Consider the following 72,089-nt stretch of genomic DNA (forward strand, 5'->3'; position numbering starts at 1 on the left):
CTTTGTCTCTGTGCCGGTGCGTGTATGTGAGTTCGCTCCCTATGAACTCGAAAACGGCTGAGCCGATTTTAAATCTCGCACGAATATACATTATGTGCCTGGCAGTGTTATTAAAAAGGTTTTCTATCGGAATGCCTTTGATTAGTATTGATAATCGAAATAATCCGATGAAAAATGGAACAGGCGATTTTGATCAAGGTTAACACCTTACATAGCCTAACATCTATTTAAGAAGTTTTATGACGACATAAGCCGAAAAGCCCGACATATAAAATCAACAGTAGATTCTTTGATATGACAGGGGCGTGTTTGAAATGAATATTTCTGTTTAAAGCAGAATTGAAGCGTGATAATTAACTTTTGCGTTTTAAACTTAAAAGAAAGCCGTTATATATAAAAAAATAATTGTATAAAAACAACAGTAAGTTCTCTACAGTGCAATGTAGACTACAACGTGGGGAGGCATGTGAAGCCTCCTTCCAGTTCATCGCGATGGGTCCCCAACTAGAGCAATCAATCAATCGATTTGATTGAAAACTGGGCGGTTTCACCGATTTTGATAACAATACAAATATGGGAGTGTGAAAACTCTGTTGATCATTATTCAATCCCGAACAACGTCGAGTTTCCCTGCGAATTCATATTTAAAAGAAGATTGTTAATTTGGGGATACCTCTATAGAAAGATTATTACATAAATCGATGGAACTGACACGATGGAAAATCAAGTCATTCGTATCATTTCTAGTTGTAAAATCAATTCAATCATTAAAACATCAAAATCGAAACAATAATATTGATCATTGATTGCCTTGAATGGAGAAGGTGGAAGTGAATTTTTAAATCAACATGAGGGGATAATTAAAAGAGGGATCATATGCGTTAATGCATAACATTGCTAAGTTAGAAACGAAGTGGAGAAAAAAATGAAACTAATAAAATATTGGTTAAAAAGAATTCCATTCGTTTATATTTAAAGTTATTTTTATATAATATTTATTCCACACAAAATTAACACCTATTACTCGACACACGCGTGAACCTCTCATCCACATTTGTTAAAATGTTGACCGTAAACAATATTTGACTTAAATTACTTTGTCCAACATTAGTGGTCCTGGATATGACCTTAAACTATATCCAGTGGTGGGGCCCCAGCTTGTGGGCTTTGGGGGGTGTGGAGCCACCCTTTAATTACCATTGCTCCCAGGTCCACTCTGACCCGGAGTGGTAGTACCTGTTAGGGTCCCAACTATGGGTTAAATAGAAACAGACGTGAAAACAACAAATATATTCTATTAAAAAAAATTTTCTTCAAAATCTTTGGATTCGGCATTAAATAACCCGAAAAGGGTTGATATGCCGTAAAACAAAAACCAACAACCAACCAACATTAGTGGAAATTTTTCATTGGAAGACGAAGCAATCAGATATGCAAATATGGCAAGCATGCACTACGTATGAAAGTTTAAAATTGAAGAGTTTATTCATTTAAAGAGCAAAACGGAACGAAACATAAGGTAACGAAGGGTGTGTGTTTTTTTTTTGTTAATTAACGGCTACGTATTGGAAGCTTTACGAAAGAAGTGCTTATATTATTTTTTCCGATTTTCTAAACGTTAAATGTCGGTTTTGTGTTAATTATTATTTCTCTCTAAACATTTTCATTTTAAACTTGTCTTTATTGGCTCTGGATATGCGTAATTCGAATAGTCTCGAATGCATCTTTAACACTATCCTAAATACTTACCGATTTACATTTGGGAACATATATACCAACGTTACCTAGATACAATAATTAATACAATGTTATGGAATTAGTTGTACATCTAATGTATTTAAATCTTATTGGTGTTTTTGCTTGCTAGATTATTTGGACATTGTGAATGGAGCTAACAAAGCACATTCCAAGAAACATGCTACATGAAACAATGCAGCCCCCCCCCCACATACATACACGAACCCGGAGATTAGGACTCCTATCCAATCATAGGTAAATTTATACAAATACCGTGACAGCGAATTAGTAGAAGAAAATGTACCCTAACCCAGTTTTCAGATTCGTGTTCAGCACACCGAAACATAACAGAATACTACGTAAAAGATTTTACTAATTCGCTGTCACGGTGTTTGTATAATAATACCCAATCCTAGGCATTAAGAATCGTAAGACTCATTGTAAGTTTTGAGATTTGTCGTCAAAAGTTTTTTTTTTTTTTTTTTTTTTTTTACGATTTTCTAAACGTTAAATGTCAGTTTTGTGTTAATCATTATTTTTAGGGCTAATCCTGAATACGTACGGTTCTCGTCAGATCGAAGTCAAGCAACTATGAGCCTGACGCTATCAGGTGACCATTTGGGTAGTCCAGAGTCTAACGACGGATGGGCGCCGCCCGCCTATTCTTGCCCAAAACACACTACATAAAACAATGCAGCCCCCCCACACACACCCCGACCCTTGGGGTGGGGGGGGTTAAGACCCCTCATCCAATCCTAGACATTAAGAACCATGAGACTCATCGATTGGTGTAAGTTTTAAGATTTGTCGTGATAAGTGTGACAGAAACTGCTTCCATTCTCGAATTCATCAAACAAATACATTTGTATGTTTATTCAACTTTTCTCCCTCCCCCAAACAATTCCTTATTTAACTATTCTTGTCTTGCATCAGATGGAAGACCACGACGGGATATGAATGCTGAGTTTTAACTGTATCCTCTGTAATTACTGTCTTCCATAGTTGTCGTCTCGCTACGTTTTTGTTTTTTGTTAACTAAGCCGCTGGCCGGCTTTGGGTATTATCCTCCTCTTCCAGTTCCTGTAAGGCGGTAATTACTGAAAATAAAGAAACTCGCGGTTTACCACCTGACGAAGGCCAGGCGGATTGTTGACCGAAACGTCATGAAAGAACTAAGATAATAGTGCGCCTATAAAATGAATAATTCTAAGTTTCTCATCTTAAAAGGATTCAAATAAAAATTCCTTATTTTAAAATCATCTCTATTGGCTTGATATGCAAAATTGGAATCTAAAATCCGTTGCTTGAGAATTTAACATCCTAAGTATTAGATTACAGTTGTAAACGTTTATTAGAAATTCGTTACAATTCTAGACTTCTTAAATAAGGGCTAGTTTGAACGATGGGTTTTATATAGTTCTTAACTATTCAATGTTCGCTAATTGTCTTCGAAAACTTTCAAATCATCGCTTTTCATAATTTTTGAATATCTTGATTACTGCGACATGTAGATACCATAGGTTTTACTTGAAATTTATATTTCACATTGAATGAAAGTTTTTTTTAACTCTATTGGAGAAAATTGGGCTTTCCAGTTAGCTCAGCTAGATAAAACGCTTGATTCAAACAAGCGCATTTAAATACTGTATTTATTTAAAAGTTTTTGACCGGAATTGGCGAAAATTGGGATTTCTAGTTAGCTTCCCTGGATAAATAGATTTTAATATTGTATTCACTTGCTAGATTAATCCAAGCTTAAAGAGAAAATGACTCTGGAATTGTTTGCATGGACACCTCATTTGTCGCTGGTCTTCGTTAGCTTACATTTTTTTTTTTTTTTTTTTTGTTAATCCTAAAAACTGAGAACAATAACGCTCAGCGATTTAATGCGGTAGTTTTGAGACTTGTCACAGAACACAACTGCTGCTAGAGCTGCTTCCCCTCTAATTTGAGGCCCTGTTTCTGGCACAAGATGAGACGATAAGGACGCTGACAGTTTTACCTCCTAGACCTGCAACAATGAAATCGCTAAATGTGTCCGAAACTGGATTTTCAGCCGATATAGTTCTTGCACTAATGCGTTGCAACCACCGTTACCAATGGTGGTATAACTTCGGGTGGCAGCCTCGTCTTTTCACTAAAACTGCGTTACCAACTATGGTTAGTGATAATAATCGGATAAAACCTTGCATATGTAAATATTTCGAAATTTTACTGTAGAGTTGTTGAACGTAATCACTTAAATAATTTATAGTTCATACGTGTTCAAATTTTTCTGTAATTACAATCTTATACTATTTTAAACAATACGTTTTTTACGTTTCCAAATTTCATTTTTGTTGCCTCTATTCTCTCGCAAGTCTTCAACCGTGGTACTCTCCGGCCTTAAATTACTGTATTTTATTTTAAACTTAATCTGTTCAAACCCTGAACATTACTCGTTTCATGTGTTTACAAAAATGGACTATGACAATGGACTGTAAGGATTGAACTCTGGAACTGAAGTTTTTAAACTACAAAACTATGCTGTAATGTATAACGAGGGTTTGACTAATGTTTGAATTATAGGTAAAGTAAACTAAAGCTCGAAAGTGCAACGGTCGAAACCTTGTAAAAACTAATATTTTAACAATATTAAAAACCGTCAGGAACAAATATTGTACATTTCTAATCCTACCATTTTTCTTTCAGATGGCCAGCAGGTTGGGAGTTGACTTAGACAAAGTGATAGATTTAATAAGAAAGAACGATCTCCATGGGATTCGTTTACTCATCGATCCCTTAACGCTGTTTAATCGGCAGTCGATTGTCTGCCAAAAGGTCGACAAAAAATCTCTACTCAGATACACCTGTGAACTCGGCTTTACAAACATCGTGAAATATCTCTTGGACGAATGTGGGGCTGATATCTCTGAGCGTTACGAGCCTGAAAAATCTCGGATTTCACCATTGCGAGTCGTCATCGATAATCTTGATGGTGCTACGTTCAGTTTATTACTCCAACGTGGAGCTGTTGCTGCTGACATATACGAGGCCATCAGGTGTGTTCAGCACGTCTCAAAAAAGAAATACTTCGCTACACTTTCTATTTTAAGAAAGTGTATCGAGGATATTACATCTATAGAATTCGCCTACGATCATCCCGATTTATTTGCTTATGTGAATGATAAAATTTTAAGTAATATGGAGCCATTCTTTTCTGCAGTGGCCGCTGGAAATATTGACGAAATGAAAACGTGTCTACCATATTGCATAGACCTGAAGGCAGATAACGATTTCCGAGAAAACGCCTTGTGCATAGCCATGTTGAATAATAAGAGTAACGCGGAGCACTTTTTGTTGAATTATAAAATATTCTCGGTCCCGGATTATATACGTGCTTTGGAGCTAAGCGGATCGATGTTATTGTTCCATCCGTTGCGTAGACAAAGACCTGCAATGTTGGAGCAACGGTTTTAGAATTCGAATCGAACATTCGTTGAACATTTCCGATGAGTTCCAGAATGAACTCCCAACTGATTTAGGGTTGAAATGAAGTTGCGAAAAACTCGACACTCTTGAGAATACTCCTACCGAGCTTCGTGCCTAGGGATTGCGAGTTTTTCGTTTACTATCTCTAACCAGCCAGATTCTCACGGATATCTTTTTCATGGTTGCACTCAAAAGGACTTTGTGCGCACGATTTAGCTACTCTGAACTTGTTGAGTTGCACTTTTTCCTCTTATTGGATCTGATTCTCCTAACTTTATGGCTAAAAAGATCTTCAAACAGTTGTTTTGCCTCCAACTTGAATGTGATTCCTCAAACATGGATGAGCTTTTAACTAACTTAAATCTGTTTTATGAAGGAAGGTGACTGGAAACTGTTGCTGAAGCGTAAGAATAAATTTCCCTTTGTTAAACTATTTAAACATGTACTTCATTTTCTAACGAAGGAAGGTGACTGAAAATCGTTGCTAAGTCGTCAGAATAAATTTCCGACTGTTATTTATAAACGCCTTCTTAAACGTGTACTTCATTTTCTAACGGCCCTGAGTGAATTTCATCTGTTAGAGGACAAGGAATTGCAAAGAAGTGTTATTTCCGATGTGATGAAGTGTCATTCTAAACCTTACCTAACAACGTTACTTCATTTATCGATTAAAAAAATGGCTGAATATTCTGTGATTTGCTTCATTATCAGTTGTTCGGATAATGTGAATTGCACCGACAAGAAAGGAAACACTCCGATGCACGACGCTGCCTCGCTACCAGCAGACTACCCTCATTTCTCACGCTTAGTAGACTTGCCTTTTATGAAGGCAATATCAATGCACGCAATCGATCCGGCGAGACCTCATAATATGCTACAAAGTGAGGGGGATCATTTAAAATCTTTTCCAATCTGTCCTTGAAATCTATGTGCTCGGACTATTAACCAGTTTTATCAGCATCATAGAAGAAACGCTTAATTGTATCATCAGAATGTATTTCTACATGGTTTTATTGGATCTAAAAATGTTTAATTCCTTGTAAAATCCAAGACTTTATTCTTCTTCTGCTCCAAAACTTGTCTGCCAATTGCTTTCTATCCAAACAATTCTTGAGCCTTACCAAAACCATGTTTACAATATTAATTCCTAGTGTTCAGTTTTGATCTTAAAAATTTCTTGAATATTTCGGTTATTCGTTCACTTGTGCTCTGCTCGTTAAAACTTAATTTCAAATATTGAACAAAACGATCAGCACGTACTACTTTGAGTTGCCTGGGATTTTTTACTTTCATTTTTACTTCGCCTGTAATAATTTCAAATGACTTATGTTTTTACTTTTTTTTTAACGAGTAAATAGGTTTAACATTTTACAAATCCTGCTTATTCCCGTTTAGAAATGGGGGTGGACTAACATAATTCCCATTTGGAGCGTAACTTTTACAAATAGGTAAATATAAGCAACTGCAAAAATGCTGATAATGTGATTAATGCAGGGAAGGAGACCTTTTCTTCCTAGTATATTCCTCATCATACATGCGAATAGAAAATGCTTAAGAAATAAGCTGAAAATAGGATTTTTCTTGCAGTTATTTAATGTTGCATTTTCAAATAAAACTTAATCGTTTAATAGTAAATCTTACTTGTACTAAAATTAAAGCTGTATTGTTTCCAGAAAATTGAACACCTTGTCTAATTCTATTAAATAGAATAGGCAACCCATTGTAAAAATTTTAATATTTCGATTCTTTTAGTTGCGCTCTGCTTGTTAGGACTTCATTTCAAATATTGAACAAAACGGGCAGCACGTACTTTGAGTTGCCTGGGATTTTTTTTTACTTGCAATTTTACTTCGCCTTTAATAATTTCAAATAACTTTTTTTTTTTTTCTTTTTTTTTTTTTTTTTTTTTTAAACGAGTAAGTAAATTTAACATTTTACAAATCCTGCTTATTCGTATTTAGACACGAGGATGGACTAACATAATTCCCGTTTAGAAATGGGAGACAAGATTCGTATTTGGAGCATAAGTTTTACAAATAAGTAAATATACGCAGCTTCAAAATGCTGATGTGTTTAATGCAAAGGGCAACTTTTCTTCCTAGTATTTGCATCATTATGCTAAGAAGCACTTCATATTTATAATTAAAATTTTTAGTTAAAAACGCCATACAAGTTTAATTTTATTTTAAACATTTCTATTAAAATTAAATTCGTCTTTTTATTATATATTTCCCCCACTCTGATCATGCTGGGGTTAAAGCCTGGCACGTCCTTCGTTTGTGAATTGAGGATGAATGAGTTTTAAATGTCTAACAGTGAAACATACAATCGTACGCATGGGTCAAAATAATAGGAAATCCAATGTCTCGTATGCATATTAGCTTAATAGTTGTGTGTGTGACTATATTTGGGGGGGGGCGAATTCCAACAAAGTGCTCGATTACAAAAAAACTTTTCGATATAAGAGCTTAATATTTATTTAATCGCACAGAAGTTTGGAAAAACATTGGTACCGTCGGTTTCAAGCCCAACATAAAGGACAGTTAATGGTAAAACGTAATGATGTTAGGCTCTCGTCAGCCATGTTTCTGTCTGAGGTAAAAAAAAAAATATATATATATATATACATATATTACACATGTACACTCTACCATGTATGTTAGTTTTAAGCTTTTGTAATATTGCATTCCGTAAATTTTAATCTATTTTAAACTTAATCGATAATTATCAAAATCCAATTTCTAGCAGTAAGGAAAACTTTGTTACGTCCTAAACTTAACTTCCTCGCATTCTTAAGTATTTTTTTCGTTTACAATCCCTAGATTGTGATGTTTTGAAAATATTTATTTCATAGAATTTTTTTTTTTTTTTTTTTTTTTTTTTTTTGCCCCTTAAGATCCAAAACTATTTAACTATCAACGCTTGCCTTCCTGTGGCTAAATTTCTAATTTAATTTTCCTTTTTTTTTCAAAAGAAAAAGAAGACTTGTATCAAATAAGGTTGCGGGAAAACTCGTTGCGTTATTTTACAGCTCCACAAGGTATCTAATTCGACACGATCCTCTACCTGTATAAGAGCCAAATGCATCCTAAAATGGAGTACTGTTGCCATAGTTGGCTTATAGCTGCTCGGGGTACCCTATCCTGTCCAAAATCGGTTTCCAAACATTGTATTTAATGTCCTTTTTCTTTACTGCAATCTTTTTCCCACAGAGACGTATCAATTTACTGTATCCGCTTGCCAAACTTTCACAAAAACACTCGTCTAGCTACCACGACTATCGAGTTTCCCCAGCTCTCTATCTGTGCCTAAATCCTAACATAAATTCCATGAACAAGGTTTCCTACCTAGAACTGCCCGCCTGTGAAACTCTGTTCCGCTAGCCTGCTTTCCAGCTGACTACACTATGGTCGTCTTCAAGTCTAATGTAAAAAAGAAAAAAACGTTCTTGTTGAGCTGCTTCCCCCCTAAATAATCAATTTCTACCCCATTTCCACCACTAACTACTAATATGCTATTGTCTAAGTGACTACCGTACGGTCGTTAACCCTTATCCTCGCGTGACTTTCTGGTCTTGATAAGTGGCGACTCCCATGTAAAAAAAAAAAAATAAATAAATAAATAAAAATGTATCTGTTCCACTTTTTATCTGAAACTACTTGGTCGATCTAACTAAAGTTTTGTGTGGGCATTTGTGATAATGTACAGCGAACTGTTATCCGTGCAAGGAAGAATGAATCGGAATTAGTTACAATACCACATTTATCCTAGAAATGTTCTCAAATTATTTTTCTACGGATCTTTAAAATGATAACGTGCATCTAACTAAATACTGGAAGTGCCGGAAGTAGACAATCTTTTTCCCTGATGAAAAAAGTTCAGTGTTATTTTTATTTTATTTATTTATTTTTGTATTGACTTTGAATATAATAAATAAATAAAAAATACTCAACTGATTTGTCTTTTTTTTTCACTGTCTCCTGTTTTTGTTTTTTTTGTTTTGTTTTTTTCAAAATCTCTTGATATTTACTAAACCAGATTAAACGAAAAAAAAAATTCTCTCCAACTGTTTTTATCTACCGTGATGGGACTTAAACCTCTAATGGTTCATACCGCTGCACAACTGCTACACTGCATCGACACTGGTCAGTCTTAAACAAACTTCTCAGTTTAAGTGACGTCAAATGAATGTGACTAGTTGTGTCTATCGATTTTCGATAAACGTCAGAAAAAAATGTTAATTGTTAAATTGAACAATGAACATTAATTCGTCAGTTTTGTACGAGTAGCACGTCCCTTGGTTGACTTAGGAACTTGATTTGAAAAAAAGCAGAGCCAATTTAACAGTTACAAAAAAAAAATTGTCACTAAAATGGTCATACATAGTCTGAAAATACTGAAAGAACACCGTTCATACTTCAACGCGAAATGACCAGAGTAGTGAGATTTCTACGATGAAATTAACGGTAAAAATTTGACTCAAACTCTACTAGACATGGTTCTGAAAATTTTGGAAAAATATATTCATTATTGGAACACGTATTGATTAAAACAATTTAAATATTCAGAAAATTCCTCAAGAGCGGAAAGAAAACCATGTAACGTCGACATACTAGCAACAAATTCGAAAACAAAAAACAAATACTATCCCAAAATGAATTATCCATTTTAATGCCAATCTCTACTATTTTTACGTTGAAAAAAAAAGTTCTTGCGGAATTTTTTATTTGGATTTAAAATGTATTTTTTAATAAGTTTTCGTTATAATACCTTTTACTTTATAGTAAACTAGCAGTGCCACTAACCGGCGTTGCTCGGTGGAAGCGTGCCCTTGCCCTTTCGAAAAAAGTTAAAGTAAGCTTGTTGTTGCTGCCAAACCGCTAACCTTATGTTACGAACAGCTTTCGGAATAGACACACACCCAACTCCTCCTGGAAAAAAAAACGGCTATCGAATGTCAAGAACGGAGAGAGGTGGTGTAGTAAGGATAATAAGCAACCCCCAACCTGTGTTGCCAAATGACATTTTAAAACCCGCTAGATCAGGAAAAAAAATCTCCAGAAAATCGCTAGATTTTTAAGTGTTGTCGTCTGAAATTTAAAAAAAAATCGCTAATTCACAAAAAAGAAAAACACCGTATTTTAACTTCATACCTTACATAAAAATATTATGAATATGGTAGGGTAGGGTCAAGCAAAATGCCCAGTCAAAGCCAAACGCCCCCCCCCCCCCCGGCTTCTCAGAAACCAAAGGACAATACTCATCTTGAAGCATTTGGATAGCTTCCTTTTGCCTTCTGACGCTGTAGTACGAAGTTTTGAAGACCCCATGCAAAAGGTACGTTTTTTATAGAATTTAAGACTAAGAATGTAGATGTGCTGCATATGAAGAGGCAATACGTCCATCTGATAGGGCCAAAACTGGCATCTAAGCTTCAACCTCTGTCCCATCGTCGGAACGTTGCATCCCTCTGCCTGTTCTACAAGTATTATAATGGTGAATGCTCTGATGAACTGCAAGCACTTGTGCCCCCACGACGTGAACACCCTCGACAGACCCGACAAGCTGCAAAATCCCACTCCCACACTGTAGAGATCCCTAGATGTAAAAGATCTTTCTACTCCAGTAGTTTCTTCCCCAGAACTGCTAGACTTTGGAATTCCATTCCAGGTCACTGCTTCCCCAACTGTACTGACATGCATAAGTTCAAGTGCAACGTGAACCAACATCTCGCTGCCCTAATCCCTACATAGTACCCCAGTAGATGTTTCCCCTGATAGTAGCCCCCTACACCAAAGTGGCAATGTGCCTTGTTTGGGGTCAAAATGTAATAAAAAAAAAAAAATTTTTTAAATTGGTGGGCGATTTGCCCGCTCCCAATAGGCCTCTTGCCCAGGGCATTGGGCAAGAAAGCAAAAATTAATTTTTGCTTTTTACTAGCTGTGTTTTTATCTCTTATTCTACCCAGATATGCTTGTGATATGTTATAGCCAAGGTACACCTCAGTAGATCGCACCTATTTGGAGCTGCCTGTGAATTCAAATGGAGGAATGGTTGGAATTATTGCTTAAGGTGGCCTTTTTGCCCGCCTTTACCCTATATTCAATGTTTCGTGTTTTCTCACTATATATTTTTGGAATTATATTGAAGGGGTTAGCTTCCCAGAAGGCTTTCACATTTTATCAGTTTTACCTGTTAAAATTAAAGCAAGGTTGTTGTTGCTGCTCAACCCCAACCTCCTCATATTACGAACGGTTTTCGGAATACACACACCCAACTCCTCATGGAAAGAATGGCTATCGAATGTAAAGAACAGTTGGAGAGAGGTGGTGTAGTAAGGATGATGAGCAACCCCCAGCCACTGTTGCCAAATGAGATTTTTAAAACCCGTTAGAATAGGGGGAAAAAATCTCCAGAAAATCGCTAGATTTTTAACTGTTGTCGTCTGAAACTTTTAAAAAACCGCTAATTCACAAAAAAAAATTTCCAAAAAAGAAAAACACCGTATTTTAACTTCGTACCTTACATAAAAGTATTATAAACATAGTATATTCAATATACAAAATGTTTCGTGATTTCTCACTCAATATTTTTGGAATTATATTGAAGTGGTTAGCTTCCCAGAAGGCTTTCACTTTTTATCAGTTAGTTTTACCATATTTTCGGAGAGGGTATATTTTGTTTGCAATAAACAAATCATAAAATAAAACAGTGATTATAATGAAAGTTAAATTGAAATATATTACAAATTAAACATCACAATAATGGCGTACATGTAAAATATATGCAAAATAATTTTTTTTTTAATTCGCAAAACATAGGCACCAAATTTAAATGTAAATTACTTGATAGACTTTTTAACCATTCATAAGGGAAGATCTGGGAGGGGAGGTAAAAATTGGTGATACTGATTGTGCTTGTTTCGATCTATAAATTTTTGTTTGAACCGAGATACGTTCATCTTAGTTCAAAAATTAAAACCCGCAAGAACTTTCTTGCCAACCTGATATATAAAACGAACTTTGTCTCTGTGTCCGTGGGTGTATGTGAGTTCGTTCCCTATGAACTCGAAAACGGCTGAGCCGATTTTTATTAAATTTCGCACGAATGTACATTATGTGCCTGGCAGTGTTATTAAAAAGGTTTTCTATCGGAATGTCTTTGATAAGTATCGTTAATCGGAATAATCCAATGAAAAATGGAACAGGCGATTTTGACCAAGGTTAACACCTTACACAGCCTAACATAACAAGTGTATTTAAGAAGTTTTATGACGACATACGCCGAAAAGCCCGACATATAAAATCAACAGTAGATTCTTTGATATGACAGGGGCGCGTTTGAAATGAATATTTCTGTTTAAAGCAGAATTGAAGCGTAATAATTAACTTTTGCGTTTTAAACTTAAAAGCAAGCCGTTATATATAAAAATTATTTTATATAAACAAAAGTAAGTTCTCTACAGTGCAATGTAGGCTACAACACGGGGAGGCATGTGAAGCCTTCTCCCAGTTTATCGCAATGGCTCCCCAATTAGTATAGGCAATCAATCGATTTGATTGAAATTTCACCGATTTTGATAACAATACAAATATGTGAGTGTGAAAACTCTGTTGATCATTATTCAATCCCGAGCAACGTCGAGTCTCCCTGCTAATTCATATTTAAAAGAAGGATTGTTAATTTGGGGATAACTTTATAGAAATATTATACAAATCGATGAAACTGACGCGACCAAAATCAAGTCATTAGTATCATTTCTAGTTATAACATTAAATCGAGCATTAAAAAAATCAAATCGAAACAATCGTCTTGATCATTGGTTAAAAAGAGCTCCAATCGTTTATATTTAAAGTTATTATAATATAATATTTATTCCACACAAAATTAACACACGTATTACTCGACACACGCGCGAACCTCTCACCCACCAACATTTGTTAAAATGTTGACGGTAAACAATATTTGACTTAAATTACTTTGTCCAACATTAGCGGAAATTTTTCATTGGAAGACGAAGCAATCAGATATGCAAATATGGCAAGCATGCACTGCGTATGAAAGTATAAAATTGAAGAGTTTGTTCATTTAAAGAGCCTATCGGAAAGAAACATAAGGTAACGCATGGCGGGTTTTTTTTTTTTTTTTTAACGGCTACGAAATGGAAGCTTTTCTATGAGTTTCTAAACGTTAAATAATGTCGATTTTATGTTAATTATTATTTCTCGCCAAACATTTCCGTTCTCATTTTAAACTTTATTGGCTATGGATTTGAGAAATTTGAATAGTCTCCAATGCATCTTTAACACAATCCACTGGCCTTGTGCCTAATTTGCTCGGTGGGGGAGCAAATAAATACCATCTTTAACACAATCCTAAATACTTAGACTTACATTTGCAAACATTTATACTAACGTTGTCCGAATACAATATTTAATACGGACAAAGTTATCGAATTAATTTTCACAATTCTGAATCTAATATTAAATTTTTTTTTTTGCTAGATTTGGACATTGTGAATAGAGCTAACAAGGAACGTGTTTCCTGAATTGTCTTTTCTGCATGGACATCTCATTCGTCGCAGATCTTCGTTGAGGGCTAGTTTGAACCATGGGTTTTATCTAGTTCATAGCTGTTCAATGTTCGCTAATTGTCTTCGAAAACTTTCAACTTATCGCTTTTCCTAATTTTTGAATATCTTGATTATTGCAACATGTAGATACCATACGTTTCCCTTAATTTATATTTCGCTCTTAATGGAAGTTTGGGAACTCAAGTGGCGAAAATTGGGATTTCCAGTTAGCTCCCCTAGATAAAACGCTTGATTCAAAATAGATAAATCCAATCCGAACTCCTGCATGGAGCTTAAAGAGAAAGTGTTTCTGGAATTGTTTGCATGGACACCTCATTTGTCGCTAATCTTCGTTATCCGACATGATTTTTTAGTGTTAATCCTAAAAACTAAGAGTAACGCTCAGCGATTTAATGTCAATTTTGAGATTTCTCGCAAAACACGAATGCTGCACCTCTAATTTGAGGTCCTGGTTCTGGCACACAAGATGAGACGATGAAAGGAGGCTGACAAATTTTGACCAAGTTCCTCGTAAAGCTGGAAAAATGAAATCTCTAGATATGGCGGAAACTGGATTTTCAGCCGATATAGGTCTTGAACTACTGCGTTGCAACCGCCGTTACCAATGGTGGTATAGCTTCGTGTGACAGCCTCGTCTTTTCACTAAAACTGCGTTACAAACTATGGTTAGTGATAATATGCATATACAAGAGTGTATGTATATAATTCTGTTACTTTAAAGTTGTTACACGTAATCCCACTTAAATGAATATGATTTAAAATAGTTCATACATGTTCAAACTGTTTCTGTAATTAGTCTTGTACTATTTTAAACAATACATTTACATTTCCAAATCATTTCATTTTTGTTGCCTCTATTCTCTCGCAAGTCTTCAACCGTGGTACTCTCCGGTCTTAAATTACTGTATTTTATTTGAAACTTAATCTGTTCAAACCCTGAACATTACTCGTTTCATGTGTTTACCAAAATGGAGTATGAAAATGGAGACTCTAAGGATTGAACTCTCGAACTGAAGTTTTAAAACCACAAAACGATGCTGTAATGTATAACGAGGGTTTGACTTATGTTTGAATTTTTAGGTAAAGTAAACTAAAGCTCGAAAGTGCAACGGTCGAAGCCTTGTGAAAACTACAATATTAAAAACCCTCAGGAACAAATAATGTACATTTCTAATCCTACCATTTTTCTTTCAGATGGCCAGCAGGTTGGGAGTTGACTTAGAGAGAGTGGTAGATTTAATAAGAAAGAACGACCTACATGGGATCCGTTCACTCATCGATCCCTTAACGCTGCATACTCGGCAGTCGATTGTCTGCCAAAAGGTCGACAAAAAATCTCTACTCAGATACACCTGTGAACTCGGCTTTACAAACATCGTGAAATATCTGTTGGACGAATGTGGGGCTGATATCTCTGAGCGTTACGAGTTAGATAACACTCGGTTATCACCATTGCGAGTCTCCATCAATAATCTTGATGGTGCTACGTTCAGTTTATTGCTCCAACGTGGAGCTGTTGCTGCTGACGTATACGAGGCCGTCAGATGTGTTCAGTACGTCTCAGAAAAGAAATATTCGGATGTGCTCTCTATTTTAAGAAAGTGTATCGAGGAAATTACGTCTATAGCATTTGCCGACAGTCATCCCGATTTATTTGCCTATCTGGATGATAAAATTTTAAATCATGTGAAGCCATTTTTATCTGCAGTGGCCGCTGGAAATATTGACGAAATGAAAACGTGTCTGCCATATTGCATAGACCCAAGGGCAGATAACGATTTACAAGAAAACGCCTTGTGCATAGCCATCTCGAATGGGCAGGACAATGCTGTGCACTTTTTGTTGAACTATAAAATATTCTCGATCATGGATTATCTGCGTGCTCTAGAGATGTGCGGAGCGAAATTAGTGTTGAGAATGTTGCGTGGACGTTCAATGTTGGAGGAAAGCGTAAATAATTCGAACGGAACATTTGTTTGGCGTTTCCGATGAGTTCATTAATGAACTCCCAAAAGAACTCGACATTTTTTTATGGTTGCACAATATCCCAACACTCAAAAGGACTTCGTGCGAACGATTTAGCTACTCTGGACTTGTTGAGTTGCACTTTTTCCTCTTATTGGCTCTGGTTCTCCTAACTGTATGTCTAAAAAGATCTTCAAACAGTTGCTTTGCATCCACCTTGAATGCGATTCCTCAAACAACGATGAGCTTTTAACGAAATTAAATCTGTTTTATGAAGGAAGGTGGCTGGAAACTGTTGCTGAAGCGTCAGAATAAATTTCCCTTTGTTATTTATAAACGGCTTAAACTTCATTTATCGATTAAAAAAAAATGGCTGAACATTCTGTGATTTGCTTCATTATCAGTTGTTCGGATAATGTGAATTGCACCGACAAGAGAGGAAACACCCCGATGCACGCCGCCTCCTCTCTGCCAGCAATCTATCTGTCGAATCTAAAAATGTTTAATTCCTTGTAAAATCGAAGACTTTATTCTTATTCTGCTCCAAAACTTGTCTGTCAATTGCTTTCTATCCAAACAATTCTTGAGCCTTACCAAAACCACATGTTTACAATATTAGTTGCTAGTGTTCAGTTTTTATCTTAAATTTTTTAAATATTTCGATTATTCTTTCAGTTGTGCTCTGCTCGTTAAAACTTAATTTCAAATATTGAACCATATGAGCAGCACGTACTTTGAATGTCCTGGGATTTTTTACTTTAATTTTTACTTCGCCTGTAATAATTTCAAGTGACTTTTTTTAACGAGTAAATAATTTTAAATTTTACAAATCCTGCTTATTCGTATTTGGAAATGGGAGAGACATAATTCATATTTGGAGCGTAACTTTTACAAATAGGTAAATATAATCAGCTTCAAAAATGCTGATAATGTGATTAATGCAGGGAAGGGGACCTTTTCTTCTTAGTATATTCCTCATCATACATGCGAATAGAAAATGCTTAAAAAAATAAGCTGAAAATAGGATTTTTCTTGCAGTTATTTAATGTTGCATTTTCAAATTAAACTTAATCGTTTAATAGTAAATCTTACTTGTACTAAAATTAAAGCTGTATTGTATCCAGAAAATTGAACACTTTGTATAATTCTCCTATTAAGTATAATAGGAAATCCACTGTCTAAGACGTACTTGATATTTATAATTAAAAATTTTAGTTAAAAACACCATACAAGTGTAAATTTATTTTAATACGAATTTCTACTAAAATTAAATTCGTCTTTTTACTATATATGTAATTTTTTTTCACTCGGATCATGCTGGGGTTAAAGCCTGGTACGTCCTTCGCTTGTAAATTGAGGTTGAATGAGTTTTAAATGTCCGAGAACAGTGAAACGTACAATCGTACGCATGCGTCTAAATAATACAAAATCCACTGTATCATATGCACATTAGCTTAATAGTTGTAAATTCTTGTGGAGAGGTGGTACAGAATATTTTATGAAACTGGACCCTACAAATGTCATTGCTTGCTTGAATCTTGTATGTTTATATATTGTGTGTATATATTATATTATATAAATATATTATATTATATATTATTTTATATATTGTATTTTGTGTGTGTGTGCATATATATATATATATATATATATATATATATATATATATAATTTTTGTATAATATATACAGGAATTTACATTTATATCGGTAGTCGGTACCGACGGTTTCAAGCCCGGTAGTTGAGGACTGCTCTTAATGTCCGCCTCAGGCTCTCTTCAGCCGACTCTCGACTGAAGAGAGCCTGAGGCGGACATTAAGAGCAGTCCTCAACTACCGGGCTTGAAACCGTCGGTACCGACTACCGATGTAAATTCCTGTATATATTATACAAAAAAAAAATATATATATATATATATATATATATATATATATATATATATATATATATATATTGTAATTACGCGAGAATAAGTATTAATGAGTGTACAGTAGTCAATGGGACAATATTGTAGTGGAAATTTAGTAAATTAGATAACTTAAGGGAAACTGCTCAAGAACTTGTTTACGTTAGACTTGAAGATAACCATATTGTTATCGACTGGAAACGGAGAGTTCCACGGGCGTGCATGTCTAAGAAAGAAGCTTTGTTCATGGAATTTACGTTAAACTTAGGCATAAAGATTGGGGAAAATTGATAGTAGTTTCAGTAAAACGAGTGTTTTTTTTTTTTTTAAAGTTTGGCGAGGGGGGCGTAGATAAGAGCTCAGGCGAGCACTTGCCATGAAAATAACGATAAGGCAGATACAAGCTCGAAGCGTCTCTTCTGTGGGAAAAGAGGTTGCAGTAAAGGGGAATATCTCGCTAAACTACGAAGTTTATTTGGAGCTCTGTCAAGGCAAGATAAGTGGCTTCTAGCAGCTCCTGCCCAGATGTGATTACAGCACTTCTTAACACCTTAGAAAACCTAATCAGTTTGCCCACTATTGAAAAATAGTGGAGATTGGTCTTCTGCATCTCAGTAAAGACAAATTAATCTTTAGTGTCATGAGTAAATTGCTTGAATCCATGTTAAATACATTGTCATCCATCTCTGCAAAAAAAAAAAAAACTATTCAGCAACAAGCAATGTGGTTTCCGTCCGGCAAGATTTACAGCTGATGTACTGACTGTAATTTCACACAAAAATCAGTGAATCTATCAACGGAGGTTTCCTCTCATTAGCAATAAGTCTTGACATATCAAACATATTTGATAGGGTTTGGCATAAAGTTCGATTTCACAAGATTTCCAGCTATGGTATATCTGGAAATGTTTTCTCAACCATCGAAAATGTCCTCTCCGATAGGTTTATACAAGAAGTCAACGATGGGCAAAAGTCTGAAGCTCAAAATATCAATGCTGACGTGCTTCATGGATCAGTCCTGAGCTTAACACTTATCTTCGTCAATAATCTCCAAATCATATTCTTGGTCCTGGATATGACCTTAAACTATATCCGATGGTGAGACCCCAGCTTCTGGAAGTGTGGAGTCACCCCTTAATTGCCATTACTCCCAGGTCGCCTCTGACCCGGTGTGGTAGTACCTTTTAGGGTCCCAACTATCGGTTAAATAGAAACTGACTCGAAAAAAATATATACATATTCTATTAAAAACCTTTTCTTCACAATCACTGGATTCGGCATTAAAGGACCTAAAAAGGGTTGATATGCCGTAAAACAAAAAACACCAACCAACCAAATCACATTCTAAGTTCATACGTCAACGTATACAGATGTCACTACGATCTATGGCAACACTTCAAAGGCCAACAACCAAGATCTCTCGGAGTCTTTCTCTTCACGCCTTTAGCATGTGGTGCAATCGAGTAAAAAGTGACTGGTTAATTTGAACACCTCCAAATCCAAGCTTTTATCTTTACAACATAAATACTTGGCCCCAATAGATATGGATAGCTCTCGTCTAAAAGAGCCTCCCTGGTTGGTCAAACTGCTGAGTCTGACCTTTACCCTTGACCTGAAACGGAAGACTTTTATCAAATATGTTGCATCAAATAAGGTCGCGGGAAAACTCGTTGCGTTATTTTACCGCTCCACAAGGTATCTAATTCCCGACAAAATCCTCGACCTGTATAAGAGCCAAATGCATCCTAAAATGGAGTACTGTTGTCATAGTTAGCCCAGAGTTGCTCAGGGTACCCTATCCTGCCTTGACAAAGTCCAAAACCGGCTCCCAAACCTTGTATGCAATGCCTTTTTTCTTTACTACAATTTTCTCCCCACAGAAGAGACGTTGCAAGCCGATCTCTGCGCTATCGTTTTTTCATGAAAAGTGCTCGTTTAAACATCAATTTATTGTATCCTCTTGCCAAACTTTCACAAAATCACTCATCTAGTTACGACTATCAAGTTTCCCCAACTCTCTATCTGTGCATAAATCATAACATAATTTCCATGAACAAGGTTTCCTACCTAGAACTGCCCGCCTGTGAAACTCTGTTCCGCTAGCCTGCTTTCCAGCTGACTACACTATGGTCGTCTTCAAGTCCAATGTAAAAAAAAAAAAAAAAGTTCTTGTTGAGCTGCCCCCCCCCCTAAATAATCAATTTCTACCCCATTTCCACCACTAACTATTAATATGCTGTTGTCTGACTACCGTACACGTGTTAGCCCTTATCCCTGCGTGACTTTCTGGCCTTGATAAGTGGTAACTCCCATGTAAAAATAAATAAATAAATAAATAAATATGTATCTGTTCCACTTTATATCTGAAACTACTTGGTCGATCTAACTAAAGTTTTGTATCGACATTTGTGATGAGGTGCAGCTAACTAAATACTAGAAGTGCCCGAAATAGACAGTGGCGTCCCCTGATGAAAAAAGTTCAGCGTTATTGCTTCCTTTTTTTTCTTTTTTTTTTTTTTTTTGTTTTTTTTTTTTGTTGTTTTTTTTTGTTTTTTTTTGTTGTTTTTTTTTTGTTGTTTTTTTGTTGTTTTTTTGTTGTTTTTTTTGTTGTTTTTTTTGTTGTTTTTTTTTGTTGTTTTTTTTTGTTGTTTTTTTTGTTGTTTTTTTTTTGTTGTTTTTTTTGTTTTTTTTTGTTGTTTTTTTTTGTTGTTTTTTTTTGTTGTTTTTTTTTGTTGTTTTTTTTGTTGTTTTTTTTTGTTGTTTTTTTTTGTTGTTTTTTTTTGTTGTTTTTTTTTTTGTTGTTTTTTTTTGTTGTTTTTTTTGTTGTTTTTTTTTGTTGTTTTTTTTTTGTTGTTTTTTTTTTGTTGTTTTTTTTGTTGTTTTTTTTTTGTTGTTTTTTTTTTGTTTTTTTGTTGGTTTTTTTTGTTGGTTTTTGTTTTTTTTTTAGAATTGACTTTAAATAATTATATATATATATATATATATCCGTAAACCGATTTGCTTTATTTTATTTTTTTTTCACTGTCTTTTTTTTTTTTTTTTTTTTTTTTTTTAATCATTTGTATCTTTTACGCTTTAAAAAATCTCTTCATATTTACAGAACCAGATTTAACGAAAAAATTTTATTTTCTCTCCATATTTTTTTATCGATCGTGATGAGACTTAACCCTCTAATGGTTCATACCTCTGCGCAACTGCTACACTGCATCGACACTTGCCAGTCTTAATAAACTTCTCAGTTTAAATGACGTCAAATGAATGCGACTAGTTGCGTCTATAAGAGATTTTTGATAATCTGTTCGAAATTGATTTTGGTGAATCGATAAACGTGAGAAAAAAAAAAGTTAAACTGAACGATGAACATATGAGTTTTGTATGAGTAGAACGTCTCTTGGTTGAATTAGGAACTTGATTTGAAAAAAGCAAAAACAATTTAACAAAGCTACAAAAACAATTGTCATTAAAATGGTCATACATGGTCTTAAAGTGTGAAATACTGAGAAAGAACACCGTTCATACTTCAACGTGAAATGCTCAGTGTTGAGATTCTAAGTCTTACTATGATCAAATTCCAGAGGAATTAAACGGTAAAAACGTTTCACTCAAACTCCATGAAACGCCATCTGTTTTTGCTAATGAATAATGGTAGTACTATAATACTAATAATTGTCGGAGCACTAGACATGGTTCTGAAAATCTTTTCATTAGTGGAATACGCATTGATTAAAACAATTTAAATATTCAGGAAATTCCTCGAGAGCGGAAACCAACCCATGAAACCAGTAACGCTGGCATACTAGCAACAAATTCAAAAAAAGTGTCCCAAAATGAATTATCCATATTCATGCTGATCTATTTTTTTTTTTTTTTTGCATGGGGGGGGGGTCACCACTTATCATGGCCCAGAGGCCACTCGACGATAAGGCTTAATGGGTATACATTAGTCATTGTGATTTTAACGTAGTAAACATTAGTGGGAATTTTGTAAATTGGATTACTTAGGGGGACGGTTCATCAAGAACTTGTTTATGTTGGACTTGAAGACTACTAAATTGTAGTCAGCTGGAAAACAGGCAAACGGAATAGTTCCACAGGCAAACAGTTCTAAGAAAGAAGCCATGTTCATGGAATCTACGTTTTGGTTTAGGCATAGATAAAAAGTGTGTGAAATGTTGATAGTGGCTCGCTACGTCTCTTCTGGGTGTATTTATCTGTGATTAATATTTTTTTTTTTTTTTTAATTTAAATCAAACGGAAAGTATGAAAATGTAAATAAACACAGGAAAGGAAAGCACAAAAAAACAACTGAGGGGATGGATTTCTTACATTTCGATAAATTAAAGGAAAAACAAATGTATGAGGAAAAAAAACAAAGCAAACTGTTACGGGATGAAAACGAAATGTATAGGGGGAAAAAACAAAATATTGTTTGATTACGATAGTTGGCTAAAATGTAATTATATGCCTGTATCGGTAATCGATGCCAGTAAGATGGCGAAGTGTTCTTTTAATTAAAATTAATAGTTTCATTCCATTAATCCATGAATAGGTGAATGGCTCGTATCAGCCAATCAGAATGAGATGAACAAGTATGGTAAGACGTTAGTATTTTTAATATTAGAAGAACGGAAGGTAAATGCTATGTCAAATAGTGAATAGTTGTCACGTAGGAAGGCGTCTAAATGCAAGTACCCTGTGAGTAAAAATACGCTGTGTAAGAGGGGAACAGTGGCAGTACTTGGCGAATAGGGGGGAAAATGGGAACTACTTCCTCTGTAGGTTATGGCGATGATAATGATGTCGCTCCTAATATTAAATCTAATGTTTTAATATTACGAATTGTCTAAAATGTCGTTCTATAGTTAAATAAGGTAATTGCTAATAGGGTAAACATAATGTGTATGTGTCATCTGTTGGTGTAAACCTACGGTATTTTGGTCCAGAGGGGAAAAACTGAGCTTTTTTTATTATATATATAATTCCACAGTCAAACAAAGTCGCAGCTCACAAGAGCCATGACAGTCAACGAACCGGAAGTCAAAGACTCGAGTTTCGTCCTCATGTGGGCTCATCAGTTAGACACATCCGAACTCGGGATTCGAAACCCGAGCTTCTTGCATGCGAGGCAAGCACTCTACCAACTGAGCAAACGCCCCGCACACAAGAATTTCTATTAACCAACAGAGATCAAGCAAACCGCGCCGAAAATCCGACTGTAAAATGAACCTATTTCGTCTCGATAAGAGACGCGGTCATCCAACCAGCTAATAACCCCAAGCCGATGTGTCACAAGTAGGAGTTTTAACTCGAAAGTACGATGCCATCCAGCAATGCTAACGAAGCGAGCAACTTATGATAGGATTTTTAGAATGTGAGAGATTGTGTGTGTGTGTGTGTGTGTGTGTGTGTGTGTGTGTGTATGTATATATATATATATATATATATATATATATATATATATATATTAGTGTTTTTCGCTCTATCTAATCGTTTAAGTTATAAACTAATTTTACTTATTTCAATGCAAGCTACGTCAAAATCTGCTGAAACAGCTCGTGATATCAACGAAGGGTTTGGCCTAGGAACCACTACTTAGCGCAAAGCACAGTGGTGGTTTAAGAAATTTCATGGCGGCGAGGATATTTTTGAAGATGATGAGCATAGTTGTCGGCCATCGGATGTTGACAACGATCAATTAAGAGCATTAGTCGAAGCCAATCAACTGTTTGAACACTTGCTTCTGAATTAGACGTAACGTATATGACGATTTTCAACCACTTGAGAGATTGGGAAAAACATGTTAAATCGGTGTCCCACGAATTGAACCACAACCGAAGGAAACGCTGTTATAAAGTGTCATCTTCTCTTCTTTTACACAAGAATGACCTGTTTATCGACAGGTTGTGACTTGCGATGAAAAATTGGTTCTTTACAACAACTGGCGACGCTCAACTCATTGCTTAGTCGCCGACGAAACTCCACGACATTTCCCGAAGCCAAAATTGCACAAAAAGAAGATCATGATAACTGATCGAGATCTGCGACTGATCTCACCCATTCAGGTTCTTGGAAGGCAAGCAAAACTAAAACAGGAAAAAGCCCAATTCTCTTCCACATCAATGCCCGTCCGCACGTTGGTAAACCGACCCAGCAGACTGTGAACGAATTGGGCTACGAAATCCAGCCTCATCTGCAACATTATCCAGACCTCTCACCTACCAACTACAACTTTTTCAAGCATCTCTACAACTTTTTGCGTGGGAAATGCTCCAAACCCCTAAGCGATATCTAAAACGCCTTCAGCGACTTCATCGCCACCAGAAAAATTAAAACCCGCAAGGACTTTCTTGTCAACCTGATATATAAAAGGAAATTTGTGTCTGTGTCAGTGCGTGTATGTGAGTTCGTTCCCTATATACTCGAAAACGGCTGATTCATATTTAAAAGATAGATTGTTAATTTGGCGAAAAATGAAGTCTAGTTATAGTCATCAATTCAAACATTAAAACATCAAAATCGAAACAATAATATTGATCATTGATTGCCTTGAATGGAAAAGGTGGAAGTGAATTTTTAAATCAACATGAGGGGAAAACAAAAGGAGGGATAATATCCGTTAATACATAACATTAAGTTAGAAACGAAGTGGGTGGAAAATTAAATTGATATATTACTGGTAAAAAAAGTTTCAATCGTTTATATTTAAAGTTATTTTTATAGTGTACTAGCATTTCAGCCCGGCGTTGCCCGGGTGTTTGGATGTGTCTGTTGAGCAAAAAAAAAAAAAATTGTAGTAGGAAGGCAGGCTCAAACCCGTACCGCGAAGGAGGAAAACAACGGGAAAAAAACCTGACGCCTTTGCTGTTACGACCACCACCAAACCGGAAGTGACTTATGTTTAAATTAAGGCTAGACAATCGAAAGGAGAGGATGACTTTAAAAAATGTCGGCGAAAAAGCGACCCCCTCTATAGATAAGTACCCAGTTGAAGGTGAAGATATTAATGTTTTATGCCAATTTTTCGATATTTGTCGTCTGAAAGGTCGACCTTCAAAACGATACTGATTTTAGTAAAATCCGTCGCCTCTGTCGAAAGTTTTAGGCAGACATGCGAACATACATACATACATTTATATATTTGTAACTAAAAATTTTCGAGCCAAACCGATTAAAAAGCTTGCCCTTGAATACCCTTTATGTAAAATTTCAAATGTTTAGACCAGAAATTGTCTGAGTAATTTGGTAGATACTGCAGAAGTCAATTTCTTTAACTTTGACCCCTAATATGACCCCTTAAATTTTTTTTTTTGTTCAAATCAAGTTATTAAGTTAAATCCATGTCCAAGGAACCTATATCTAAAATTTTAAGTGTTTAGACCCAAAATTGTCGGAGGAGTTTGGTAGAGTTCTCAAAGGTCAAATCGTTGAACTTTGACGCCTTAACAGCAAAATTTCTGACCGAAAATCGATCACAAAGATTTTCCCAAATCTTAGTACCCTGTATATCAAATTTCGAGTCTGTAGACTGAAAATTGACAGATTTATTGCGTAGGGAAATGTACACAGACACACAGATAGACAGACACGTTCACTTTTATAGATAGATTCATTGCACACAAAATTAGCACCTATTACTCAACACACGCGCGAACCACTCACCCACATTTGTTAAAATGTTGGCGGTAAACAATATTTGACTTAAACTGCTTTAGCCAACATTAGCTGAAATGTTTCATTGGAAGGCGAAACAATCAAATATGCAAATATGGCAAGTATAAAATTGAAGAATTTTTTTTCATGTTTAAAAAGTATTGTTAATTTGAGGATACCTCCATTAAAAGATTACACAAATTGATGAAACTGACTCGGCCAAAAATGAAGTCATTAGCATCATTTCTAGTTATAACTTCAATTCAAACATTAAAACATCAAATCGAAACAATAATATTGATCATTGATTGTCTTGAATGGAGAAGGTGGAAGTGAATTTTTAAATCAACATGAGGGGATAATTAAAAAGAGGGATCATATGCGTTAATGCATAACATTGCTAAGTTAGAAACGAAGTGGAGAAAAAAGTAAACTGATAAAATATTGGTTAAAAAGAGTTCCATTCGTTTATATTTAAAGTTATTATAATACTAGCATTTAAAGGAGAGGATAACTTTAAAAAATATCGGAAGAAAAAAGTGACCTCCCTCCCCTTGTAGAAAAGTTACTAGTTGAAGGGAAATTTTTCGATATTTGTCGTATGAAAGGTCGAACTTTAAAACGATACTGACTTGGTAAAATCCGTTGCCTCTATTGAAAGTTTAAGGCAGACATGTAAACACATACATACATACATTTATATATTGGTAACTAAAAATTTTCGACCCAAACTGATGAAAAAGCTTGCCCTATCTCTGAATACCCTTTATGTAAAATTTCAAATATTTAGACCAGAAATTGTCTGAGTAATTTGGAAGAGACCGCAGAGGTCAATATTTTTTTAACTTTGACCCCTATTATGACCCCTTAGAATTTATTGTTTTGGGCTCAAATCAAGTTATTAAGTTATACCCATGTCCAAGAAACCTATATCTAAAATTTCAAGTGTGTAGACCCAAAATTGTCGGAGGAGTTTGGTAGAGTTCTCAAAGGTCAAATCGTTGAACTTTGAAGCCTTAATCGCCAAATTTTTTGCCAAAAACCTGTCACATCGATTTTCCCAAATCTCGGTACCCTGTATATCAAATTTCGAGTCTGCAGACTAAAAATTGACAGAGTTATTGCGTAGGGAAATGTACACAGACACACAGAAACGTTCACTTTTATAGATATATGGATTATATTTATTCCACACAAAACTAGCACCTATTATTCGACACGGGCGCGAACCTCTCACCCACATTTGTTAAAATGTTGACGGTAAACAATATTTGACTTAAACTAGTTTGTCCTACATAAGCGGGAATTTTTCATTGGAAACGAAGTAATCAGATATGCAAATATGCCAAGCATGCACTGCGTGTGAAAGCATAAAATTGAAGAGTTTGTTCATTAAAAGAGCCAAACGGAAAGAAACATAAGGTAACGCATGGGTGTTTTTTTTATATTATAATTAATGGCTACGTATTGGCAGCTTTGCGAAAGAAGTTCTTATATTTTTTTTCTACGATTTTCTAAACGTTAAATAATGTCGGTTTTGTGTTAATCATTATTATTATTATTAGGTCTTAATCCTTAATACGTACGGCATAATCACGTTGACACGCCGGTTCTCGTCAGATCATCGAAGTTAACCAACTATGAGCCTGACAATATCGGATAGGTGACCATTTGGGAAGTCCGGAGCCTAACGACGGATGGGCGCCGCCCGCCTATTCTTGCCCAAAACGCACTACATGAAACAATGCATCTGACCCTGGGGGTGGGGTTAAGACTCCTCATCCAATCCTAGACATTAAGAACTGTGAGACTCATCGATTGGTGTAAGTTTTAAGATTTGTCGTGATAAGTGACAGAAACTGCTTCCATTCTCGAATTCATTAAACAAATACATTTGTATGTTTATTCAATTTTTCTCCCCCCCCAAACAATTCCTTATTTAACTATTCTTGTCTTGCATCAAATGGAAGACCACGACGGGATAGGAATGCTGAGTTTTAACTGTATCCTCCGTAATTACTGTCTTCCATGGTTGTCGTCTCGCTACGTTTTTGGTCAACTAAGCCTCTAGCCGCCTTTGAGTATTATCCTCATCTTCCAGTAGACCACTATGGAAGGTAGTAATTACTGAAAATAAGAAACTCGCGGTTTAACACCTGACGAAGGCCAGAGGAATTGTTGACCGAGACGTCATGAAAGAACTAAGATAATAGTCCGCATATAAAATGAATAATTGTATTTCTCATCTTAAAAGGATTCAAATAAAAAAAATTCCTTATTTTAAAATGATCTCTGTTGGCTTGATGTGCGAAATTGGAATCTAAAATCCGTTGCTTAAGGATTTAACATCATCCTAAATATTAGATTAGTTGTAAACGTTTATTAGAAGTATTAGACATTCGTTACAATTGCTAGACTTCTTAAATGAGGACTAGTTTGAACGATGGGTTTTATATAGTTCTTAACTATTCAATGTTCGCTAATTGTCTTCGAAAACTTTCAAATCATCGCTTTTCATAATTTTTGAATATCTTGATTACTGCGACATGTAGATACCATAGGTTTTACTTGAAATTTATATTTCGCATTGAATGAAAGTTTTTGAACTCTATTGGGGAAAATTGGGCTTTCCAGTTAGCTCACCTAGATAAAACGCTTGATTCAAACAAGCGCATTTAAATACTGTATTTACTTAAAAGTTTTTGACCGGAATTGGCGAAAATTGGGATTTCTAGTTAGCTCCCCTGGATAAATAGATTTAAATACTCTATTTACTTGCTAGATAAATCCGAACTCCTGCATGGAGCTTAAAGAGAACGTGTTTCTGGAATTGTTTGCATGGACACCTCATTTGTCGCTGATCTTCGTTATCCGACATGATTTTTAGCGTTAATCCTAAAAACTGATAGAAACGCCCAGCGATGTACTATGGTAGTTTTGAGATTTGTCGCAAAAGACGAATGCTGCCAGAGCTGCTTCCCCTCTAATTTGAGGTCCTGATTCTGGCTCACAAGATGAGACTATGAAAGGAGGCTGACAAATTTTGACCAAGTTCCTCGTAAAGCTGCAACAATGAAATAGTTGGATATGGCGGAAACTGGATTTTCAGCCAGTAAAGTTCTTGCACTATTTTGTTGCAACCGCCGTTACCAATGGTGGTATAGCTTCGTGTGATAGCCTCGTCTTTTCACTAAAACTGCGTTACAAACTATGGTTAGTGACAATATGCATATACAAGAGTGTATGTATATAATTCTGTTACTGTAAAGTTGTTACACGTAATCCCACTTAAATGAATATGATTTAAAATAGTTCATACATGTTCAAACTGTTTCTGTAATTAGTCTTGTACTATTTTTAATACATTTACGTTTCCAAATTTCATTTTTGTTGCCTCTATTCTCTCGCAAGTCTTCAACCGTGGTACTCTCCGGTCTTAAATTACTGTATTTTATTTGAAAGTTAATCGGTTCAAACCCTGAACATTACTCGTTTCATGTGTTTACCAAAATGGAGACTCTTAGGATTGAACTCTCGAACTAAAGTTTTAAAACTGCAAAACGATGCTGTAATGTATAACGAGGGTTGAACTAATGTTTGAATTATAGGTAAAGTAAACTAAAGTTCGAAAGTGCAACGGTCGAGACCTTATGAAAACTACAATTTTAACAATGTTAAAAGCCGTCAGGAACAAATATTGTACATTTCTAATCCTACCATTTTCTTTCAGATTACCAGCAGTATGGACGTTTACGTAGAAAAAGTGGTTGATTTAATAAGAAAGAACGATCTCCGTGGGATCCGTTCACTCATGGATCCCTTAACACTGCTAATTCGGCAGGCGATTGTCTGCCAAAAGGTCGACAAAAAATCTCTACTCAGATACACCTGTGAACTCGGCTTTACAAACATCGTGAAATATTTCTTGGACGAATGTGGGGCTGATATCTCTGAGCGTTACGAGTTTCATAAAATTTGGTTATCACCATTACGAGTCTCCATCAATAATCTTGATGGTGCTACGTTCAGTTTATTGCTCCAACGTGGAGCTGTTGCTGCTGACGTACACGAGGCCATCAGATGTGTTCAGTACGTCTCAAAAAAGAAATATTTCGATGTACTCGATATTTTAAGAAGGTATATCAATGAAATTATATCTATAGAATTCGCCTACGATCTTCCCGATTTATTTGGCTATCTGGATGATAAAATTTTAAATAATGTGAAGCCATTTTTATCTGCAGTGGCCGCTGGAAATGTTGGCAAAATGAAAACGTGTCTGCCATATTGTATAGACCCAAAGGCAACTAACTATTTACGAGAAAACGCCTTGTGCATAGCCATCTTGAATAAGAAGAACAATGCGGTGCACTTTTTGTTGAATTATAAAATATTCTCGATCATGGATTATGTGTGTGCTCTAGAGATATACGGAGCGAAATTTGTAAATTGAATTTTGCGTAGACAAAGGGCTGCAGTGTTGGAGGAAAGCGTTAAGAATTCGAACCGAACATTCGTTTGGCGTTTCCGATGAGTTCCAGAATGAACTCCCAACTGATTTAGGGTTGAAATTAAGTTGCTAAGAACTCGATACTCTTGAGAATACTCCTACCGAGCTTCATGCCCAGGTATTGCGTGTTTTTCGTCGTTTACTTCCTCCAACCAGCCAGATTCTCACGAATACATTTTTTGAGGGTTGCACAACATCCCAACACTCAAAAGGACTAAGTTTCTCTGGACTTGTTGAGTTTCACTTTTTCCTCTTATTGGCTCTGATTCTCCTAACTGTATGTCTAAAAGATCTTCAACCCGTTGCTTTGCATCCAACTTGAATGTTATTCCTCAAACAAGGATGAGCTTTTCACTAAATTAAATCTGTTTTATGAAGGAAGGTGATTGGAAACTGTTGCCGAAGCGTCAGAATAAATTTCCCTTTGTTATTTATAAACCTTTTAAACAGGTACTTCATTTTCTAACGGTCCTGAGAAATTAGATCCGACGTAGAAATGTTACTTCCGACGTGAAGTAGCATTCTAAACCTAACAACGTTACTTCATTTATCGATTAAAAAAATGGCTGAATATTCTGTGATTTGCTTCATCATCAGCATCATAGAAGAAACACTTAATTGCATCCTCAGAATGTATTTCTGCATGGTTTTATTGAATCTAAAAATGTTTAATTCCTTGTAAAATCCAAGACTTTATTCTTATTCTGCTCCAACATTTGTCTGCCAATTGCTTTCTATCCAAACAATTCTTGAGCCTTACCAAAACCCTATGTTTACAATATTAATTGCTAGTGTTCAGTTTTGATCTTAAAAATTTCTTGAATATTTCGGTTATTCTTTCACTTGTGCTCTGCTCGTTAAAACTTAATTTCAAATATTTAACAATACGAGCAGCACGTACTTGAGTTGCCTCGGATTTTGTACTTGCAATTTTACTTCGCTTGTAATAATTTCAAATGACTTTTTTTAACGAGTAAATAAATTTAACATTTTACAAATCCTGCTTATTCGTATTTGGAACTGGGGGGGGGCAACATGATTCGTATTTGGAGCGTAACTTTTACAAATAAGTAAATATAATCAGCTTCAAAAATGCTGATAATGTGATTAATGCAGGGAAGGAGACCTTTTCTTCCTAGTATATGCCTCATTATACATGCGAATAGAAAATGCTTATAAAATATGAAAATAGAATTATTTAATGCTGCATTTTCAAATAAAACTTGATCGTTTAATAGTAATTTTTTTTTTTTTTTTTTTACACAGTGGTCACCACTTATCAAAGCCCGGAAGCCACTCAGGGATAAGGATTATTGCAAGTACGTACATTTACTTAAGGGGGCGGTTCATTAGGAATTTGTTAACGTTGGACTTGAACAAATCCAAGTTGTAGTCAGGTGGGAAGATGGCAGACGGAACAGTTCCACAGGCGTGCAGTTCTAAGAAAGAAGCTTTGTTCATGGAATCCACGTTTTGATTTAAGCACAGATAAAGAGTGGGGGAAATTTTTCAAAGTGGATTCGGCTAGACGGGTGTTTTTTCGTGAAAGATTGGCGAGGGGGGATCAGAGATTGAAGTTCAGACGAGCACCTGCCATGGAAATAACGATAAAACAAGGATAGGCTCGCAACGTCTCTTCTGTGGGAGAGAGGCTGCAGGGTAGAGAAAAGGGCCTCCCCCACCAAGCCACGAAGTCTATTTTGTACTCTGTCAAGGCAGGACAGGCTGTTTTTAGCAGCTCCTGCCCAGATATGGCAGCAGTATTCCATCCTTGGACGTACTTGGCTTTTATATAGATAGAAATTATCTATATAGATAGAAACCTTACTTGTACTAATAAGTTGTCAGTTTTTATCTTAAATTTAAATATTTAGAATCTTGTAATCATGCTCTGCTCGGTAAAACAGTTTTCAAATGATATTGATCAATACGAACTACACGTACATTTTTTTTTTTCACATAGGAGTCGCCACTTATCCAGGCCCGGAGGCCATTCGAGGATAAGGGTTAATAAGCGTTCAGTAATCAATGGGACAATGTCGTAATAATTGTTAGTAGTGAAAAGCTGCATTGTTTCCAGAAAATTGAACACCTTGTCTAATTCTCCTAATAAGTATAATAGGAAATCCACTGTCTAAGACGCACTTGATATTTAGAATTAAAAATTTTAGTTAAAAACACCATACAAGTGTAAATTTATTTTAATACGAATTTCTACTAAAATTAAATTCGTCTTTTTACTATATATGTAATTTTTTTTCACTCGGATCATGCTGGGGTTAAAGCCTGGCACGTCCTTCGCTTGTAAATTGAGGTTGAATGAGTTCTAAATGTCCGATAACAGTGAAACGTACAATCGAACGCATGTTTCAAAATAATAGGGAATCCACTCGTAAGCATATTAGCTTAACAATCGTAAATTCTTGTGGACAGGTGGTACAAAATATTTTATGAAACTGGACCCTACAAATGTCATTGTTGCTTGAATCTTATGTGTGTGCATATATAGGGTTTGTATTACTGTACACATAGATTCGAAAAAGTTGTCAAAAAACAAATATATAACAAATAAATGTCATCAGAGGCAAGATAAGTTATTTTTCTGCCAAACTGGATATAATTTTCGTGTTTTTATTCAATGTAACATATTTATTCAGCTCGAAAAGCATACAGTGTTTACCGATGTAAAGTGAAAATTCAAAATGGCGCCCGACTCTCTTTAACACGGTAAGTTCGGGAAAGGGTGTTATAAATAATAAACTAGACAAAATACTGTTAGAAATTCGCTCAATATATGTTACCGTGACATAAGTTGACATATATTCGGTGGTTTTTAATAGTATTTTGTCTAGTTTATTATTTATAACAGCTTTTCCCAAACTTACCGTGTTAAAGAGAGAGTCCGACGCCATTTTAAATTTTCCAATACATCGGTAAACACTGCATGTTTTTCGAGCTGAATAAGCATGTTACATTGAATGAAAACACAAAAAATATATCCAGTTTGGTAGAAAAGTAACTTATCTTGCCTTTGATAACATTTATTTGTTATATATTTTTTTTTTGAAATTTTTTCGAATCTGTGTACAGTAATACAAACCCAATATATATATATATATATATATATATATAACAAATACTTTCTAACATGTATGTTAGTCCTAAGCTTTTGCAATATATTTTCCATAAATTTTAATCAATTTGAAACAATTTTATTCGTTTCAATTTTATTAATATTTTTATGTTTTTGTTTAATCTTAAACTTTTTATTATAAAATCTTATATAGAATCCTGAACAGAAGCGTGTGCTCCATCCCAACTATTATCAATGGACCTGAGGTAATCTCGTCAGCATCAGACAAAGCCAAACTCTTTGTCAAGAACTTTGCAGCTAATTCTACCCTTTGCGACCAAGGCCGCCAACCCCCAATATTTCCTCCTGTATCAGAAAACACGCTATGTGATATACGTATATCTGTACGTGATGTTGTGAAGCTAATCAAAAGCCTTGATTCCAGTAAAGCAACTGGCCCTGACGGTATTCCAATTATAGTACTCAAAAAAACTTCAGCCTGAACTAGCGCCCATACTTACAAAACTGTTTAAACGTTGTCTTAAGGAGAATAGTTTCCCATCTCCCTGGAAAATCTCATCAGTATGCCCTGTATTTAAGAATTCAGGTGATCGCTCATCCCCCCCCCCCTCAGTACAGGCCAATAAGTCTCCTGTGCGTCATGAGTAAGTTGCTAGAATCTGTGTTAAATACAGAAGTAATCAACCATCTCAACAAAAATAACCTTCTTAGTGACACTCAATATGGTTTCCGTTCTGCTAGATCTACAGCAGATGTGCTTACAGTTATATCTCATAGGATTAGCAAATCTCTCGACGGTGGCAATCTTTCTAGGGCAATTGCTCTTGACATATCAAAGGCCTTTCATAGGGTATGGCATAAAGGGTTACTTCATAAGATCGCTAGCTATGGTATAGCTGGAAAAGTCTTCTCAATTATTAAATCATTTCTTTCTGATAGGTTCATAAGTGTAGTAGTTGAGGGGCAAAAATCAGAAGCTCACAGTATTAATGCTGGTGTCCCTCAGGGGTCCATCCTGGGCCCAACTCTTTTCCTGATCTACATTAATGATCTTTCAAATCACATCCTTACATCATTTGTAGACATTTATGCTGACGACACTACCATTTATGGTAGCACATCTAAGACAGTAAACGACCAAGTTCTCTCCAATTCTCTTTCCTCTGATCTTGAGCACGTAGTACAATGGAGAAAGGAGTGGCTGGTTACTTTTAATGCATCTAAAACCAAGCTTCTCTCTTTACATCATCAACATTCTAATCCACATTTGGCATCAATTGAAATGAATGGCTCTCGTCTTCAGGAGGCCTCAAGTTTTGACAAGCTTCTGGGCTTGACCATTACTCCTGATCTTAAATGGAACATGTAGATCAAATCTGTTGCCAAGGCCGCTGGGAAAATGGTGGGATCTTTCTATCGATCCGGTAGATATCTCACTGCTGATGCTATTCTCTATCTATATAAGAGCCAGGTACGTCCAAGGATGGAATACTGTTGCCACATCTGGGCAGGAGCTGCTAGAAAGGACTTGTTCAAAATAGACTTCGTAGCCTTGTAGGAGATGTCCTTTTCTCCTCCTTGCAACCTCTATCTCACAGAAGAGATGTTGCGAGTTTGTCTCTGATGTATCGTTATTTTCATGGAAAGTGTTCGACTAAGCTTCAATCTATGGTCCCCCCTCGCCAAACTTTCACAAGAAACACTCGTCTAGCTGTAAACACTATCAATAATTCCCTCCACTCTTTATCTGTGCCTAAACCTAAACGTAGATTCCATGAACAAAGCTTCTTTCTTAGAACTGCACGCCTGTGGAATTGTCTTCCGATTTCCTGCTTTCCGGCTGACTACAATATGGTTGTGTTCAAGTCTAAAGTAAACAAGTTCTTGATGAGCCGTTCCATATAAGTTATCAAATTTACCAAATTTTCATTACTAATTATTACTATATTGTCCAATTTCTACTGTACACTCTTTAACCCTTATCCTTGAGTGGCCTCTGGGCCTTGATAATGTGGTGATGCCTATGTAAAAAAAAAAAAAAAAAAAAAATTTGATCGATAATTATCGAAATTCAACGTAACTTCCTCGCATTCTTAAGTATTTTTCGTTTACGATCTCTAGATTGTGGTGTTTTGAAAATTTATTTCATAGAATTTCTTTTTTTTTTTTTTTTTTTTTTTTTTTAAGATCCAAAACTATTTAACTTGTCCTTCAACACTTGCCTTCCAGTGGCTAAATTTCTAATTTAATTTTCTTTTTTTTTTCCAAAAGAAAAATTGACTTACGTAAATCAAACGTTTAAAAATGCTAACTCCTAATAAGTTGTCAGTTTTTATCTTAAATTTAAATATTTAGAATCTTGTAATCATGCTCTGCTCAGTAGAACAGTTTTCAAATGATATTGATCAATACGAACTACACGTACATTTTTTTTTCACATAGGAGTCGCCACTTATCCAGGCCCGGAGGCCATTCGAGGATAAGGGTTAATAAGCGTTCAGTAATCAATGGGACAATGTCGTAATAATTGTTAGTAGTGAAAATTGCGGTACGGGTTCGAAACTGCCTGCCTACTACCACTTACTTAAACACATACTTCCAAACAGCTGGTCATCCAGGCTAGTCTATAATATAAATATCGCCTGTCTGTTTAAATGTATGTATATATGTCTGCCTAAAACTTTCGACAGAGATGACGGATTTTCACTAGGTCGGTATCGTTTTGAAGCTCCAAACTTTGTGCGATAAATATTTAAAAAATGGCTAAAAATATTAATTCTTTCCCCCTAAAATGGGCCCTTTTCTACAAGAAGGGGTCGCTTTTTTATTTTTTTATTCTTTATTTATTTTTTTTTTTTTTTTTTTTTTTTTTTTTCGCCGATATTTTCGAAAGTCATCCTCTTTCGATTTCTTTGGCAAACCTTAATATAAACATTCGCCACTTCCGGTTTGGCGATGGACGCAACGTTTTTTTTTTTTTTTTTTTTTTTTTTTTTTTTTTTTTCTTCTCCTTCGTGGTACGGTTTCAAGCCTGCCTCTGCACTACCTATTTTTCTGCTCAACACACCTCCCGGATGGCTGGTTTGCGAGGAAATCAGCAGCTGCAGCAGTTGAATAAACCGAATATGCAAATCAGGAAGTGTGCCCGAGAAGTGGAAAAAGAGAAAACTGCACTAAATTCTTGGGAGAAGAAGAAAGTGCGCATCGAAGAGAATGAACGTGTGGAGTAGAGGACGAGGATCAAAAATAAAATTGAATTTTTTTTAACTACGAAACCTTTAGAAGTGGGGGGGGGAATACAGGATGACTACCATCACCCTGTTTATTAAACAAACAAAATAGAAGCCATATATGTAGTAAGTGTCCTGTATCTTGCATCACGTTATGAGCGATTTATCAGTTTGCTGGTTTATTCTACTTTTGTAAAAATGTAGTAATAGACCTCATATCTGAATAAGAACAAGCAAAAAGTCTACAAATTGAATATTAAAAAGTATATTCGTGTAAACTCATTCAATAGAAAATAACTCCATAACTCTTCCTATATAAGAGCCAGGTACGTCCAAGGATGGAGTACTGTTACCACATCTGGGCAGGAGCTGCTGGAAAGACATCCTACTTTGACTGAGTTCAAAACGGACTTTGTAGCCTAGTGGGGAGTACCTTTTCTCTTCCCTGCAACCTCTCTCACAGAAGATGTTGCGAGACTGTCTCTGCTTTATCGTTATTTTCATTGAAAGTGCTCGCCTGAGCTCCAATCTATGGCCCCCCTCCCTAAACTTTCACGAGAAACACTCGCCTAGCTAAAAACTATCAATAATTCCCCCTACTCTTTATCCATGCCTAAACCTAATCGCAGGTTCCATGAACAAAGTTTCTTTCTTAGAACTGCACAACTGTGGAACTCTTTTCCTTTTGACTGCTTCCCAGCTGACTATGGTCGTCTTCAAGTCCAATGTAAACTAGTTCTTGATGAGCCGTTCCCCTTAAGTAATCTAATTTACCAAATTTCAATTACTAACAATTATTACAGTATTGTCCCATTGACCACTGTACGCTTATTGACTCCTATCATCGATTGGCCTCCGGGCCTTGATAAGTGGTGATTCCTTCGTAAAAACAAAAAAACTGGTACCCATTATTGCAAAACTGCAATCGATGCATAAAGGAGAAATGCTTCTCAAACCTTAGAAAACCTCATTAGTTTGCCCAATATTTAAAAATAGGTGAGATTAGTCTTCTGTGTGTCATGAGTAAGTTGCTAAAATCCGTGTTAAATAGTGAAATTGTCAACCACCTTAGCAAAAAGCAATTACTCAGCGAGAAGCAATGTGTTTTTTTTTTGGGGGGGGGGGTCTTTACAAAGGTGTCACCACTTATCAAGGCCTGGACACCATGCGAGAATAAGTATTAATGAGTGTACAGTAGTCAATGGAACAATATTTTAGTAACCATTTGTAGTGGAAATTTAGTAAATTGGATAATTTAAGGGAAACTGCTCATTAAGAACTTGTTTACGTTAGACTTGAAGATAACCATATTGTTATCAGCTGGAAACAGAAGTGTTGCAAAGGCGTGCATGTCTAAGAAAGAAGCTTTGTTCATGGAATTTATGTTTACATTTAGGCACAGATAAAGATTGGGAGAATTATTGATAGTGGTTTCGATAAACGAGTATTTTCCGTGAAAGCTTGGCGAAGGGGCCGTAGATTGGAACTCAGACGAGCACATGCCATGAAAATAACGATAAGGCAGATACAAGCTGGCAACGTCTCTTTGGGAAAGAGGTTGCAGTGAAGAGAAAGGGGCATACCTCACTAGGCTACGAAGTCTATTTTGAACTCTGTCATGGCAAGATAAGTGGCTTCTAGCAACTCCTGCCTAACACCTTAGAAAACCTAATCAGTTTGCCCACTATTGAAAAATAGTGGAGATTGGTCTTCTGCATCTCAGTAAAGACAAATTAATCTTTAGTGTGTCATGAGTAAATTGCTTGAATCCATGCTTAATAGACATTGTCATCCATCTCTGAAAAAAACAACCTATTCAGCTACAAACGATGTGGTTTCAGTTCGGCGAGATTTACAGACGAGGCAATGAGTGTGATTTCATATAAAATCAGTGAATCTATCAACGGAGGTTTCCTCTCATTAGCAATAAGTCTTGACATATCAAAAGTATTTGATAGGGTTTCACATAAAGTTCTACTTCACAAGATTTCCAGCTATGGTATATCTGGGAATGTTTTCCCAACCATTGTAAATATCCTCTTCTATAGGTTTATACAAGAAGTCAACGATGGGAAAAGTCTGAAGCTCAAAGTATCAACGCTGACGTGTCTCATCATGGGCTTAACATACTTCCTTATCTTCGTCAATAACTTCCAAATCACATTCTAAGTTCATACGTCAACGTATACAGATGACACTACGATCTATGGCAACACTTCAAAGACCAACAACCAAGATCTCTCTGAGTCTTTCTCTTCACGCCTTTAGCATGTGGTGCAATCTAGTAAAAAGTGGCTGGTTAAATTTGAACACCTCCAAATCCAAGCTTTTATCTTTACAGCATAAATACTTGGCCCCAATAGATATGGATGGCTCTCGTCTAAAAGAGCCTCCCTGTTTGGTGAAACTGCTGAGTCTGACCTTTTTACTCTTGACCTGAAACGGAAGACTTGCATCAAATATGTTGCATCAAATAAGGTCGCGGGAAAACCTGTTGCATTATTTTACTGCTCCACAAGGTATCTAATTCCCGACACAATCCTCGACCTGTATAAGAGCCAAATGCACCCTAAAATGGAGTACTGTTGTCATAGTTAGCCCAGAATTGCTCAGGGTACACTATCCTGCCTTGACAAAGTCCCAAACCGGCTCCCAAACCTTGTATGTAATGCCCTTTTTTCTTCACTGCAACCTCTTTCCCACAGAAGAGACGCTGCAAGCCGGTCTCTGCGCTATCGTTTTTTCATGAAAAAAGTTGCTCGTTTGAATATCAAGCTATTGTATCCTCTTGCCAAACTTTCATAAAAACCACTCGTCTAGCTACAGCAACTATCAAGTTTCCGGCATTCTCTATTTGTGCATAAATCTAAACATAAATTCCATGAACAAGGTTTCCTACCTAGAACTGCCCGCATGTGAGTCTTCCACTAGTCTGCTTTCCAGCTGACTACAATATAATCGTCTTCAAGTCCAATGTAAACAAGTTCTTGTTGAGCCGCTTCCCCTAAATAATTTATTTCTACACCATTTCCACCACTAACTATTAATACGCTGTTATCTCTGTGACTACCGTACACTCATTAACTCTTATCCTCAGGTGACTTTTGGGCCTTAATAAGTGGCGACTCCATGTAAAAAAAAAAAATGTATCTGTTCTACTTATCTGAAAGTACTTGGTCGATCTAACTAAAGTTTTGTATCGACATTTGTGATAAGGTGCAGCGAACTAAGTATTATGATATCTGTGCGGTGAAGAATGAATAGGAATTAGTTACAATACCAAATTTATCCTAAAAATTTTCTCGGAAACTACTGGACCGATCTTGGTTTATTTTTATACCTATTTTGTCCTGTTAGACACCCCCAAAGACTTTGCTACTCTGTCTACCTCTGCCTTATACCCAAACCCCCTGCCTATATATCTAATATCAAAGAAATCCTAGAAATATTGCCACATATTACCTAGCATATATTGTACTCTGAAATCCAGTATTATAGCCTTACAACTACCCACCCAGACCCACCCTTTTCGCCTTAAATCATCACCATAATACCCCTCCAAAAATGATATAGTACTTCATAGTGCTGTTGTCGTCTCGGTTGCATCTATCAAAAAATGCCCTCCTCCATACGAAGACTATATATTGTTAAAGCCTTAAAACGTATACTACATACATTTTATGACTATGATAAAGACCCTATACACCTTTCTACATTACACTCTATATAATACGATCCTCCTTTATTTAGAATTCGATACAACTCCCCTCAACATCATCTATAATTTTTATTGATCTATTTCGTTCCTAATGAATCCCGCGCTTGTATCCCCACTGTTACCTAGCATCTTATCTATTCTTCTGATGAGAAGCATTAGGCTTCGAAATGCCTTGGCATAAACAGTCCCTTCTATCCCCCGACTAATTGCTTGTAATCTTCTATTGAATAAATGAGCCAATCTATATCTACCAATATATAGTTTTGCGACTTCATTTCCCATTCCTATTGTTCTCCTATAGAAGCTCCAATGATAGTTGTTGAGCTTTATAATGTCCAGATAAGTCTCCTCTTATAGAATTGAGCTCACTCATTTCCTCTAACTCCTTAAGCTATGTATATATAATTTTAAAGAGTGCTTTTCTCTCTATCTAATCGTTTAAATTAGAAACTTATTTTTCTTATTTCAATTCAAGCTAGGTCAAAAAGCTGGGAAACAGCTCGCGATATCAACGAAGCGTTTGGTCCAGGAATCACTACTTAGCGCAAAGCACAATGGTGGTTTAAGAAATTTCGTGGCGGCGACGAAAATTTTGAAGATGATGAGCATAGTGGTCGGCCATCGTATGTTGACAACGATCAATTAAGAGCCTTAGTCAAAGCCAATCAACTGTTTGAGCACTTGCTTCTGAATTAGACGTAACGTATATGGTGATTTTCAACCACTTGAGAGAGATTGGAAAAACAAAAAACAAAAAACGCTGTTATGAAGTGTCATCTTCCCTTATACACAACAAGAACAGCCCGTTTCCCGATCGGGTTGTGACTTGCGATGAAAAGTGGGTTCTTTACAACAGCTGGCGACGCTCGACTCATTGCTTGGTCGCCGACGAAACTCCACGACATTTCACGAAGCCAAAGTTGCACCAAAAGAAGGTCATGATGACTGTTTGTGGTCTGCGACTGGTGTCATCCATTCTAGTTTTTGGAAGGCAAGCAAAACTAAAACAGAAAAAAAAAGCCCAATTCTCTTCCACAACAATGCCCGTCCGCACGTTGTTAAACCGACCCTGCAAAAGCTGAACGAATTGGTCTACAAAATTCAGCTTCGTCTGCAATACTCTCCATATCTCTTACCTACCAACTACAACTTTTTCAAGCATCTCGACAACGTTTTTGCGTGAGAAATGCTTCAAACCCCTAAGCGATATCAAAAACATCTTCAGCGACTTCATCGCCACCAGAACGCAAGATTTATACGGTACTGACATAAATACACTTGTTTTGCGTTAGCAAAAGTATATTTATTCTTATGGTGCTTATTTCGATCTATAAATTTTTGTTGGAGCCGAGATTTGTTCATCTTAGTTTAAAAATTAAAACCCGCAAGAACTTTCTTGTCAACCTGATATATAAAAGGAACTTTGTCTCTGTGTCCGTGCATGTATGTGAGTCCGTTTCCTATACACTCGAAAACGGCTGAGCTGTATTTTATGAAATCTCGCACGAATGTACATTATGTGCCTGGCAGTGTTATTAAAAACGTTTTCTATTGGAATGCCTTTGATCAGTATTGGTAATTGAAAAAATCCGATGAAAAATGGAACAGGCGATTTTGACCAAGGTTAACACCTTACACAGCCTAACATCACAAGTGTATTTAAGTTTTATGATGACATAAGCCGAAAAGCCCAACATATAAAATCAACAGTAGATTCTTTGATGTGACAGGGGCACGTTTGAAATGAATATTTCTGTTTAAAGCAGAATTGAAGCGTGATAATTAACTTTTGCTTTTAAACTTAAAAGCAAGCCGTTATATAGAAAAATGTTTTTTTTATAAAAACAAAAGTTCTCTACAGTGCAATGTAGACTACAACGTGGAAAGGCACGTGAAGCCTCCTCCCAGTTCATAGCGATGGGTCCCCAACTAGAGCAGGAAATCAATCGATTTGATTGAAAACTGGGCGATTTCACCGATTTTTATAACAATACAAATATAGGAGAGTGCTCCTTCATATATAAAAGAAGGATTGTTAATTTGGAGAGAGCTATGTAGAAAGATTATTACACAAATCGATGAAACTGACACGATGAAAAATGAAGTCATTAGTATAATTTCTAGTTGTAAAATCAATTCAAACATTAAAACAATCGAAACAATAATATTGATCATTGATTGTCTTGAATGGAGAAGGTGGAAGTGAATTTTTAAATCAACATAAGGGGATAATTAAAAAGAGGGATCATATGCGTTAATGCATAACATTGCTAAGTTAGAAACGAAGTGGAGAAAAAAATTAAACTAATAAAATATTGGTTAAAAAGAGTTTGTATTTATTTGCTTCCCCACTGAGCAAATTAGGCACAAGGCCGTTTTTTAATGTGGAGAGATTGGGGAAAAGTGGGACCAGCTCCCCGGGGAGTAAGGGGAGCTGGATAGTGACAATTAGTATGAAGGGTTTCTCCTACATTGACCAATAACTGATTGCTACAAGAGCAATGGTCTTATGTGTGGGGTTGTCCCCACATATAGTCTTTGCTTGAACTTTGGTGCCCAGGCCCCGTAGAGCCCGAGCTGAGCGAGTTGGTTAAAGAGTTTCAATCGTTTATATTTAAAGTTATTATATAATATTTATTCCACACAAAATTAGCACGTATTATTCGACACACGTGCGAATCTCTCGCCCACATTTGTTAACTACTTTGTCCAACATTAGCGGAAATTTTTCATTGGAAGACGATGCAGTCAGATATGCAAATATGGCAAGCATGCACTGCGTATGAAAATATAAAAATTGAAGAGTTTGTTCATTAAAACAGCCAGTCGGAACGAAACATAAGGTAACGCCCTTTCCTCCCTCTTAATCGCAGCGTTACGAAGGAAGTTTTTTTTTTTTCTATGATTTTCTAAACATTAAATAATGTTGGTTTTGTGTTAATTATTATTTCTCTCCAAACATTTCCGTTTTCATTTAAAACTTGTCTTTATTGGCTATGGATATGCGAAATTAGAATAGTCTCGAATGCATCTTTAACACTATCCTAAATACTTATAGACTTACATTTGCGAACATATATACAAACGTTACCTGGATACAATAATTAATACGGACAAAGTTATCGAATTTTTACAATTCTCAGTCTAATGTATTTAAATTTTAATTTTTTGCTAGATTATTTGGACTTTTAATTTTTTGCTAGATTATTTGGACTTTTAATTTTTTGCTAGATTATTTGGACTTTTAATTTTTTGCTAGATTATTTGGACTTTTAATTTTTTGCTAGATTATTTGGACTTTTAATTTTTTGCTAGATTATTTGGACTTTTAATTTTTTGCTAGATTATTTGGACCTTGAATAGAACTAACAAAGAACGTGTGTCTTTTCTGTATGGACATCTCGGGTTTGTATTACTGTACACATAGATTCGAAAAAGTTGTTAAAAAACAAATATATAACAAATAAATGTTATCAAAGGCAGGATAAGTTACTTTTTTACCAAACTGGATATATTTTTTTGTTTTTATTCAATGTAACATGTTTATTCAGCTCGAAAACTATACAGTGTTTACCGATGTATTGGAAAATTCAAGATGGCGCCCGACTCTCTCTTTAACACGGTAAGTTCAGGAAAAGATGTTATAAATAATAAACTAGACAAAATAGTTAGAAATTCGCTCAATATATGTTACTGTGACATAAGTTGACATATATTCGGTGTTTTTTTTAATAGTATTTTGTCTAGTTTATTATTTATAACACCTTTTCCCAAACTTACCGTGTTAAAGAGAGTGTCGGGCGCCATTTTGAATTTTCCAATACATCGGTAAACACTGCATGTTTTTCGAGCTGAATAAACATGTTACATTGAATAAAAGCACAAAAAATGTATCCTGTTTGGTAGAAAAGTAACTTATCTTGCCTTTGATAATATTTATTTGTTATATATTTGTTTTTTGACAACTTTTTCGAATCTGTGTACAGTAATACAAACCCGACATCTCATCGCTTTTCATATTTTTTTAATGTCTTGGTTACTGCGACATGTAGATACCATAGTTTTCCTTGAAATTAATATTTCTTAATGGAAGTTTTTGAACTCGATTGGCGAAAATTAGGATTTCTCAGTTAGCTCCCCCTAGATAAATAAATCCTAACTCCTGCATGGAGCTTAAAGAGAAAATAACTCTGGAATTGTTTGCATGGACACCTCATTTGTCGCTGATTTTCGTTATCCGACATGATTTTTAGTGTTAATCCTAAAAACTGATAACAATAACGCTCAACGATTTAATGTGGCAATTTTGAGATTTGTCGCAGAACACGAGAGCTGCTGTCACTCTTATTTGAGGTCCTGGTTCTGGCACACAAAACGGTAAGGAGGCTGACAAATATTTACCTCGTAGACTTACAACAATGAAATCGCTAGATGTGTCGGAAACTGGATTTTCAGCCGATATAGGTCTTGCACTACCGCGTTGCAACCGCCGTTACCAATGGTGGTATAACTTTTTTTTTTAAACGTAATCCCACTTAAATGAATATGATTTAAAATAGTTCATACATGTTCAAACTGTTTCTGTAATTAGTCTTGTACTATTTTTAACAATACATTTACATTTCCAAATCATTTCATTTTTGTTGCCTCTATTCTCTCGCAAGTCTTCAACCGTGGTACTCTCCGGTCTTAAATTACTGTATTTTATTTGAAACTTCATCGGTTCAAACCCTGAACATTACTCGTTTCATGTGTTTACCAAAATGGAGACTCTAAGGATTGAACTCTCGAACTGAAGTTTTAAAACCACAAAACGATGCTGTAATGTATAACGAGGGTTTGACTTATGTTTGAATTTTTAGGTAAAGTAAACTAAAGCTCGAATGTGCAACGGTCGAAACCTTGTGAAAACTACAATTTTAACATTGTTAAAAACCGCCGGAAAGAGAAATATTGAAATTCTAATTCTACCATTTTCTTTCAGATGGCCAGCGGTAGGGAAGTTGCCGTAGACAAAATGGTTGTACCTGGAGGACGACTTTTATATGATTTGATAACGAAGAACGAACTCGATGAGATCCGTTCACACATCGATCCCTTAACGCTGCGTACTCGACAGGCGATTGTCTGCCAAAACGTCGACAAAATAACTCTACTCGGATATGCCTGCGAACTCGGCTTTACCAACATCGTGAAATATCTCTTGGACGAATGTGGGGCTGATATCTCTGAGCGTTACGAGTCTAATAACACTCGATTATCACCATTGCGAGTTTCCATCAATAATCTTGATGGTGCTACGTTCAGTTTATTGCTCCAACGTGGAGCTGTTGCTGCTGACGTATACGAGGCCATCAGATGTGTTCAGTACGTCTCAAAAAAGCAATATTTCTATCTACTCTTTATTTTAAGAAAGTATATCGATGAAATTAAATCGATAGAATTTGTCTACGATCTTCGCGATTTATTTGCCTATCTGGATGATAAGGGTTTAAATAATGTGAAGCCATTTTTATCTGCAGTGGCCGCTGGAAATATTGACAAAATGAAAACGTGTCTGCCATATTGCATAGACCCAAAGGCAACTAACGATTTCGAAGAAAACGCCTTGTGCATAGCCATCTTGAATGAGAAGAACAATGCCGCGCAATTTCTGTTGAACTATAAAATCTTCTCGCTCAAAGATTATGCGCGTGCTCTAGAGATGTGCGGAGCTAAACTTATAGTACTTGAATTGCGCGTGGACAAGGGGTTGCAATGTTGGCGAAAAGCATTAAGAATTCGAACCAAACATTCGTTTGGCGTTTCCGATGAGTTCCAGAATGAACTCCCAACTGATTTAGGGTTGAAATTGAGTTGCGAAGAACTTAATACTCTTGAGAATACTCCTACCGAGCTTCATGCCCAGGCATTGCGTGTTTTTCGTCGTTTACTTCCTCCAACCAGCCATATTCTCACGAATACATTTTTGAGGGTTGCACAACATCCCAACACTCTAAAAGACTTTGTGCGAACGATTAAGCTACTTTGCGGACTTGTTGAATTGGACTTTTTCCCTCTTTTTGGCTTCTCTTCTTCTAACTGTATGGCTAAAAAGATCTTCGAAAAGTTGCTTTACATCCACCTAGAATGTTATTCCTCAAACAAGGATGAGCTTTTAACCAAATTAAAAACTCTGCTATATTTTCTGAAGAAAGGTGACTGGAAATTGTTGCTAAGTCGTCAGAATAAATTTCCCTCTGTTATTTATAAACGCCTTCTTGAACGTGTACTTCATTTTCTAACGGCCCTGAGTGAATTTCATCTGTTAGAGGACGACAAGGAATTGCAAAGAGATGTTATTTCCGACACGATGAAGTGGCATTCTAAACCTTACCCAACAACGTTACTTCATTTATCGATTAAAAAAATGGCTGAATATTCTGTGATTTGCTTCATTATCAGTTGTTCGGATAATGTGAATTGCACCGACAAGAGAGGAAACACTCCACTGCACGCCGCCGCTTCTCTTCCAGCAGAGTACCCTCATTTCTCACGTTTAGTAAACCTGTTAAAAGTTTCGGGAGGCAATATCAATGCACGTAATCGATCCGGTAAGACCCCATATGCGATGCTACAAAGTAAGGGTATCATCTAACGCCTTTTTTAATCTCTGTCGTTAAAATCTCTATCTGCTCAGACTATTGACCAGCCCAATCAGTATCATAGAAGATTACTGCGAAACACTTGCCTCATTTATTAAAATTCATGCAAATTAAGGATTTTTTTATCCTTTATTTTCTGATGAGCTTAAATCAAACTGCCGCCCAGTCGCATTGCGTGCAAGTAAGACACGTCTTAAGTCTTGTGAACTTCTTAGTACACGGAGCGTTCATATTGATTTGGTTGATCTGATATTTTTTAGTAACTGCGCAACTACTTTATAAATACATCAACGTCCCAGTAAAATATACCAAAATCTCCCTTCTATGTTATCTTTTCAAACACATTTGGTCAAAATTTATATCGATTTTCCAATATTTGATTGATTGTGGTATTCCGTAAATTTGAACCATTTTTATTTCGATAATTTTACTCCTTTCAATTTTATTCCCCAGAATGTCTACGTTGTTTTGTCTAATCTTAAATTTTTAATTCCTTGTAAAGTCCAAGACTTTATTCTTTATCTTATTCTGCTCCAACGCTTTCTAATAGTTTTCTTTCTATCCAAATATTTTAACCTTACCAAAACCACACTTGCTTAAAAATTCTAACTCCTATTGAGGTAGTGTTGTTTTGACCTTAAAAATAAAATATTTCGATTTTATTTTTTATTTTATTTTTTCAAATAACATTTTTTGAAATGAGTATAATTTTTAGTTTTAAATTTTATAAATCCTGCTTGTCCATATTTAGATATGGGGACAACATAATTCGTATTCTGGCTATGATTTTTACAAATAAGTAAACTGTAAATATTATCAGCTGTAAAAATGCTGATAATGTGATTAATGCAAGGAAGGAGACACTATCTTCCTAGTATATGCCTCGTTATACAGGTGAATAAAAATGAATATTAAATAAGTTGGAAATGGGCATTTTGCTTGCAGTTTTAACTTTACATTTTCAAATTAAACTTGTTCGCTAAATTTTAAATCTTGATACGGTATTTTTTTAGATTAGGTCCACCTCCGCAATTTTCTTTTAAATGACGACTTTTAGAAGTTTTCTACTATGTTGAATACGGAAATCGCATTGAAATTTTGCAGAAATAATTAGTTATCGAAATATAAAAAGTTGTATTATACATTGTATTCTTTGGCGGCCATCGTTTTTACGCGCGTGCGCCCGCTCCATAAACAAATCTGCGCGCGTAACAAAGATGGCCGCCAAATAATACAATGCATAATACAACTTCTTATATCTCGATAACTAATTATTTCTGCAAAATTTCAAGGCGATTTTCGTATTCAGCATAGTCGAAAACCTTTAAAAGAAAATTGTGGAGGTGGACCTAATCTGAAAATTTACCCTTGATACATCTAAATTTAATCAAAACTGCGTTGCATCCAGAAAGTTGAACACATGTTCAACTTAGTCATTTTTTTTTTTTTTTTTTTTTTTTTGTCGTTTACTGCACTCACGGGGGACCATGCATGCTTCACATTTTTGTAAAATCAAAAACTATTCATCTTATCCTCCAACAATGGTTAAATTTCCAATTTGATTTTCCATCCAAAAAATTGAGCCTTACGAAAACCACACGTTTAAATTTGGGAATTGGTGTCTTGCAAAGGAAAGAATGTCGTCAATGATCCTCTGGATTTAAAGAATACTCTTCCCACTCCTCTACATCAAGCTCTGCTTAATCAAGCAGTTCACCATGGACAAGGATAGTGACAGCTTCACGTACTTGTTTCAGGCTTTTCCAGAATTGACTGGAGAAAATCTGGCAGCTGATCAGAGATCCAGAGTTCGAAAACTCAACGGACAAAGTGGGACTAAAATGGTAGGTTATTAACCATAAGGCCAGAATCTTGCCAACATGATAGCTGGTTTCAGAAACCTGGACTCAAATCCTGAGTGTCAAGATGCACAATCTATTTTCGCATATGGACGGGTTTCCTGAGAAACTCGGTTCAATGAGATACTTTTTTTTGTTTTTATACACAGGAATCACCACTTATCAAGGCCCGAAGGCCACTCGAGGATAAAGGCTAAGGAGTATATATTAGTCAATGTTATTATAGCGTTCTTAACATAGATCATGGAATTTTTCTAAGTTGGATTACATAAGGGGACAGTTCACATTAAGAACTTGTTTACATTGGACTTGTGGTTGTAGTTCGTCTGATCAGGCAGGATCAGAACCAGAACCTGAATCCGAGATTGTAAATACCACCCTTCGCAGAAGCCAACGAACTAAGAGGCCACCCCCGGAGTGCACTCTGTGATCATCAGATCAGAGGGGAGTGTAGTACTTACCAACAAAACAAACGCCCACGTGTTTGTGCCTTGTATAGGCATGCGCGACAACAAAACTTGGGTTTTTATAAGCGGAAGTCTGGAGGTTGTCAGGAATCTACGTGCGCAAGAGGAGGGATTGAGATAGTGGTATAAAAGGCAGGTCGAGTGAGAAGGTTCGGATTGTTGTTGTCATTGGACGTTACAGTGACGCGTGCGTTAGCAGGTGATTAAGAGGCTGTTTTTTTTTTTTTTGTGTGTGTGTCAAGTCGCGCACCTCAGTGAAGATCATATAAGTTGTACACCTCGGTGAAGACATTGTAGTCAGCTGGGAAGCAGGCCAACGGGAGAAAGTTCCACGGGCGTGCAGTTCTAAGAAAGAAGCTCCATTCATGGAATCTACATTTAGGTTTAGGCACAGATAAAGATTGTGGGGAAACTATTGGTAGTGGTTCTGGCTAGACGGGTGTTTTTCATGAAAGTTTGGCAAGGGTTATCATAGATTGAAGCTCAGACGAGCACCTGCCATGGAAATAACGATAAAGCAGAGACAGGCTCGCAATGTCTCTTCTGTGGGGGGAGGTTGCAGGGAAGAGAAAAGGGCATCCCCCACTAAGCTACGAAGTCTGTTTTGAACTCTGTCAAGGTAGGATAAGCTCCAGCCCAGATATGGCAACGGTACTCCATCATTGGCCGTATGTGGCTTTTATATAGGTAGAGAATTGCATCAGGAGTGAGATATCTTCTGGAGCGGTAGAAGGATCCTACCATTCTCCCAGCGACTTTGGCAACAGATTTGATGTGTTCCATTTCAGATCAGAATGTCAAGCCCAGAAGCTTGTCAAAACATGAAGCCTCCCTAAGACAAGAGCTATTCATTTCAATTGATGCCAGATGGGCATCAGAGCGTTGATCCAGTAGGACCTGAAAGAGATGGAGACAAGGTACCAGAGTCGCTGGGATGCAGTTATGATGGTTGACTACTGTTGGGATCTGAAGAGATTTCCCTTCCATTAAGTATTCTAGGAGTTCGAAGAAATGGAAGTTAAAGCCCTGAAGTTTGAACAACGGTGAAGCAACATGCAATTGACGTGTACTCTCATCAAATACTCACCATTCAGTTTATAGTAATCGTTATGAAGTCTGTTTTTCTTTAATTCAACTTTGCACAAAAACCTGACCTGAGAGTCCTTTATGAATATTCTATGTTTATGCATTATACGGAACGTATTGAAATGGTTAAAAATCCAATAAAATGGTGAGGGTTTTTTTTTAATTGTGTACTTTCACTAAACAATTTAATAAACCGGGTCCGGATTGAAGCAGTAATACGTGATGATTATTTTTAATAAAAATTTTCAATCATTTAATTTTTTTTTTTTTTTTTCTTATAAAATGTTCAAATTTATCCCCCCCCCACACACACACACTCTCTCTTATATATATATATAATATATATATATATATATATATATATATATATATACAGGAATTTACATCGGTTTCAAGCCCAGTATGTGAGGACTGCTCTTGATATCCGCCTCAGGCTCTCTTCAGCTGACTCTCATCTGTCTTTAACCGGAACTCTATATATGCACACCATAATTTTTTTTTATTTATCTTATTTTTTCTTTTTTTTTCTTTTTTTTTTTTGTATGCTATTTTTATAAAGTAATACATTTGAAGCAATAAATTAAAAAGTATGGGATGATGCCTTCTATATTATTATTTTTCTTTAAGCATCTCCCCCCCCCATCATTCAGTTTAAGTTTCGTTTAAAAATGTTTAAAAATTCATTTTGAAGTTATGTCTAATCTCGTTTAAAAATAGGGTAATAAAATTTAAATTGAAATAGACCTAGGAAGTGCCCAGGGGATGGAATATACTAATATTTAAGTATCGCTTTGCGTTTAAAAACGTTTAAGATTTATTTTAAATTAACCTCTAGTTTCGTTTTAATTACGGTAATAATATTTAGTTCAAATAGACTTAAATTGTGTAAAAATATGGCATATGTTTATATTTAAGTCTCGTTTCACGTTTAAAATTATTTAAACCGTTATTTTAAAATTATATGTAATTTCGTTTTAAAACACGGTAATAAATCTTAGATTGAAATAGGTCTAAACGGTGTCAAAAAGTCGGCTGAAGAGAGCCTGAGGCGGACATTAAGAGCAGTCCTCACATACTGGGCTTGAAACCGTCGGTACCGACTACCGATGTAAATTCCTGTATATATTATACAAAAAAATATATTGCTCTTATTTCGAGAAAGGTTTTTCCCTAATAATAGAGCACTGTATGGGATTTCTTTTTCTACAAAAAGTACAAGTATATATATATATATATATATATATATATATATATATATCTCACTAGCTGTACATACCAGGTTAAAAAAAAAAAAAAAAAAAAAAACATTGCCGGGCGGAAAGTTTAGTCGCATACTATTTCAGATACACCAAATATCCGATGTTGTTACTATTTTCCTGGAAGTTGACCATATTTTGGATTTTTGGAAGCATAAACTATAGCCATCTTCATCTAGGAAATATAAAACAGGAAAATAAAATCTCGTCGCTTAAAGGGAAATAACTCATAGCGAAAATGAAAATTTACTTCTGTTTTTAAACGCAACTGATGTTGGTTATTTAATAATAAAAGGATAGCGTGTGTGTTATTTATTTTGTGTGTGATGCTTACATCCGAGTGAGTGACTGTCGTTTGTTATAAACTTTCATTTCTTGTAATAAATAATTTTACCAAGAATTCTCCATAAGTTTTGGATTCGATTTCGATTATAGCTGATGGCACTCCAGTAATCTATTTTTTTATAAATAATTTTATCAAAAATTCACAATAAGTTTCGGTTTCGATTATAGCTGAAGGAACTCAAGTTATATATTTTCTGAAATTTTGGTTTTGATTCAAGCTAAAGCACCCAAGTCATATGAAATATATATATAATTTTAAATCGCAACTTTAATATATAAAAATCGATAGAATATTAACTTTATAATAATATATACAAAATCTGCAAGAATTATATCATTTAAGCGTATTTTACGACCGGGTTACTCTGGATGTCCCTGCTAGCTTAGATAAATACTTTTTCAGTTTTAACAAAAGAGCTACAATATTATACCATCTCCATTTATGCTGAACATCTACAGAATGCCAATATCAATATATTACATATGAATGAGTCCTCTGTGGAATTTCGATATGTCCTGCTAGTTAAATGTAAATTAAATAAATCAACTTTATATAATATGTCTAAATAAAATCCTTAACAATTTTATTACCAATTCCCATTAAAAATTTAGAGTTAATTGTTAAAACAGATTTTCTTTAATGTAATATGAAAATGAGATAACCTCTTAAAAATTGATTGCTTTTTAATGAATCATCATCACGCAGTCCTTCATAGCTGAAGATGACTAGTCAGGGTCTCGGTGCTTTATCTTACAGTATTGTAGCATTCCGCGCTCAATGTGGAAAATTTCCCTAAAAGTAGTGCATGGATAGTTACCAGGATTTTGACTTTGGTAATGTTTTCGTTCAGACCTGGCTTTTTTTTTTTTTTTCTATTTCTGCCTGTATCGTATTGTAAGCACTTTCTTAAAGTTTTATGGATTTTTTTTTTTTTTTTTTTCTATTTCTGCCTGTATCGTATTGTAAGCACTTTCTTAAAGTTTTATGGATTTTTTTTTTTTTTTTTTTTTTTTTTACATGGGGATCATCACTTATCAAGGCCCGGAAGCCACTCGGGGATAGGGCTATTTTGTGTACAATAATCAATGGGATAATATCGTAGTAATAGTTGGTATTGGAGATTTGATAAAGTGTCTTACTTAAGGAGGCGACTAATCAGGAATTTGTTTATGTTGAACTTGAAGACATCCAAGTTGTAGCCAGGTGGAAAACAGGCAAACGGAAGAGAATTCCACAGGCGTGCACTTCTCAGAAAAAAAAAGCTATGTTCATGGAATTTACGTTTTGATTAAGGCACAGATAAAGAGTGGGGGGAAATTACTGACAGTGGTTTTAGCTAGATGGGTGTTTATCATGAAGGATTGGCGAGGGGGGGGGACCAGAGATTGGAGCTTGGACGAGCACTTGCCATGAAAATAACGATAAAACAAAGACAGGCTCGCAACGTCTCTTCTATGGGAGAGAGGTTGCAGGGAAGAGAAGAGAGCATCCCCCACTAAGCCACAAAGTCTATTTTGTACTTTGTCAAGGCAGGATGGGCTGTTTTTTGTTTTGTTTTTTGAAGCTCCAGCCTTGGACGTACTTGGCTTTTATAGAGAAAGAGAATAGCATTAGTAGTGAGATATCTTCTGGAGCGGTAGAAGCCTTCAGGTGCCGCTTTATCACATTCTTGTAGTGAAGTTTCTGTCCACCAATCTTTCTGTACACATATCCAAATTGTCCATACAATAGAACTTTTGGGATGTGATTGCTTTCCATTCTGGCCACATGTTCAGTCCATCACAGTTGTGATAGTTTTGATAAATAGCACATATAGGAATCATGCGGAAATAAATAAATATATATCTATATATATGAAAGTCCGTGAAACGGTGTAGCTTTTGTATATTAACCTAATTGTAAACAGACAAAAATAATTCATCATTTAAACACGGTATATATATATATATATATATATATATATATGGTGAAGTGATTTTTTTTTTTTTTTACTCATTTAGAATTGCTGTAAAGCTTCACCGTTTACTCCTTTTGCAACCAAATTTCAAACATTTTTTTTACTGTTCATAGGTCAACTTTTTCGGCTATATTTTGAAATATAAATTTTCAATTTTCGTTCATTAAAGCAAGTTATAATAAAATTATTGGTGTTCAAAATTTTCAGAATAAGTAAGGAACGTGAGATAATTTCTTCGGATTGGTTGTTGGTTACCATAGCAACTTTTTCGTCATCGTCGACACCTTCATGAATCACAGCGAGAATGTGGCTCGCATGCCATCTTATTTGGATTACAGAGTTAACAAAAGTAATACTCTTTGTCATGCTAGGGCTGATAATCTTTCGCTTACAACATCGCCTGTTAATTCTGTTTCTCTTTTTGTCTCTTTCTCTTTATTTACTTAATTACGTTTTTTTTTTTTTTTTTTTAGTCACTTTAAGAAGTTGGTAATATTTTTTTATGGATTGTTGACAATGCGTATGATATTGAATACAAAAAAATATTTAAAACAAAGCCTGGAAAAATCATGAATTACATAGAAAAATGCGAGCATGGAAAGTAATATGGTTAAGATTAAATTGAGAAAAGTGAAAGGACTAGTTATTGAAACTGGAAAAGAAAAGGGCTAGATATTCTAGTAAAAAATATAATTTATAACTTAAAATATTTCATTTAAGAATTTTTAATTTATTATATATAAATTCTTAATGCTGCAATTTTTGTTATAAATTTATTATATTTTTTTACTAGAATACCTTGTCTTTTTTCTTTTCCAGTTTTAACAACTAGTACTTCTACTTTTCTAAGTTTAATCTTAACCAGATTACTTTTCATGCTCGCATTTCTCTATGTACTAGCCTGGGTACTCGGCATTTCCCGGGTTTTTGGAGGTGTTGAGCCAAAAAAAGTGATAGTAAGCAGACAGGCTCGAACCCGTACCGCAAAGGAGGAAAAGAACGTAAAAAAAATAAACGTGGCGTCTTTGCCGTTGCGTCTATCGCCAAACTGGAAGTGGCAAAGGTTTAAATTAAGGCTAGTCAATCGAAAAGAGGGGATGACTTTCGAAAATATCGCAGAAAAAAAACGACCTTTCCCTGTAGAAAAGTGGCCAGTTGAGGGTAAAGGGATTAATGTGTTTAGCCCATTTTTCGATATTTGTCGTCCGAGAGGTAGGTCTTCAAAACTATATCGATCTCGTGAAAATCCGTCGCCTCTGTCGAAAGTTTTAGGCAGGCATACATACATACATACATACATACATTTTAAACAGACATGTGAGATTTATATTATAGATAATAAATATACATATATCCTCCGTTTTCTCCTGACTATTCTACTTCACGAGGAATGTCCTGGAAAAGTTCCTTCTGACTGTTTACGAGTTAAAAAGTAGTACCCTATTCTGAAAGAAGCCAAGTTCATAGATTTATTTGAAAACTGATAAAGATTAATCGGAATTTATTGTGAATCAAAACGTAAATGTTTGGAAAAATAAAACTTAAATATGTTTGCAAAAAAAAAAACGTAAATATGTTTGCAAAAAAAAAACAAAAGAACATGTTTAAAATTAAAATATAACAAAAACATTTCTTTTTATTTCAAGGGTGTCATTATATACATTTTGTGCTTCCGTAACTGGGTGGACAGACAGTAACGCCACCTATAGTTAAACGGGGTAAACAGGCTCTCTCTTTCTACCAGATTACCAAAAAAATCTTCATTTTCAGAGTCCTGACAAAATGGAAATTTTAAGAAATGTAATTCCTTGTTCTACTGATATTTCAGCATCCTAAATTGACTCTTAACTTTTCTGCATCAAAATAACATTTTTTTAGTACATACTAGTTATCTCCCTTAGATAAAGACCAAATCCCGAAAAAATAAAAAAAACGTAAAAAATGTTAGTGCTTATTAAGCTATAGTCGACAAATCGATTTTTTAAATATATTGTTTTAAGCAAAGACAATATTATTTAATTTTCATGTCGAAAATAGTAATATATCCAAAAAAATTACGAAAAAAATAGAACGACTGCTATTGTATTTTTAGTAAAAAAAAAATATAAAAAAAAGTCATCGCTATAGACAACAAATATTGCAGCCATAACACAAGTAAAATCTAAAATTTCGGAGTTATGTCTCTTGCATGTAGACTCCTACGTTCTACTTTATAACGTCTAAGAAGAATGTGATTTTGCCCAATGTTCTGTAAAAATTACTTTTAACTAGAAATAAATTTTTACTCGACGATTTTTCGTAATTTTTGGACGTATTACTATTTTCGGCGTGGCAATTAAGTACGTAATGTTGTTTTTCTTTTAAAAAAAAAAAGTGATAGTAGGCAGGCAGGCTCGAACCCGTACCGCAAAGGAGGAAAAGAACGTAAAAAAAATAAATGTGGCGTCTTTGCCGTTGCGTCTATCGCCAAACTGGAAGTGGCAAAGGTTTAAATTAAGGCTAGTCAATCGAAAAGAGGGGATGACTTTCGAAAATATCGCAGAAATAAACAACCTCTCCCTGTAGAAAAGTGGCCAGTTGAGGGTAAAGGGATTAATGTTCTTAGGCTATTTTTTTCGATATTTGTCGTCCGAGAGGTCGGTCTTCAAAACTATATTGATCTCGTGAAAATCCGTCGCCTCTGTCGAAAGTTTTAGGCAGGCAGACATACATACATACATACATTTTAAACGGACATGTGAGATTTATATTATTGATATATATATATATATATATATATATATATATATATATATATATATATATTATCTTCCGTTTTCTCCTGACTATTCTACTTAACGAGGAATGTCCTGGAAAAGTTCCTTCTGACTGTTTACGAGTTAAAAAGTAGTACCCTATTCTGAAAGAAGCCAAGTTCATAGATTTATTTGAAAACTGATAAAGATTAATCGGAATTTATTGTGAATCAAAACGTAAATGTCTGGAAAAATAAAACTTAAATATGTTTGCAAAAAAAAAAAAAACGTAAATATGTTTGAAAAAAAAAACTTAAATATGTTTGCAAAAAAAAAACAACAAAAGAACATGTTTAAAATTAAAATATAACAAAAACATTTCTTTTTATTTCAAGGGTGTCATTATATACATTTTGTGCTTCCGTAACTGGGTGGACAGACAGTAACGCCACCTATAGTTAAACGGGGTAAACAGGCTCTCTCTTTCTCCCAGATTACAAAAAAAATCTTCATTTTCAGAGTCCTGACAAAATGGAAATTTTAAGAAATGTAATTCCTTGTTCTACTGATATTTCAGCATCCTAAATTGACTCTTAACTTTTCTGCATCAAAATAACATTTTTTTAGTACATACTAGTTATCTCCCTTAGATAAAGACCAAATCCCGAAAAAAAAAAAAACGAAAAAAATGTTAGTGCTTATTAAGCTATAGTCGACAAATCGATTTTTAAATATATTGTTTTAAGCAAAGACAATATTATTTAATTTTCATGTCGAAAATAGTAATATATCCAAAAAAATTACGAAAAAAATAGAATGACTTCTATTGTATTTTTAGTAAAAAAAAAAATTTTTTTTTAAGTCAGACAACAAATATTGCAGCCATAACACAAGTAAAATCTAAAATTTCGGAGTTATGTCTCTTGCATGTAGACTCCTACGTTCTACTTTATAACGTCTAAGAAGAATGCGATTTTGCCCAATGTTCTGTAAAAATTACTTTTAACTAGAAATAAATTTTTACTCAACGATTTTTCGTAATTTTTGGACGTATTACTATTTTCGGCGTGGCAATTAAGTACGTAATGTTGTTTTTCTTTTAAAAAAAAAAAAGTGATAGTAGGCAGGCAGGCTCGAACCCGTACCGCAAAGGAGGAAAAGAACGTAAAAAAAAAATAAACGTGGCGTCTTTGCCGTTGCGTCTATCGCCAAACTGGAAGTGGCAAAAGTTTAAATTAAGGCTAGTCAATCGAAAAGAGGGGATGACTTTCGAAAATATCGCAGAAATAAACAACCTCTCCCTGTAGAAAAGTGATTTGTCAACCGTATCTTATTTTAAGTTAAAACATTAATAACGAAAGAAAGAAAAAAGCGACACTAATTGCAGAGGAATTATTTTTTCGGTACTTGTACAGTTTAATCAAGACATTAAAAAAAAAATGAAAATATCGAAAAAAAAAAAAAAATGTACGTGTTCGTCATGGAACGAAGGCCGTTTTTTAATGTGGAGAGAGAGAGGGAGGGGGGAGGGAAATGGGGACCAGCTCCCGATGGGTGGGAAATGGGAGTTGGATAGGAACTGTTGGTATGAAGAGTTGCCCCTACATTGACCAAGGTAGATATGTGGGGTTACCCCCACATATAGTCTTTGCTTGCAGTATCTGTTGGAACAGATGGTATTTATTTGCTCCCCCACCGAGCAAATTAGGCACAAGGCCGATTTTTAATGTGAGGAGTGAAGGGAGGGGGAAGGGAAAAAGGGGACCAGCTCCCGAGAGGTGGGAAATGGGAGCTGGTTAATGGTCAGGCATGTGGGGTTGCTCCCACATCTGGTCTTTGCTAGTCATAGCTAGTCATAGCTTGCAGCATCTGAAGAACAGATACTACACTTTGATTTTGTCGCCCGGGCCGCAAAGGACGGGGGCCAGTGTATATACATATCCCCCAAGTTATTCATTTGATAAAAGCAATATTTAATGAGCATGGTTCTTCTTGCCAGGCAATGGGTTTACCTGAACCAACAGGTGATCCTCCAATAGATAATATGACTCGAAATACAAACGGGCCTAATGTTGAATTGTTAAACAATGAGCAATTAGAGGTCTTTAATACTATAATCAAGGCTGTCATGGCAACTGAAAAAGAAGCCCCACGCAACAATTGCTTCTATTTAAATGCCCCAACCGGATCAGGAAAAACCTTTTTATTCAACGTTATATGATTACTTCACCTCCAGCAGTACTGTAACTGCCACTGCGGCATTGCTGCAATGCTACTAACTTCAGGGAAAACACTCCACAGTATATTCAAACTACCTGTACCTCTGACAGAAACCGGTGTCTGTAACGTTTCTCCTGTATCAGAGCATGCTTCTTTTTTGAGGAAGGTAAAGGTATTCATCATAGACGAAGCCTCTATGATACCTAATCATGCACTGCTTGCTATAGATAGATGTTTACAAGATATAATGGGTAACGATAAAATATTTGGTGGAAAATTTCTCATACTTGGAGGTGACTTCAGGCAAATTTTGCCAGTAGTGCCACATGGATCACCTACATCTATTATAGACACCTGTCTTAAAAGATGCCCATTGTGGCATCATTTCAGTCAATTACAACTAACACAAAACGTCAGAACTAACATAAATGAACAGGAGTTTTCTAGATGGCTCCTTCATCTTTGTAATGGTACACTAACGAGCAGTCTTAATGACGTTCCTGTAGATGCCATAGATGTTCCTGACTATTCGGTATGTAATGGTTCTCTAATCTCAGAAATATTTGATTGCAGCCCTCAAGAAATGGAAAATTGAATCATCATGACTCTAAAAAATACAGAATGTTTAACAGTAAATGTAGAAATTCTAAATAATCTTCCCGGAGGCATAAATACATATTTAAGTGCAGATTACATCTCCGATGATGATGCTGAACTTTAAAATTATCCTATCGAGTTCATAAATTCATTAACTCCATCTGGAATGTTACCTCACCGACTTAATGTGAAAATAGGGGCAATAGTAATGCGACTGCGAAATTTATCCATAAATCAAGGACTTTGTAATGGAACTAGGATGAAAATAAAAGAATGTCATCAAAACAGCATCATTGCTATTTTAATTAATGGATCTAATAGAGGTTCCACAGTTATCATTCCAAGAATTAAGTTAAAGCCAAGTGATACAAATGTTCCGTTTGCATTTCATCAGATACAGTTTGCAATACGATTAGCATATTCACTGACCATCAATAAAGCACAAGGCCAAACTTTGGATAAGGTTGGTATATATCTTCAACAACCTGTATTTTCTCATGGTCAGCTGTATGTGGCATGTTCAAGAGCTCGATCTAAGCACAGTGTGAAATTTAAGGTAATGCAACTGCATAGAGATGATAATCAGGTCAGAAAGCGTGGTGTAACATATACTAAGAATATTTTTTTACCGTGAAGTGTTATGAAAACAATCAGGAACAGCTATGGAATCTAAAAATTAACTTGGATGTAAATATGATTTTGGAAAAAAAATTTTTTTTAATTGCTTTTCCTTATATTTAAAATTCATAATTTGATGAAAAAGTAGTGTACAGTTTGTTTAACCTACCTCACATCATTTTGATTATCGAAAAATCAAAATTTAACTGTATTTCGTAAGATTTACAGAAACACTTCATTTTCTATGCATGTAATACACAAGAGTCTGAATATTATAACAGATTACAATGTTTTTATGGAAAAAACTTTTGTACAGAAAATTCAAAGTGTTCTATTTATATTATCAGGAAGTTGTGATACATTAATTGAAATCTATATCACTAATTCGACTTAAAAAATATTTTTGAATTTCCAAATCTTCATTGAATAAAATTTAAAATAAATAGAAAAGTCTATTGCATATGTAAAAGTTGACGGTTGCTTATTTAACTTCATTAAAAGTTATCAAAGTCAACCAAGAACTGCTCAATATTCTGGCTTAATGGATCATTTAGCAAGGAATGAAGATGGCGATTCTGGTGTACCAGTTATTCTACCATCTTCATTTACAGGAAGTCCTAGGAATCTTCAACAACTGTATTAAGATGCAATGGCAGTTTTCTGTAAATATGGAAAGCCAGACCTATTCCTTACCTATACATGTAATCCAAGATGTCCTGAAATATTAAACAACTTGGGGTCATCAGAACTTTCACAAAATCGATGTCAACAATGTCACACAGTTTTTTTTAAATTCACAGTCTGACTCCCCAGAACCTGCTGACTGACCACTATTCTCACTCCAAGCAGCTGATCAACGTCCCTGACACCGCCTCGCCACAATCATCACCAGCACTTCCTGACAATATCAACAGCATCAGTTACGATCGCATTGGCCATCAATAAAAGTTTTAACTACAGTTCTTTGTTTGTTCTACTTGCTTCCATACGTTCATTTTTGTAATATAACAATAAGGAATTTCTTATTGATGTGTTTTACAAGATTTTAACTACCGTGGAATTTCCACGGGTCCTGCTAGTCTATATATTAATTTGCTTGTACGTACGGTGTCACGTCATCATCATCGCAAACATTAATTAATGAAACGCGTCATCATCATCGCAAACATTAATTAATGTGAATTATCTCCCTTTATTGTTTAATCTTTATCAGTTAAAAATCAGTAATCCCTTTTATTTCCCAAAAGTTCCCGAAAAAAAAAAATAATAATAACTGTCTATTTATGGTTCCGGATTATTTTAAAGGCAATTATGCATAGAAGGTATCGTTCCACAGTTTAAATAGTATTTTACTTACATTTTTAACGATTTTTTTCACGGGTCCTGCTAGTTGTTATTATTATTATTTAAGAAAATCAAATAATATGACACATTTTATGGAAGGATTTAATTACAAATGATCGGGAATCTAGGATCAACAAGGGCAGACAATCGACTTTGAAAAAAGATAAAGCAAAAAAAAAAAATCTTTCCATCTTCGAAAAATCCTTTTAAATTATTATTTACTTAAAATTATTTATTAAAATTATTATTTATTTTATTGGTTTTCGGGGTCTCTAGAAAACGAAAATAATGTTTATGAACACAATTTAACGTAAAATAAACACCTACACGTTGACCCGACCCTCCTAACAAAAATTCTGTGTTCACATTAGGAGGGGGTAAACTAAAAATCTTAATTTTGATTTTAAATTTAAAAAAAAAAAACTACTTGATCGATTTACGTAATTTTTGGAATATGACATCTTCGTGCGGTGACTAGTACGTACATCATAAAGATTTTTCATGAAAAAAATTTTTTTTATAGGCGCAAATGTAGATATGCCCCTAATTAAACATGACATAAGTCAAATCTACTTTAGATGCCAGATAAATAATTTATAATAAACAGGGGAGATGACCTATTTCAACCCTTCCTAAATTTAAAAAGACAACTCTTTGTATTTAAACAAGGGAAATAACTCTAATTTACTCTGTTTACACTTAATGTGCATTGGAAAAATCACTATATTTGTAGTAGAACAATGTTATTTATTCATTTATTTATTTTTATTATTTATATGGGAGTCATCATTTGGCCCTCTTGCACTTTAATGTATTTATTTGCTTCCCCATCAAAGCAAATTAGGCACAAGGCCGTTTTTAATGTGGGGTAAAAACCAGCTCCCCTAAAAGTAGGCAAAAAGGGGGCACTCTGGTTACCAAAAATAATAATTGTCCCATTATAGAGGGTTTCCCCTCCATTGACTTGACTGGTAAAAATTATATTAAGTGCAGCAATTGCAGAACAGATACTACACTTTGATCTCGGCCCGAAGGCCGAGAACAATAGAAAAAAGGCAAGGTATTTATTTGCTCCCTCACCGAGCAAATTAGGCACAAGGCCGATTTTTAATGTGAGGAGTGGAGGAGAAATGGGGACCAATTCCCCGGGGAGTAGGAGAGCTGGATAGTGACAATTGGTATGAAAGGTTTCCCCTACACTGACCAAGGTCTTATATGTGGGGTTGCCCCCACATATGGTCTTTGCTTGCAGTATCTGCCGGAACAGATACTACACTTTGATGTATTTATTTGCTCCCCCACTGAGCAAATTCGGCACAAGGCCGATTTTTAAAGTGAGGAGTGAAGGGGAAATGGGGACCAACTCCCCGGGGAGTAGGGGAGCTGGATAGTGACAATTGGTATGAAGGGTTGCCCCGACATTGACCAAGGTCTTATATGTGGGGTTTCCCCCCACATATGGTCTTTGCTTGCAGTATCTGCCGGAACAGATGGTATTTATTTGCTCCCCCACCGAGCAAATTAGGCACAAGGCCGATTTTTAATGTGAGGAGTGAAGGGAGGGGGAAGGGAAAAAGGGGACCAGCTCCCGAGAGGTGAGAAATGGGAGCTGGTTAAAGGTCAGGTATGTGGGGTTGCCCCCACATCTGGTCCTTGCTAGTCATAGCTAGTCATAGCTTGCAGTATCTGCCGGAACAGATACTACACTTTGATCCCGGCCCCAAGGCCAAGAAGTATTTATTTCCTTCCCCACTAAGCAAATTAGGCACAAGGCCGTTTTTTACTGTGGAGAGAGAGGGAGGGGGGAGGGAAAAGGGGGCCAGCTTCCGATGGGTGGGAAATGGGAGCTGGATAGTGACAAGTGACAATTGGTATGAAGGGTTGCCCCTACATTGACCAAGGCCTGATATGTGGGGTTACTTCCACATATATGGTCTTTGCTTGCAGTATCTGCCGGACATATACTACACTTTGATCTTCATATATAATTTATTTCGTTAAAATGAAAATTACAATCAAAATAATTCAATGTAAAATTAAAATAAATTAAAAGGAAAATTCAAGTTTAGAAAACAAATTTTGGCACAAGGCCCTATAAGATCTGGGAGGGGGAGTGTTGCAGGGTCTTTGTTACTAAAGTGAAAATGGAGTCTTTGGCGACTTTACTCTTGACTGGCAACATTTACCACAATACCTCATTAAGGCCAAGAACAACAGAAAAAAGGCAAGCCTCTCTTGCACTTTAAGGAAACTTATGAAGATAAAAAAGGAACAGCAGTGGTTTGACACCGGTTGAAAGAATGACGTCATTACTCTGAAATATTGATAAAATTTAAAAATTGAAATTGTTGGAAAAGAATTTAATAACTAAGTATTTAATAATTAATAGTATAAAAATAATATTGTAAAAGAATTTCTTAATTTTTTTAAGTTAAGATAGAATTTAAGAACTGAAATTATTGTAAAAGAATTTAATAAGTATTTAATAATAATATAAAAATAAAATGTAGAAGAATTTTTAAAGAATTAAAGTCAATTCGATCGCCTATTTATAGTGAACAATTTACTTTTATTTTAAATTTAAAAACGTTAATTAGCTCTCCAGTTATTACGATAAAATATGGATAGAACTTAACAATTGAAATTATTGTAAAAGAATTTAATTACTAAGTATTTATTAATTATAAAAAAAAGTCACACGAAAAACTACGAAAGAAATGTTCAATCTACATTTATTAGAATTTGTGTGGCGGAGAAGGAAATCGACGCAAATATTCCCGCATATAATTGTTGCGGAACAGGATATAAATACCCTAACTCGCTACAAGAAAAAATAATGAAACGAATGAAGGAAACAAAGAACTCAAATGCTGGAATAAAATAAACATGTCGTTTATTTTCTGTTGAGAAATGAAAGTCTTGGGTGTATAGATATATAGACTAGCAGTTCCGCCCGGCTTTGCTCGGGCCCTATGTACTGTTCATAACTTTATGTGCATATGTATACATCAAAAACTGTGAACATGTACTGTATTGCATTTCTATATAACAGGCTTCCTTAACTACCATAGAGAAAAGTTGGTAGAGTCTGTAAACGTCAATTTTTTTAAAACTTTGACCCCAATTTTGACCCCTTAACATTTATTGTTTTGGGCTCAAGTAACTTACATTTAAAATTTCAAGTATTTAGGCACAAAATTGGCAGAGGAGTTTTGTAGAGTCTGAAAAGGTCAACTATTTCGACCTTGACCTCTTGGCAGCGAAACTTTCGCTCAAAAACTGATTAAAAAGCTTGTTGCATGTCTGAGTACCCTTTATGTAAAATTTCAAATGTTTAGACACAAAATTGGCTTAATAGTTTGCTAGAGATTGCAAACGTAAAATCTTTGACTCCTTGGAAGCCAAATTTTCTGCCATAAACCGATTAAAAAGCTTGCCCTATATCTGAGTACACTTTCAAATATTTAGACCTAAAGTTGGCTGAGTAATTTGGTAGAGACTGCAGAGGTAAATTTTTTAAAAACTTTGACTCTAATTTTGACCCCTTAGCATTTATTGTTTGGGCTCAAATCAAATTATAAAGTTAGATCCATGTCCAAAGAACCTATATCTAAAATTTCAAGTATTTAGACCTAAAATTGGTGAAGGAATTTGGTAGAGTTCTCAAAGGTCAAATCGTTGAACTTTGACCCCTTAACAGACAAATTTCTGGCCAAAAACCGATTTACAATATTTCCCCAAATCTTAGTACCCTGTATATCAAATCTCGAGCCGGTAGACTGAAAATTAATCAAGTTGTTGCGTACACAGACAGACAGACATTTTCACTTTTATAGATATATCGATTAAAAAGACATTTTGAAAAATATTCTGATGTAAAAATTATTTGTTTATATTTCTAAAAAGAAACAATCAAATTTAATATATAACATTCAGTCACAGCTAATTTTATTAATACCCGCGTGGTGATTAATTTTCAAACCGACTTTAGAAAAAAATATAGAACTTTAAAATATTTGGAAATACTTAATGAAAGGTTTTATTTATTATTAAAAAGACATTTTGAAAAATGTTCTCATGTAAAAATTATTTGTTTATAATTTTAAAAACTAAAACAAAATTAAATTAAATTTTCAACCTTCCTGATAGACATTTTAGCCTTATAAGAAAATAAACAGCTAAAAAATATCATATAATATAAGAAAATAAACAGTTAAAAATATCAACATAATATTTACTGTATTAGCAATAAATAGTATTGTTTCTTTAATTTATGTTAACAATGTTATCAAATGTTATGAAAGTACTTGAATACAGTTCTAATTAAATACACGTTTAATTATTAACAAATAATATTATTTACTTTACTATATTTGGTTGGAATAAAATTTTCCCTTCTAATGGCACGTATCCAAATTTAGACTTGCTCCTTCTCTTTAGGAAAAGAAAATATATGTACTTTGGAGTCTTTTGGATAATTTCCCCGACAATTTGGAACAACACAAGAATAAACCATGTTGGACAGCAAACTGAAAACTGTAGACAAAACTGCTGCAGATAGGAACATTTAGCCTAGACCATATACCTACAAGTGGATCTGATAATGACGTCATGCTGCCATGTTCATCGGCCTGTACTTACTCTTGAAGGTCATGGTAATACACCATCTTCAGAATATTTTTTCTGTGCTATGTTATTAACAGAAAAAAATTAGAAAAAAAAGTCTGTGTGTACTATTTCAAGAGTGATTGTTTTTTTTGTTTTTTTTTTAGTAGGAGATCACACTTGACGCTCCCAGAGAACACAACCATAACCATTTCACTGCTTTTGTATTTTAATAATCTTATAATCAAACCGCAGAATTAACTGATTCTGTGTATATATTAACTATATCAAAGAAAACACTGTATTTATAGTGGACTAATCTTATGATGAAACAGGGGAAATAACTCAAACTGACTCTGAGTGTGTGAGTATATATCTATCTATATAATTATAAAACTCAAATGACCTTGTAACGAGTGATGTAACCCACTTTCCGGTTTACGACATCTGGTTGCGCATGCGCGCATAAATATTAACCCATAACAATATAAACAAATAAACACAAATCGCTTCTTTTGCAGATTTTGACCTGCACACTGAAATATTAACATTATTATTTCGAAATTATTATTTAACATTGGAAGAGTGGGGGTATTTTGCAACTATTCTTTATTACAACTATACTGTCGCTATTTTCTTACAACTAAACAACTTTAACCCGTTGACAAACATAAGAACAATTATAGTAAAACCAAGACTACTACTACTACTACTACTACTACTACTACTCTCTATCTGTCCCTTTTCCTTCTTTCCTTCCTTCTTTTTTTATTTTTTGTTTACATTTCTAGATACAAAATAATTGTGTGAGAACGGTGAATTTGTTGACACATTTACTAATCTATTTCAATATTAGTTTTATTTTATTTTATTTAGGTTTTATTTTTTTGCTTCAGGTTTTATTAATTATTTTTTTTTTTTTAGATTTTAAGTTTCTATAACTTGATTGAAGGATTCCAATATGGGTTCTTATATTTCTCATCGGTAGGTTCATGTGCGTTTTTGCTGCTAAATGACTTTCGTCGGCATTCGATTTGTAGGAAAATCAAGTTTAATTTTCAATTTTTGAGTGATTATTCGAAAAAATAGGTAACTTTACACGAATAGGGAGAATTTTTTTTTTTTCATGATCGAGTGATCCGTCCGTGATTTTTCATTTTAATATACTTTCATAGAAATGTTTCTGTTATGTAAAAAAAAAACCCTATTTTCTTTACGTCACAAGTGTCACACTCATACATGAATTTCATAGCTAATATAACATAATGACCCAACGGGTCACAGGTAGTCTAGTATATATATATATATATATATATATATATACACACTGCTGATCAAAAATTTAAGATCACTTAAAAATCTTTAAAAAAAAAAAATTTTTTTAAGGATAGGTTTTAAACTCTTCCGACGTAGGGTTACCAATACTATACTCTAAAATGTTATGGAAACAAAAAGCTACATTCCACAGATTTATTTTTAAAATTTACATTTTTATTAAAGTAGGCTTTTTACACATGATCCAAATTATAAGACCAGAGACAAAAATTCTATTAAATTGTATAAAAAGTCTATGAAAAGTGTATGAAAACATTCAACAATCAAACTTAATAATGAGTCCTACCTCCACTGCTTTTGATGACTTCAAAAATTCTTTGGGCCATGCTAGAAATGTGCAGGGGATCCTGTTGGGGCATGCTAGAAAGGTGCAGGGGATCCTGTTCTAGTTTCTGAAGATAGCTTCACGAAGTTCATTTTTTGTTGAATATTATTTGCCATTTCGATAAACCTCTCTTGCCATTCATCCCCAAACATTTTCAATTCAGTTCAAGTCCGATGAGCATGCAGGATGCCCCAAGAGATGTACTCCATTTTCTTGTAGAAATTTCAAGGTCCATCTTGCAGTGTGGATTGCAGCATTATCCTGTTGGAATAACCTTCCATCCCCACACAAACGATGACCCTCCATAATCAAAGATGTTTTTTATGGCATGCTAACATAACCAGCTGCTCTCTGACAACCCTGCACCACCTCTAGCTTCATCGTCCCTCTGCAAGAAAGTCACCCCATACCATAACGGACCCTCCACTACTATGACATGTGGAAAGAATTTCAAGAAGCATGTTTTTGTCATGCCAATATCGCTGGAAGCCATCAGGACCATCTCAATTGAATTTTTTTCTCATCAGAAAACAGGACTTTCTTCCATTTGGTATTCATAACCAAATCTTAAGTGATCCACTTTGTGACGTGGAAGTAATCAAGGAATTTGTTTACGGGGTTTTATTTACCATGCCTTTTTGTTGTAAGTGTCGTCTGATGGTTATTGGACTGCAATCAGCATCTGTAACCGCCTTAATTGGACTAGAAGAAATTCTCCTCTATCATTCATAACAACCCGTCTGATTCCCCTACTAAATGCAGGAGAAATTTTTTTTTTTTTCGCGGGGGGGGGGGGGGCTACCAAAGGATTTTGCTTTTCTATAATTCTCAGTGTTCTTTAGAAAGTTGCAAATAACAGTTTTACTGCGATTTACCTTAGCCGCTATCGCTCACTGTGACAAACCTTGCTTATGGAATCCTACAATTCAAAAGCGCTCAACTTCAGTTAGTTTCCTTGCTTTCGGCATAGTAACACCTTTACACAATGATTGCTAATCTCTAACTGAATTAAAAACATTAGAATTACCATAAATCTAAAAATTTATATCCTTTGGCCTTATAATTTTGATCATGTGTAAAAAGCATAATTTAATAAAAATGCGAATTTTAAAATAAAATTTTTGGAATGTACCTTTTTGTTTCCATAACCTTTTAGATTGTAGCATTAGTAACCTTAAGTCGGAAGCGTTTAAAATCTACCTTTAAAAAAAAAGGTTTCTTTTTAAAGATTTTTAAGTAGTCTTAAATTTTTGATCAGCAGTGTATATATATATATATATATATATATATATATATATATATATATATATATATATTCCGCTGCCAAGGGATACGGTATATCTATAATATAAAGCTCTGTGTGTGTGTGTGGTCACGAATAGGCTTCTATATGGTTGACTATTTTAAAAAACTGATTACATATAATGATAGAAGATGTATCGAGACACAGGAGTGGGTATGTTTGATCTGGCAGAACGGTGGTTCATTAAAATTGTGGGGGTCTGCGTTCATGCCTGGTCCACAAAGTATGGAAATAAAAAATTGAAAAATAAAAAAAAAACGTTTACAAGTGTTTTTGATATAGATGTACATGAGAATACTTTGATAAGTATGTTTTAACTTAAATAGAGATGGTATAATAAAATTGTGGGGTCTGCATTCGTGCCTGGCCTCCATAGAATGGAAATAGGCACAAACTTTAATAAAAACTTTTCATATCTATCTGCGTAAGTAAACTTTGATAATTATGTTTCAGTTTGAAGAAATATGGTATAATAAAATTATGAGGTATTTGTTCGCGCCTGACCTTCATAGAATGGAAATATGTCACAAAGTTTAACAAGGTTTTTTAATATAGATCCACAGAATATTGTGATAAGTGTTTCAGTGTGAACAGGTATGGTATAATAAATCATGGGGTTTATCTATTTTATTTTTACTTTCATCATATTTTGCTTTGGTTTTGATACCCCAAAATTCAACCCAAATTTACAACCCTTCCTTTTCATAACCTATCATACTTTCATAAATCAGAGTCCATTTTCTGTAGGCTGTTTTTGAACGACGGGTACTTTTGCTAGTATATATATAATCTCATCATTATCATCATCATCATCATCATCATCATCATGCAGTCGATCAGTCTTGACGATGACTAGTCGAGGCTTCGATGCTTTATCCCTCGATGTTATCTATAATATAAATCTCACCTGCATGTATGTACGGCATAATCATATTGATACACCGGTTTTCGTCAGATCGCCGAAGTTAAGCAACGTTGAGCCTGGCTAGTACCAGTTGAGTGATCATATAGGAATTCTAGGCACTGTATGTGCTTTCCGCTTATCTCGGCATTATTTCCAGTCGTCCTGAACCTCCACTTGCTGCTGGTATTCAATAATGCCAACTCAAGAGAGATGTGGTTGTAGACTGTGCGATTCTTGCCACAAAAATTTCATGCGCAAGCATCCTTACAGTGGGTATTCATAGTCTGTCAAAACTTTGTTTTTTGTTTGTTTGTTTGTTTGTTTTTTGTATGTATGTATGTATGTATGTATGTATGTATGTATGTCTGCCTAAAACTTTCGACAGAAGCGATAGTTTTCACAAGATCAATATCATTTTGAAGCTCGACCCTTCAGACGACAAATATCGAAAAATTGGCCAAAAGCATTAATTCCTTCCTCAACTGGGCACTTTTCTACAGGGAGGGGTCTTTTTTTTCACCAATATTTTCGAAAGCCATCGCCTCTTTTCAATTGGCTAGCCTTAATTTAAACCTACATTACTTCCAGTTTGGCGATGGGTGCAACTGCAAACACGTTACTTTTTTTCATATTCTTTTCCACCTCCGTAGTACGGGTTCGATCCTGCCTTCCTACTACCACTTTTTTTTTTTTTTTTGCTCAACACACACCTCCAAACACCCAGGCAATGCAGGGCACCCAGGCTAGTATATATATAAGAATATTCTGCTTGTTGCTTTTTTTAGTTGGTCCGTTTGTTACGCTTAGGAAAATATCAAATACCCTAACCCTAACCAATAATATGAGAGTGACCTCCCTTTGATGTAGCCTCGTTTTTGAATATCATTCCAATAGTATATGATCATTGTTGTAATGGTTTGAGAAAGGAACGCATAGTAATTTCAACATGCAGCGGTTCTTCACTAAAAAAGAAGTCAGGAAAATGTTACATAAAGAAATGAAGATTAGAAAGAAACAGGGCAAAAAAGAACATTGTTTGCCAAGAGGTGCTAAATTAAAGATTGCTTCTCACAATGTGGTGTTTTTATTTATATTGAACTATGTAGCACAATATTACTTTTTGAGTATTTATTAGTACTTATTAATTTATTTCATTTGGTTTAGTTCTGTGTTTAAAATACAATGATACTATTTTTATAGAAATATTTATAAACTCAAATTTTTGCTTGTTAGTTTTTTTTGTTTTTTTTGCACAGAAAAACTAATAATTTTTGTGTTATCCAAAAAAATATCAGCTTTATCAAAACATATTTGTTGATTAAATATATTTCTCATTCTATGGAATTTAAAAATATGAGGAAAATACTTGGACATGTTTGGGGCTTCACCGCCTGTAAGAATGTAAAATATTTTTGAAATTCACTTTCTTCGTAATCCGATTGGATGAAAATATAAAAAAACATCTTTGTCACGTGAGATGCTTCCAGCTACGTTGGCAAAACAAGACAAGTTTTTAGTTTGTGCACGGAAAATGCGTGGATGTAGACAGCAGGTGTACGCGCAACTGAAACGTTCCTTGTACAGCCACTTTTAATATTTGTGGCGAGTGTCGCTACATCAGTAATTCTTGCTCTGTTAATTCATGGTCAACAATTTGTTCTAAGGCTTCCTTGTACATGTTGCATTTTTTTTTTTACATGGGGGTCACCACTTATCAAGGCCCAGGAGCCACTCGGGGATAAGGGTTATTGTGTGTACAGTAATCAATGGGATAGTATCATAGTAATAGTTAGTATTGGGGATTTGATAAGGTGCCATTACTTAAGGGGGCGGTTCATCAGGAATTTGTTTGTGTTGGACTTGAAGACATCCAAGTTGAATTCGGGGTGGAAACAGGCAAGTGGCAGAGAGTTCCACAGCCGTGCAGTTCTAAGAAAGAAGCGTTGTTCATGAAATCTATGTTTTGATTTAGGCACGGATGGGGAAAATTATTGACAGTGGTTTCAGCTAGTCAGGTGTTTTTCGTGAAAGATTGGCGAGGGGGGGGGATCAGAGAATGCAGCTCAGACGAGCACTTGCCATGGAAATAACGATAGAACAAAGACAGGCTCGCAACGTCTCTTCTGTGTGAAAGAGGTTGCAGGGTAGAGAAAAGGGCATCCCCCACTAAGCCACGAAGTCTATTTTGTACTCTGTCAAGGCAGGATAGGCTGTTTTTAGCAGCTCCTGCCCAGATGTGGCAGCAGTACTCCATCCTTGGACGTACTTGGCTTTTATATAGATAGAGAATTGCATCATTAGTGAGATATCTTCTGGAGCGGTAGAAGGATCTCACCATTTTTCCCAGCGACCTTGGCCACAGAGTTGATGTATGTGTTCCATTAGGTGTATCAGAATTTTTGTAGGAATTTTTTACACCCCTAACACGAAACTGCGAATAAAATATAAAAACTCGTAATTTCTCTTTTAAAATGGGTTGTTTATTTTCTTTATGGATTATACTTCTAAAATAAATTATTAAAATTGTATAAAAAGTAATAGAAACATTATTTTTTTATTTTTTAAAAAACAGTAATGAAATTAATTCAATTTTACGAGTTCAGAATTTTTCAATT

At 35.1% G+C, this 72,089-nt stretch overlaps 3 protein-coding genes across 3 annotated transcripts; all 3 read left to right on the forward strand.

Moving 5' to 3' along the window:
• Nucleotides 1–1,408: 1,408 nt before the first annotated feature.
• LOC145254671 (uncharacterized) lies at nucleotides 1,409–7,046 on the forward strand. Its single transcript, XM_080113317.1, has 2 exons — nucleotides 1,409–1,529; nucleotides 4,429–7,046. The coding sequence occupies exon 2, from the start codon at nucleotides 4,429–4,431 to the stop codon at nucleotides 5,194–5,196; it is 768 nt and encodes a 255-aa protein (XP_079969443.1). The 5' UTR covers nucleotides 1,409–1,529; the 3' UTR covers nucleotides 5,197–7,046.
• Nucleotides 7,047–13,086: 6,040 nt separating this feature from the next.
• Nucleotides 13,087–16,601, forward strand: LOC145254673 (uncharacterized). The gene is made up of 2 exons (XM_080113318.1): nucleotides 13,087–13,325; nucleotides 14,996–16,601. Exon 2 carries the CDS (start codon nucleotides 14,996–14,998, stop codon nucleotides 15,791–15,793), a length of 798 nt encoding a protein of 265 aa, XP_079969444.1. The 5' UTR covers nucleotides 13,087–13,325; the 3' UTR covers nucleotides 15,794–16,601.
• A 14,494-nt stretch (nucleotides 16,602–31,095) lies between these two features.
• Nucleotides 31,096–48,451, forward strand: LOC145254674 (protein fem-1 homolog C-like). Its single transcript, XM_080113319.1, has 2 exons — nucleotides 31,096–31,150; nucleotides 44,858–48,451. The coding sequence occupies exon 2, from the start codon at nucleotides 44,858–44,860 to the stop codon at nucleotides 46,508–46,510; it is 1,653 nt and encodes a 550-aa protein (XP_079969445.1). The 5' UTR covers nucleotides 31,096–31,150; the 3' UTR covers nucleotides 46,511–48,451.
• The last annotated feature ends 23,638 nt before the right edge of the window (nucleotides 48,452–72,089 follow it).

Source organism: Euprymna scolopes, chromosome 30 (assembly GCF_053919585.1).
Source record: "Euprymna scolopes isolate OS-2025 chromosome 30, ASM5391958v1, whole genome shotgun sequence".
NCBI lineage: Eukaryota > Metazoa > Mollusca > Cephalopoda > Sepiida > Sepiolidae > Euprymna > Euprymna scolopes.

Bases quoted from the DNA above. Each gene is read 5' to 3' on its own strand.
- LOC145254671 (XM_080113317.1), top strand. From the start codon at position 4,429: ATGGCCAGCAGGTTGGGAGTTGACTTAGACAAAGTGATAGATTTAATA.
- LOC145254673 (XM_080113318.1), top strand. From the start codon at position 14,996: ATGGCCAGCAGGTTGGGAGTTGACTTAGAGAGAGTGGTAGATTTAATA.
- LOC145254674 (XM_080113319.1), top strand. From the start codon at position 44,858: ATGGCCAGCGGTAGGGAAGTTGCCGTAGACAAAATGGTTGTACCTGGA.